The following is a 60948-nucleotide window of genomic DNA, read 5'->3' as shown; positions in this document are numbered from 1 at the left end:
CAATTCTGGATGAACTAGAGGCCTAATCTATCGTCTTACGTTCAGTGATACTATTTGATGAATACCGGGGATTTTTGATGCCTAATACTTAAACAGGAACCAACTTCACCAGAATATTTTATCTGGTTATTGGGGGAACTTTGCCATGTCCAAATCAGCTGGTTTGTTTTCCTGTATCCTAGCAGTGACAATAATTCAAAATTATTGGAATGCTGAAAAATGGAAAGTGCTCATGGAAAAAGCAATTTGTTTGTGTCCTTGCACATGGAAATGGAAATGGGATGAAATACAGATAAGTCCAATATCGGCAAAGGAAATCTATATAGAACTTTGGCCATACTTGTAGAATTAAATAACAGCTGATAGGAGGTGCTGTAAGGCTCAAGTTTGCAATTGGATATCAAGCTATGTTCTACTTTTGTGCAGTGCAGGATGGCAAACTTTCTTCACAAGTAGGGCCAGTTTTAGCAACAGTCGTCGTAAATAAGCTGATCAACTGTGGCACAGTTATGGAATATGATGTTAAACTAATTACATTGAGATGCAACTTTAATCTGTGTCTTAACTTTTAATTTGCTTTTTTTGCACCATTTTGTGACGTGATGAAATCTGTGAAATTAAGGTAATTTGGGACGTTTGTGTATGATTTGATACAGGTAGTTCTGCTGTAATGGTTATTTATTCCTGTGAATTGGATGTAATGTGGATTTTGTGAACATTATTTATATTAAGTGGACCTAATTGATAACATGATTTGATTGATCTACCTTGCGTTTGAATACCTCATGTGATCTAACCTTGACATCATCCAGGATATAAAAATCCAGAGATTCATCATTCACAGAGAGAGGAAATTCTTGCACACCTCTGTTTTAAATGGCAGCTCCTTTGTCTTGTGATCCATACATGTTACACCTTTCAGTTGCCTCAGTTTTATTTCCATTGTTGCATCTAGCGTGCTCAGGATATTTCCTATTTTAACCATTTTGTTTTGTAATAGGCTGGCTTTCCATTGGGTAGAGAAATATTACCCTAAAACTATGTGTTGATATTATGTGTTCATTGAAAGCTACGTTCATCAAAGTGAAACCATGTACATGTTCAATGATCAAAAGTTAACTGAAATTTAACCCTGCTTCCAAAAGAATTGAGGTCCCAAGTTCCACGTATCCACTCTCATAGAAATATTTTGTGTATTGCATTGCATTGTCCATTATTGCAACTCCTCATTATTGAGCATTATTGAGGCATCTTTGAGCCCTTAATCCTGCTCTGCTTATTGGTTGTAAGGAATTTAGATGTATAATAATTTCACACATTGGAACTACCTGAATTTTAGAGCCCAGCTGCCTTCATACTTGTTGCCTTTCCCCCCATAACCTCTGACACCCGCACTAGTCAAAACTCTATCAATCTCCGCCATAAAATAACCATTGACTTGGCCTCCACATCCTTCAGTGGCAATGAATTAGACAGATTCACCGCCCTCTGATTAAAGAAATTCCTCCTCTCCATTCACTTTAATGTATCTTTATTATCTGCCACTGATCCACTTTGCTTTGGGTGTCACTTTCTTCAATTGGACCCCTCTGCCATTTGCTAATCTCATCATTCGCATCATTAGTACTGAACTATTATCTACCTCTTTGATGACCCTTGGACTATCCTTGATCAGACTTTGCTGGGGTTACCTTGCGCTGTAAATGGGTCGATTGCAAACGTGTATTGTCCTTCTGCTGACTGGTCAGCACGCAACAAAAGCTTTACACTGTACCTCGGTACACGTGACAACAAACTAAACGTAAACTCAAGAGCATAGACCATAGAACAGTACAGCACAGGAACAGGCCCTTTGGCCCACAATGTCCGTGCCACGGATGATGCCCGGTTAAACTAATCTCTGCTCTGTACCAATTCTATTTAATTATTATTTTGGTTATTTTACAGCCACATTAAAATAAGAGCATGTGGAGGTGCATTTGTGCAAATGAAAAGCCTCTTGCATCGGCGGGGGTAAGTATTTTTGTAATTTCCTGTTGTTGCATTTGCATTTACAAAATTTGTATTTGTATTCATGATATATTTTGGAATTTAGTTTTTCCTTGTATAAAATAATGTGTGGACTACAATCACTTGCTTATGATTTCAATTGCAAAAATATTTCATGAAAATGCTTTTCCTTTGCTTAACTTAATTTGTCTGTTATATTTTGCCTCTGGTAAATGTTAGCCGTTTCAAATTGAATTTCTCATGTTTTATTATTTGTTATTGGCATGACTCATTTTTATTAGATGGGTTGTGCATATTGAGGCCGAGAAATGTTGATTTGTGTAATGTGACTGGTTCACTACTTGAAAAAATACATTCTCCTCTAAGTAAACCTGGGACGTTTATGACATTCATGATTTTCTTCCTGTCCTGTGCAGTGATGAGCAATGGTGGGCCACTAATGTAAAAGCAACCCTGGAAAAGATGGGCATCCTGTTAGTTCCAAGATAAAGGGGATTGGTCTGAGCATGACCCAAGCTCTTGGTACTAGGAGTCAGCTGCTCATCATAACACCTTACCTTGTGGGCAGCATTGACCACCAATTCTAAACTCCTCTGCTCCAACGTATCACTACTCACCCACAGTCATCAGAGAGCTATTGGCCCTCACTGAGGCCTGAATTGATCCTTGGTTTTCACTTACGATACGATACAATAAAACGTTCTTCATCCCCGGAGGGAAATTGGTCGCCAACAGTCACAACACACAAGGTGCACGAAAACTTGAAATTAAAAGTGCAAATAAAAATAAAAAGACATGCGACTGTTGGCTGGCTGCCGTGTGCACAACGCCTTAAACGGAACGAACAAACAAACAAACGCAGGCTTATCCCCTGGGTAGAGAATTATAAATGTAGAGTATTTCCCCCACACCGGGACCCACATTGTTCTACCACCGTCCCACATGGCAGTCCCCCATCGCCGGATCCCCATTGTTCTTCACGGCAGTGGGGGGACGCCTGGTCCCCATTGTCTTCCCCTACCCCCCCCCCCCCCCCACTATCATTGAACGCTGATTGCGGGTTGATCGTGAGGCCCCACTGCCGCTGAGGCTCCCGTTGCCGCTGAGGCTCCCGTTGCCGCTGAGGCTCCCGTTGCTGCTGAGGCTCCCGTTGCTGCTGAGGCTCCCGTTGCTGCTGAGGCTTCCATCACCGCCGCTGCTGAGGCTCCCGTTGCCGCTGAGACTCCCGTTGCCGGCGGAGGCTCCCGTGCCGGGAGGCTCCCGTGTCCTAGGCTCCCACTGCCGCTGAGGCTCCCGTTGCGCTGAGGCTCCGTGCTGCTGAGGCTCCCACTGCCGCTGAGGCTCCCACTGCCGCTGAGGCTCCCGTTGCTGCTGAGTCTCCCGTTGCTGTTGAGATTTCCATCACCGCTGCCGCTGAGGCTCCCGCTGCCGCTGAGGCTCCCGTTGCCGCTGAGGCTCCCATTGCCGCTGAGGCTCCCGTTGCTGCTGAGGCTCCCGTTGCTGCTGAGGCTCCCACTGCCGCTGAGGCTCCCACTGCCGCTGAGGCTCCCGTTGCTGCTGAGGCTCCCGTTGCTGTTGAGGCTTCCATCACCGCCGCTGCTGAGGCTCCCGCTGCCGCTGAGGCTCCCGTTGCCGCTGAGGCACCCGTTGCCGCTGAGGCTCCCGTTGCCGCTGAGGCTCCCGTTGCCGCTGAGGCTCCCGTTGCCGCTGAGGCTCCCGTTGCCGCTGAGGCTCCCGTTGCCGTTGAGGCTCCCGTTGCCGCTGAGGCTCCCGTTGCCGCTGAGGCTCCCGTTGCTGCTGAGGCTCCCGTTGCCCCTGAGGCTCCCGTTGCTGCTGAGGCTCCCATCACCGCCGCTGCTGAGGCTCCCTCAGCCCAGGCAGACCTCGCCATCCGGCTTCACCTCGGTCCCCTGGGAGGCCTGTGGGGCGAGTCTAGCCAACCGGTGCACGTTCCGGTCGGCGGCGCGGTTGTTCGGTGGGTGGATTGGGTCCACGTGGCTCCTAGGGTCACTCCCACCTCACGTGTGCGATCTCTCCAGGACACTTCCCCTTTTCCCAGTATTACTAGCAAATCAGACTTGCATCCCAGATACAAAAAAATGCAGATGCTGGTTTATATCAAAAATGGGCACACTGCTGGAGTAATGGTGGTGCAACAGTAGAGTTGCTGCCTTACAGTGTCAGGGAACTGGGTTCGATCCTGACTACAGGTGCTTGTCTGTACAGAGTTTGTACCTTCTCCCCGTGACCTGCGTGGATTCTCTCCGGGATCTCAGGTGTCCTCTCACACTATTTTAATACTGTTTTCTCTGAAGTCTGATTCACTATGATGCAGTTATTAATGGTGACCAATTATTCTGCAGGCACTGAGCTGCCAGAAGACTAAAGGTAAGTATTCGGCGGCTGATTTAACTGAGCAGCTGGCTCAGTATGAACAGCAAATAGTGCAGCTCAAAGACCAAATTCTGGACAAAGAAACCCAGCTTCACGTGAGAGATGAACAGCTTAAGGTAACATCAATTCCAGTTGAATATTTGTTACCCTCACTGAGTGAGCTATTACAGTGATCTGTGTACTTTGTGTTTGCATTTCTGCAGTTGGATTTCACTTTAAAGCCTGAAAATTCAGTCCAAAATATTGCAAGTTTTCTTTTTAACAATAACAATTAACAATGCCTCTTGTTTTCTAAAGCAAAGACTATTGTTAAACCGTTTCACGTCGTGTGTCGGAACTTTTCAAGGAAATTGAAAGCATGCCTTCACACATCTCTGAAGGTGGACAGATCATCAGGTCCGGCAGAAATGTTTCCCAGCCAGTTAAAAGAAGCAAGGGTGGAAACAGCTGAGGTTCTGACTAAATGTTTTCAGTCTTCCCTTGCCAAAGGAATGGTGCCAGAAAATTGTTCAAATTGTCGAGGAGTGCTTCCTGTTATTATATAATAGTAAAGATGAAATTGTACAGGAGAAGATGCAGATGGGATTTAGTTTAGTTAATTGTCACATGTATCGAGTAAACTATTAAAGAATACAAGTTTCTGACAAATGTTGAGAGGTTGGGTGAGGAGGCACAGTGTTGGGTGGCACGCTGGCACAGCGGTAGAGTTGCTGCCTTGCAGCACTTGTAGCGCCAGAGACCCGGGTTCCATCCCAATTACGGGTGCTGTCTGTACATTCTCCCCTTGACTGTGTGAGTTTTGCTTTTGTTTGTTTTTAGTCTGTTTTATTTGTGTGTGTGTTAGCGTATCTTTAGTTTGTATTATGTGGGGGGAAGTGGGGGATTGGGGAAAGGAGAAACTTTTTTAACTCTTCCCTCGACGGAGGTGCGACTTTTTCCGTATTGCATCTCCGCCGGCATTGTGGCCAAACATCGTGGAGCTGGAGGTAGCTTTGTTAGGGATCAACGTCGGGAGCTCCAACTGCAGGACCTTTGATCGGCGACTGCGGGAGTTTCGATCGCCCCGACTGCGGGTGTTTCGATTGCCCCGACCGTGGGAGAAAAGGAGGAAGATGGTAAAAGTTATTCACCTTCCATCACAGTGGGGAATATGTGGTCGCAAAAACCACGATGGAGGAGCTGCCTACCCTGGTGGGGACTCGGAGGGATTTCCGTGAGTGCAGTGATCCTGGAGTCTGGTTCGAGTGTGGACGGCTTTCTGACTTTGGGCGGACAGGGACTGCAGAGAGAGTACAGCGGTCGGTGAAGGAGCGTGTGTGTGGCCCGGACATTGAACTGATGGCTGTGGGTCTCTGCTTATGCTGGGTGCCCTAGGGATTCTCACACGCCGCTGTGGTGGCTGTTTATGTTTAATCTTTATGTAGTTTTGTGTCTTGTTGCATTTTTGGATGTGTGTGGTAAATCATATTTCACTGTACCTCAGTACACGTGACAATAAAGGACCATTAAACCATTGAATGTGAATTAATGATTTCATCCCCTGATTTCATTAATGATAATTTTAATTTTAACGTCTTAATACCAAGGTGGAATTGAAGAATTGGTGCATTTAAATTACAAATGTTGCGTGTGTGTGATTTCCATTCTATGTTGCCCAGTTTTAATCACTGTTAGGAGGTATTAATCACGTTAACTTCCTCAGTTGCTGGAAGACCTCAAGGTAAAACTCCGTGAAAATGAAGAGGCATTATTGGAAAAGACGCAACTTGTGGATGTGTTGGAGAAAAAGCTTGATGGAAATTATCGGGAGCTAGCGGTAAGGACATCATTGTTTGCAGCTGTGTGAATGTCTATTACAAGGAAAGATCTCTGCAACCAGCTAAGGGATTCTGTTGTAACTGGCAGTGAAATCAAAATAGCAGGGAGCCTCTTGGAATGAAACTGTAAATAGAAACATAGAAAATAGGTGCAGGAGGAGGCCATTCGGCCCTTCGAGCCTGCACCGCCATTCAATATGATCATGGCTGATCATCCAACTCAGTATTCTGTACCTGCTTTCTCTCCATACCCCCTGATCCCTTTAGCCACAAGTGCCACATCTAACTCCTTCTTAAATATAGCCAATGAACTGGCCTCAACTACATTGGCAGAGAATTCCACAGATTCACCACTCTCTGTGTAAAAAATGTTTTTCTCATCTCAGTCCTAAAGGATTTCCCCTTTATCCTTAAACTGTGACCCCTTGTTCTGGACTTCCCCAACATCGGGAACAATCTTCCTGCATCTAGCCTGTCCAACCCCTTAAGAATTTTGTAAGTTTCTATAAGATCCCCCCTCAATCTTCTAAATTCTAGCGAGTACAAGCCGAGTCTATCCAGTCTTTCTTCATATGAAAGTCCTGACATCCCAGGAATCAGTCTGCTGAACTTTCTCTGTACTCCCTCTATGGCAAGAATGTCCTTCCTCAGATTAATAGACCAAAACTGTATGCAATACTCCAGGTGTGGTCTCACCAAGACCCTGTACAACTGCAGTAGAACCTCCCTGCTCCTTTTCTCAAATCCTTTTGCTATGAATGCTTACATACCATTTGCTTTCTTCACTGCCTGCTGCACCTGCATGCCTACTTTCAATGGCTGGTGTACCATGACACCCAGGTCTCGTTGCATCTCCCCTTTTCCTAATCGGCCACCATTCAGGTAATAGTCTACTTTCCTGTTTTTGCCACCAAAGTGGATAACCTCACATTTATCAACATGAAAAAATGTGAAGATTTTCTTTTGTATAAATCTTCCCATTCTTTTTTTCTAAATCAGCCCATCAACCCTTTTATGATCTGTTATGGTGCAGAATCACATTTTATGTAGAGCCTTGCAACATTGTCATTCTGGTTAGTGCAGTGATCCTGGAGTCTGGTGCGAGTGTGGACGGCTTTCTGACTTTGGGCGGACAGGGACTGCAGAGAGAGTACAGCGGTCGGTGAAGGAGCGTGTGTGTGGCCCGGACATTGAACTGATGGCTGTGGGTCTCCGCTTATGCTGGGTGCCCTAGGGATTCTCACACGCCGCTGTGGTGGCTGTTTATGTTTAAACTTTATGTAGTTTTGTGTCTTGTTGCTTTTTTGGTATGTGTGTGGTAAATCATATTTCACTGTACCTCAGTACACGTGACAATAAAGGACCATTAAACCATTGAATGTGAATTAATGATTTCATCCTCTGATTTCATTAATGATAATTTTAATATCTTAATACCAAGGTGGAATTGAAGACCTAACTATTGGTGCAGTTGAATTACAAATGTTGCGTGTGTGTGATTTCCATTCTATGTTGCCCAGATTTATCTGTTAGGAGGTATTAATCACTTGCTAACTTCCTCAGTTGCTGGAAAACCTGAAGGAAAAACTCCGTGAAAGCGAAGAGGCATTGTTGGAAAGGACACAACTTGTGGATGTGTTGGAGAAAAAGCTTGATGGGAAGAATCAGGAGCTAGCGGTAAGGACATCATTGTTCGCTGCTGTGTGAATCTCTATTACAGGGAAAGATCTCTGCAACCAGCTAAGGGATTCTGTTGTAACTGGCAGTGAAATAAAAATAGCAGGGAGCCTCTTGGAATAAATCTGTAAATATGAAAAAATGTGAAGATTTTCTTTTGTATAAATCTTCCCATTCTTTTTTTGTAAATCAACCCTTTTATGATGTGTTATAGTGCAGAGTCACCGTTTATGTGGAGCCTTGCAGTGTTGTCATTCTGGTTATGACAGGTTGTTGGCATTGCTGATCTGTGCCACCAATTGTTTTCAGCCGTGACCAAGATCAGAAGAGATCTGCTATTTATCTCCTATTTAGATGTCAACAACACATGAACTCTTGATTATAATGCAACAATGTCACTACTGATTATATCTATCTTCCATCATTTCTATTCCATATATATTACTAAAACTCTCATCTTGACTACTTCGTGTCTGCGTTGTAATTAAATTTGAGCAAAAACCATCCTGCTTATCGCTACCATTTTTCGCCACCATTCTTCTCTGCTGAAATCAAATAAGTTTTGATCCGATCGATGAAATAGTACAAAAGTTATAAAGGTTTTGAAGGTTCCCCCTCCCCACACCCCACAGACCCCATTCGCCCATATCCCCCCAACACCTCTCCCCACCCCCTCTCCTCTGCAACCCCCTCCCCAGCTCCCCCTCCCCACACCCCTCCCCCACACCCTGCCCTCCCCCACACCCCCTCCCCCACACCCACCCTCCGCAACCCCCTCCCCCACATCCACCCTCCCCCACACAAAGGCTCACGAAAGTCTCTTTAGTTTCATTTGGCTATTTTTAATTTTTTAGGAGTTAGTTGAAGATTTGAGCGTCATTGAGATGGAAAATGAAGAACTCAAGGACAAGCTTCTGGCTGAAAAACACGGAATGAGAACCAAGGTCCGAAATATGACGGAAAAGCATGAGGCAGATTTAAAAAACTCAACAGAAAACACAGGACTCAGCTCCGTAAAGTCAGTGAGAAACATGCTGAAGAAACATCACTGAAAGATCAGTGCTGTGTACAACTTAACAAAGATCTGCAACTTTTACAATCTCATGCCTGTGCACCTCTTGCAGAACAGGCAACTTGTTCTTTAAATGATTACACCAAACAGAAGATTGGGGAACTGGAAGGTAATTACTCAAAGATGACCTGTTAATATTTTTGGTCGGCCATAAATGTTCCTACCGCAGATTTGTACATCTGTCGTCACCTGCTGTGTAATTATCTCGTCCCTGTAACCTTATGAGATTTTGTGTATGCAAATTGGTTGTTGTAATTCCCATATTTTATCACTGATCACACTGGGTTGGTACGTTCAGTGATCAGGAAAAGTAGTGTGTAATCTAAGTTTTTTTCACTCGGGTATTCTGGTCAGATTCCTTGATCAGAAGATAGTGATGTTTAAAGATTCAAGAAAAGAATTCTTTGTGAAGCATTTGTGAGAGTCTGCCAAATGGCTGACAGGAACACACAGTAGTCATTTGGACAGATTCGTACAGATGCTTTTCAAAACATTCTCTTCTTGAATCCTTTAAACATCGCTATCACTGAATTTTAATTTTGAGACGGTGCTGATAGTTAAAACATGACATCGTGAAGGGCGGCCCGGTGGCACAGCGGTGGAGTTGCTGCCTTTCAACGCCAGAGACCTGGGTTTGATCCTGACTGTGGTGCTTGTCTGTACGGAGTTTGTATGTTCTCCCTGTGGGTTTTCATCCAGGTGCTCCGGTATCCTCACACTCCAAAGACGTACAGGTTTGTAGGTTAATTGACTTGGGTTCATGGTAAATTATCCCTAGTGTGTGTAGGATAGTGTTAGTGTGCGAGGATCATTGGTCGGCACAGACACAGTGGGTCGAAGGGCCTGTTTCCACGCTGTATCTCTAAATAAAATCATTTGAAGACATTTTACCATTCACAATGCCCTTGCCGGAAATGGTACATCAAAGTATTTTAATTTCAAATAGCTTTTAATGAGAAGACCACAGAGCAACCAGGACATTTCATTAACTCCATGAATGTCTTATCTCTGTGAGACTTGAGCTGTGTTTGCATGACAGTTTACGGAAGAGAGGGTGAAACCAGGGACAAGATACAATGATGGTGGAGACAGACTATTCAGCAGCAGAAGAGGAAATTTAATTGGAGTAATTTAAAATAAAATAAGGGTTTTAATGGAGCCAGTGGAGAATGATCATTTTGTTTGTTTGGGATTAAGTAACTTTATACCTTAATTTCCAAAATGTTGTTGAGGAGACACATTTTCTGTGGAGCTTTATTCAAGCTTCTAATCTTTTCTCACTAGTGATAGTTAAGGAATTTATCATTGGATAAATATGTATATGGAATTACCATTTTGTCTTACAAATCTTCAAGCTTAATGAATGGTAGCATTTCAAGGATATTTTATGATTTCAAATGTTGGTAATTAGTTGAACAGATGATTTTCACTGATTGCCATTAACTGCAATGGAAACAATTGCAAATTGTCGAGGTGTTGCTTTATTTTGCAACAAATATCAGATAATTACGGGTGTTTTTCCCTTTCTCTTTCTTAAAGAACAAGTGAGGCTTATGACGCAAGAGGCTGAAAAATCAGAGGCCAGGTTCATTACAATGGAAGCTCAGTCCAAATTGAAAATCAAGAAGATTGAAGAGGAGCTGGACAATGTACAGGTACCCCAAATAAAAACCCCTTGTACCTGGTGACGATTAACTGAATATTAATCTGTTTGCCATTTACCTAGAATTAAATGACTTTATCTTATAAAAAAAGGAAAATTGATGGTATGTTATTCCGTGAGTTGTTGAAGCATTGTGGGAACCACATTTTTTTTTTACAGTTATGTACATTGTATATTTTTAATCTGGGCTCAACTGTATGAAGGAGTGCTTCCCTACATTTCACAGCTCACTCCATTCCGTGTAGAACACCTTTCTGAAGAGTAAGTGACATGGGATAGATGTGAACCTGCAGGAAAATTCAATCATAAAATAGTTGTGGTAGAATGGAGCTGTCGGCAATGGCACATTAAATGTATAATGCATGCTAAAGTTATTTAGAGAATCATACTGTTCATAAACAGGCCCTTCAGCCCAACTTGCCCACACTGACCAACGAGCCCCATCTACACTAGTCTTACCTGTCTAGAGTCATAAAGCAAAATATTTAATCTAGAATTTGAATGGTGACTATTTTACTGACCAATAGAAATCCCTTGGCTATAATTGACACTAAAGTTATTTCTACCCAGATTGTACCTTCTCGGCAGGAGCTGCTGGAGCTCAAAGATATAGCCGTTGACTTGGAAGAGGAGAACGAACAGTTACACCTGAAAGTGAACTGGCTACAACACGTCGAGGCACAAAATGGTGTGTGTATAGTATGTCTTTAATTGGGTAAGAAGGAACTGGGGATACTGGTTTACACCGAAGATAGACACAAAATGCAGGTCAGGCAGCATCTCTGGAGAAAAGAATAGGTGATGTTTCGGATCAAGACCGTCGGGGAGTCAGGGGGGGGGGGGGAATTAGAGGTATGGGAGGTACAGAACAAAGTAGAGCCCGCATCGATGACTCGGGGAGGGTGGAGCTGACAATGGTCCATTGTTGGCTGGGGATGAGGTGATAATGAAGGAATACAAATGGTGAAATTAGCAAGAGGACTAGAGTGGGGGAGAGACAGACAGAGAGAGAGAGAGAGAAATGGAAGGGTTATTTGGTTAGAGATCCTTCATCTCTTGTGTAAGAAGGAACTGCAGTTGCTGGTTTAAACCGAAGATAGACACACAAAGCTGGAATAACTCAGTGGGACAGGCAGCATCTCTGGAGAGAAAGAATGGGTGACGTTTCGGGTCATGACCCTTCTTCTTTCTCATTATTTAAATGGTGATATGTGTTTTCTTACAGAGGATCTTCAAGCAAAATTGGAAGAATATGAAGAGCAACACCAGAACATGCAAGCAGATTTAGAACAAGCTACCAAGGGACAAACTTCCCAGGTTGGGAGAATTTGTGCTGCATTTAATTCCTCCATGTACAATCTTAATTCCAAGTGTGTGCATTCTGCACAGATTCAACAGTCTCAAGTATCCTGCTAATTAATATTACATTGTATTTCATGTTGCTTATTCAGATTAATTTTTAAATGGATCATTTAAGTAAGTTTTTATTTTGCTCTTTTCTATTCTCATCCTTACTTTTTGGCTTGATTCTTGCATCTGAGGGGTGCTATTTGCTTCCACACCAGATGGTTTCTGTATGCATTACCATACACCTTGGACATGGAGAAAGTCTACTGAATTAGCTCGTGTGGTTGGGGAAGCAACAGAGTATTTCCAGACTTTTTAATCTAGTTTGGGTAATTTTACCTATTAATATTATACGGTCATAAGGAATAATATTAGGTCATTCGGCCCATCAAGTCTACCCCACCATTCAATCATGGCTGATCAATTACTCCCTCCTAACCCCATTCTCCTGCCTTCTCCTCTAACCTCTGACACCTGTACTAATCAAGAATCTATCTATGCCTGAAAAATATCCACTGACTTGGCCTCTACAGCCATCTGTGGCAAAGAATTCCACAGATTCACCACCTTCTGGCTAAAGAAATGTCACCTCATCTCCTTCCTAAAAGAACATCCTTTAATTCTGATTATCCAGAACTCTAAACATTTATTGGCAAGACTGATTTCTGTGGTTAGAGCGTGTCCTATGCTTGAGCCGATATTCTCCAGATTTTAGAAGAGTGTAAAGTGAAAGGAAGGAGCGGGTGTGGAGAAAGGTGTGTTTGACTGATAGGCTGATAGGATATTTTTCCTAATGGGAGAGTCAAGACCTAAAGGGCATATCCTCAGGATAAGGAGCTGCAATAGACAATAGGTGCAGGAGTTGGCCATTCGGCCCTTCCATCCAGCACCGCCATTCAATGTGACCATGTTTGATCATCCCCAATCAGTACCCCGTTCCTGCCTTCTCCCTATATCCCCTGACTCCGCTATCTTTAAGAACTCTTTCTAGCTCGCTCCTGAAAGTATCCAGGGAACCGGCCACCACCTCCCTCTGAGGCAGAGAATTCCACAGACTCACAACTCTCTGTGTGAAAAAGTGTTTCCTCGTCTCCGTTCTAAATGGCTTACCCCTTATTCTTAAACTGTGGCCCCTGGTTCTGGACTCCCCCAACATCGGTAACATGTTTCCTCCCTCTAGTGTGTCCAAACCATTAATAATCTTATATGTTTCAATAAGATCCGCTCTCATCCTTCTAAACTCCAGAGTGTACAACCTAGCCGCTCCATTCTCTCAGCATTTGACAGTCCCGCCATCCCGGGAATTAACCTTGTAAACCTACGCTGCACTCCCTCAATAGCAAGAATGGACTTCCTCAAATTAGGGGACCAAAACTGGACACAGTTCTCCAGGTGTGGTCTCACTAGGGCCCTAAACAATTGCAGAAAGACCTCTTTGCTCCTATACTCAACTACTCTTGTTGTGAAGGCAAACATGACATTTGCTTTCTTCACTGCCTGCTGTACTTGCATGCTTACTTTCATTGACTGATGAGCAAGGACCCCCGGATCCCGTTGTACTTTCCCTTTTCCCAACTTGACACCATTTAGATAATAATCTGTCTTCCTGTTTTTGCTACCAAAGTGGATAACCTCACATTTATCCACATTAAACTGCATCTGCCATGCATCTGCCCACTCGCCCAAACTGTCCAAGTCACCCTGCATTCTCATAGCATCCTCCTTACAATTCACACTGCCACCCAGCTTTGTGTCATCTGCAAATTTGCTAATGTTACTTTGAATCCCTTCATCTAAATCATTGATGTATATTGTAAATAGCTGCACAGAGCCTTGCAGTACCCCATTAGTGACTGCCTGCCATTCTGAAAGGGTAACGTTAATCCCTACTCTTTGTTACTTGTCTGCCAACCAATTTTCTATCCATGTCAACACTCTAGCCCCAATACCATGTGCCCTAATTTTGCCCACTAATCTCCTATCAAATTTGACCCTATCTAATGGTTTCTGAAAGTCCAGGTACACTACATCCACTGGCTCTTCCTTGTCCATTTTCCTAGTTACATCCTCAAAAAATTCCTGAAGATTAGTCAAGCATGATTTCCCTTTCGTAAATCCATGCTAACTTGGACCGATCCTGTTACTGCTATCCAAATATGCCGCTATTTCATCTTTGACTCCAGCATCTTCCCCACCATCAATGTCAGGTTAACTGGTCTATAATTCCCTGTTTTCTCTCTCCCGCCTTTCTTATAAAATGGGATATCATTAGCTACCCTCTAATCCAGTGATTCCCAACCTGGGGCCATATGGCAAATTTCAGGGGGGGCACAGAAAGATTTTGGGATTTAGGGGGCCACAGGTTCAATGAAGGGGGCCACAGAGCTACCACCCTGTTGCCTCCTAAATTTCACTTCTAATAAATTTAAATCTATGTAGTTGAAATATTTTTGATGTTTGTGGAATAGAATAAAAGAGAATATATGTGCAATTATTACACACTGATATTTTTATGGAAGGTATTATAATATTAAGTACTTTTTTTCCGCTAATAATGTCAGGGGGGGCCACAGAAAAATTAAAAGATCCCAAGGGGGCCATGAGCTAAAACAAGTTGGGAACCACTGCTCTAATCCACAGGAACTGATCCTGAATCTATAGAACATTGGAAAATTAACACCAATGTGTCCATGATTTCTAGAGCCACTTTCTAATGTACCCTGGGTTGCAGACCATCAGGCCCTGGGGTTCTACCCAACACCATTTCCTGCCTAATGTGAATTTTCTTCCGTTCCTCCGTCACCACAGATCCTCTGGCCACTAGTACATCAGGAAGATTGTTTGTGTCCTCCTCAGTGAAGACGGATCCAAAGTACTTGACATTTCCCCTCTGAGGGTTGAGAATCTTTTGAATTCTTTACCCTGCGGAGCTGTGGGTGGAGAACCATTCAGTATATTCAAGGGTTAGCCAGCTAGAATTTTACACTGCAGGAAAATTGAGGGTTATGGGGATTAGGTAAATGTTTAGATCAAAGATCTAATCAGCCATGATCATGTGATAGAATGAATAAGGCTCAAGGGCTGATTTTATGTAATAAAAGTTTCCAATTATCCAATTCTACAACTTGCAATTCCAATGACATGTAACAATATGTCTTGAAGATGTACATTAAATGGAACAAGTCAGTGCTTCATTGCCCATAGGTCCATTTATCTTAAAGACAATTAAAATAATTTTACTTATATCTGAAAATCACTGAAATCATCATTTCCAGCAGAGAATAAAAAAGGGTAAACTATCTTTTACAAACTATAGTTTTCACCATGAAGTTCACTTTTTAATGCTGATCACACCTCTGGTCATCTTGCTGAATAACTCTCAACTACAAATCAGCTTGCTATTTTGTGAATCAAATATGTCCGGGAGGCAAACATAGAGAATCATTACTCTTGTATCATGTCTCAGCGCTTCTGTTTCTTATGGCATCAAGCATCTAATTGGCCAGTTAGATGAGTGGATGATGTTGCTTTGTGTGTAATGTGTCTGTAGACAAGTGAATCTGAATCTGCAGAGGAACTGCACAGCCGCCTGATGAAGTGGCGAGAAACGGTTTATAAGCCAACACCGAGCCATGACATCGATGAGAGGAATGTCATGGAATTAAGGATGAGGCAACTTGAGGAAGAAAGAGAAGGTAAATTGTGGTGCTCTCTGGTTCTCACTTGGAACAAATCATACAGTTTACTTTGTTTTAATTTAAAATATTTAAGAAGTGAATGACTTGATTAGTGATCTTGATGACTTGAAAGTCGAGTGCACCTCTATTTAGGGATCTGTTTGTTGTCCATATTTCAGTCAAGACAAAGGCTACTGTCGACTTTTTAAAGCTGGAATTCTAACATTTTTACTTTCAGCATCAAAATCCATGCTGACAATAGTTTTGTCCAGTTTTATTTACATTGGTAATTACAAAGGTAGCACACTTACCTTTTTGTCCAAATGGCCACTACACAGGCTTCACTCAGTTTATTCATGGATTTGCAGGTTCTCCTGAAGAAATACTGAAATAATATCAATACATAAATCAGTATTGGTATTAGTTGTCTCTGGGATACCAGTGATGTAAATCTAGCTTTGTTACTGCAAGCTTTTAAAATGTAAAGCCAGCCAGCCAGCTGCAATGTGTTTTAGCCCAGTCAGAAACTAACACCTTAACTTGGGGAAGTCACAAGGTAGTGATGGTCACCAGGGTCCAATCAGTCCATATTGTGTCTGTGTTCATGCTGCCTTTCTGAATGACGTGTCTTCCTGTGGCACAAAACTGATTGAGGATAACTGGTTCTTTCCCGGCTGCTCTGATCCAGATTTGATCTCAGAACTGCAGGAGCTGGAGGAGGAACTGGGGGAACTTCAGAGACGAGGACAGGATCAAGGATGGACAAAGCAGACCACAGCTGGCCAAAAGCTTATGGTATGTGCTCAGTCTGACACTTTCAGTTTAAACTTTGATTTTAAATATCTGTGGAAATTTAATGCTTGAGTTCCCTCGACATTTTACGCTGTTATTAATTTTAAGCTTTGCCAAGGTTGAATAAAATAGTTTTCTGTTTGGAGGGGGGAGGGGAGGGGCAGCACAGTGACAGAGTTGCTGCCTTACAACACCAGACACCCGGGATCAATCCTGACCACTGGTGCTGTCTGTACCGAGTTTGCACGTTCTCCCCGTGACCACGTGGGGTTTCTCCGGCTGCTACTGTTTCCTCCAACACTCCAAAGGCGTACAGGTTTGCAGGTTAATTGGCTTGGGTAAAACTTGTAAATTGTCCCTAGTGTGCAGGATAGTGTCCGGGGGTGAGCGCTGGTCGGCCTGGACTCATTGGGCCGAAGGGCCTGTTTCCCTGCTGCATCTCAAAAGACTAAAGCCTTCAGTAGTTTTGAGAAGGTAAATATATACTGAGATTTGCTAAACTGAAAAAGCCTTCAACTCAATTTTCAGTGCCATTATAAGTTGGACTGAGATGGATGGCCTCATACAAGGAGAAAGCATTATATCAGGCTCAATCATGTTCCATTTCTAATATTAAAAGTAAAATGACATCAATAGAGACAGATTTTGGAAATCACTGACAAATCTGGAAAGTACAGCAATATTTGTAATTTTAGCGAATTTACCCCTTTATATATAAACATTTGAACAGTTCAAATTAAAGATCAGTTTTGGACATGATGGGCAAAATGACGGCTTCTGGGGTTGTGACAACCTGATCAATTTTAACTCCCATTTTTCATGTTTGGTGTTAATAGTCATTGGGTTCCATCCAGTGTGCACAGTATCTCTGTCTCTGTTACTGACGATCATTTACCCATCTGTATTTTTCAAGGGAAGTATTTAAAATACATCAAAGCAAATGAGTAGAGCGTTGGTGAATTCATTTTAGCTTGATACCAAGTAACTACATTTGGGAAATTTAAAGGGTTGTTAATACAGCAACTTTGTTGTTCCGTGGTACAAATGTATTGTGAATTCATGTGCAAGGAAGTAAACCTTTCTATTATTATTCAGGATACTATTATTTATGAGGGAATAAAACGTTAAAGTCACAAACAGAAGAACATTCTCGTGTTTTATACCTTCTGCCCAAAGTACAGCAAGTGAAGATGTAAACAACTGAGCAATAGTTGAGCTGTTTGACTTCTCCAATACTTCCGATGTCAACAAATACTCCTTTAATGGTTGATCTGCCTCCAGTGTATCAATGACCACATTGGCAACATATCTCCCCACAGCATTGGTTGTCACTTGGGTAGTCTACACCCCAGCGGTATCAACATTCTCTAATTTTATATAGCCCTTGTCTTCTCCCTCCTCCCCCTCCCCCTTCTCAGCTCTCCTTCTAGTCCTACTGTCCCCGCCTCTTCCTTTCTATTTACCAGCCTCTTCCATTCTATTTATCCAGCATCTGCAGTTCTTTCTTAAATAGATCTTGGAGAAGGCTGAACCAGCGGGCAGCTGCACAAACAAATGAATGACCGACTGTGGAGCCCCCGGTTTCACCCCAGTGGTGGAAGTTTTCTTGTAAGTTATACTATGTTAACACGTTAATAATAAAATTAATATTAACGTGTTAACATAGAAAACTTCTGCTGAAAGTCATGACTTGCAGGGCCAACTTGACCAGAAAACTGATAGTTGTGTTGTTGCAGAAACAAATGCATTGAATATTGATAAAGAAAGTCTTCAGAATGAGAATAAAGAACTTCACACATCTTTGAGTAGGTGGACTGCTGAGCGCAGTCAACTGCAGGGGAAGGTGAATGAGAATGAACTCGCAACACATCTTGTGTGGGATCAGGCACAGGCATTCAACACTGAAAATTGTCGGCTTAAAGCAGAACTTGAAGAGATGAAGTCTGCATTTCAAAGGAAAGTTGGTGAATTTAAAGTTGGTGATGTCATTGAATCAGCAAGCACATTTACTGCAACAGCTCCAAGCCAAAACTTGAGCAGTTGGGCCAATATATGCAGATGATTGCAGGGTTGCAACATCAGGAGCAAGTTGTGGTGTGTGAAGCAGGTCAGCTCAAGCAGACTCTGCAAGAGAAAGATAAATATCTACAACAGCAGGGAGATGAGCTTGGACATCTCCAGAAGAAATCTGAAGAACACCAAGCCCTGGAAAAGCAATCCATGCAAAACATGGAAACCATTTCCAAACTTCAAAATCAAATCCAAGACTTGACCTTGAAAACTCACAAGCTGAAGCACACCATCGAGGAGAGAGACTTGCTGCTGGCCTGTAAAGTGGAAGATTGTGTCCAACTCAGGACGGTTCATTCTGAAATGGACGACACCATTTCACAACTTTGAGCGCAATTGGCAGCTTCCAGTTCTGAAGCTGAGAGGTTGAAATGTGTTATTAAGGAAAAGGAATTGTCTCTCTCTCAAATAAAGGAGCCGCAGCAGCTTGCAAAGAGGAGGAGAGGCAGAGGCTTCTCTCCGAAGCTGATGGTATATCCACAGAGAAACAGAACCTAAACGTTGCCTGTGAAAGTCTGAAGCAGACACTGGACATCCTAACTCATGAGAAGCAATAATATTCTCAACAGTTGGATTCACTGAAAAACTCCCAGATGGCAGAGTTGTCAGAGTGGAAGACAAAGCACGATGAATTAAAGCACGAATATGAATCCCTTTTGTAATCCCTCGAAAATATCAGCAATGAGATGGATAAGATGAGGCAAATAGTTGAGACGGCAAGAAAAGAGAAACAGGAGGTGATGTTCAAGCTCCGCGATGTAGAAGCCAAACGACAAAGCATGGAGAGGCAGCTTGAGGAAGCTGGTGCCCAAAATGAAAAAATAAAGGACAAAATGAGAAAGTTTACAAAATCCAAGCAGCAGCGAGTTCAGGAGCTTGAGGAAGAGATTGAAAGAATTAGCAGCGAGTTACAAACTATTACCACAAAGCAGAGTCGCGCAAGTGAATTGTCTGCCCAGTACAATTAGCTCCAGGAGGAAAGCAAATCGCTGAAGCAAACTTCTCACCATCTTAAAGCAGAGTTTGACAAAACCCAAAATGAGGGCGAGCTTCTGCTGAATGAATTTAATTCATCCATATCCATCATAGAGGAGTTGCAGAGTGAGGATGATTCTTATCAGGCTGATTTTAATGAACCACTGTCATTAGAATCCCAATCCCTGGAGGACCAGCCTGTGCTGAAGGAAGGAAAGGTTCACACGACAGGGCAAGTAGGACCATTGTTGTCTCAGAAGCGTAGACAATTAGAGGATGACAAATCTCTTCTCCAGGAAGAACTTGAAAATTTCCAGGAAATGTCAGAAAAGGCCAAAAATGAGAGAGTGTTTGGAGGCAGAATGACTTAAAAATGTCGACAAGATAGATCAGTTAACATATGCAATATAATTCACTTGTCAATGAATTGGACTGCTTCAGAGAAGAGAAACTTCATCTGATGAAAGAAAAAGAGGTACAGGAAATAAAACTGGTGAAAGAATTTGAAGTGAGGCTTCGGTCTGCTCGGAGGGGTAATACCTCGTCTAAAGGTGAGACCAAGGAGCTTCGAGAACTGTTAAAAAGTGAAGCAGCAGGAAATAATGATTTTGCAGAAGGACTGCATCAAGTACCAGGAGCTCATTTTGGATTTAGAGTGATGTGTCAAAACATCGGAATCTACCTGTGATGAAATGAGCAAGAGACTAGAGTCTATGACTGCAAAAGCTTCCGAGTCTGGAAGGCGTCAAACTTGTTCAAGAAGAACTTGCATCTTATAAAGTCTTGCTCCAAGACACCAGAACTGAAACTGAAGGTGCTCGAATGCAGTGCTTAGGGTTCACAGAAGATCTTCGGAAGAACGAAGAGAAGACAAAAGCTCAAATTACTAAGAAGGAGAAGGAACTACTTGAGATTTTAGATCAACTGAAAACAATTCATCTGAAAGAAATATTGAGATATCAGGATAAACTGGATTTGCTGGAACGGGACAAAGACAGAGTGGATGCAGCAACGTTGGAAATTGAGAGGCATTTCCCAGCAGCCGAAGCTAATGTTGAGCAGTAAGGATGCAGAGTTCTCAAAGCTTGTGTCATCAAAAGACAGTGACATTTCTGACTATCTAGTGGAAATCCAGCAGCAACATAGAAAGCAAATAGATGACTATGAAAATAATTTGAGGATTCTCCAACAAGATAACCAGAAAGGAGCCAGAGCCATGAAAGAGCTGGAGATCCAACTTGTTAAGGTTAGGAAAGAAAAAGACAAAGCTGTTAGCCAGACGGGTGCCTTCACAAAATCGATGGCCTCCTTGCAAGATGACCGAGGCCCCATGTTATCAGAATACACGGAGCTGGAACAATGGCATCTCGACATGCATTGCCAGAAACATCGCATCATTCAGGAGAGTGCAGCTGAAAACAATGAACTGAAGCAAGAGATCGGAAATGTTCTCAACCAGATGGATGACCTTAATTCTGACAACGCGCTGTTAAAAGCACAGTTGGTTCAGTACAGGGGGGAGCTAAACCAGGTCCTGTCTTTGAAGGATAATCAGTTGAAGCAAAAGCAACAACAGCAAATTAAGAATCTTGAGAATGAGAAATCCATCTTCAAAGAGCAATGGAAAGTTGCACAAGGACCCCTTAAACAAAGTAATGAAAGCCCAAAGTCCTTGCAAGAAGAAAATCTGCAAATTTTGGAACAGCTTACAGAGCTCAAGGCTATTGGTTTCCAAAAAGAAGAGGATAAAAATGAAACAAATGAGAGGCAATTAATTCAAGAGCTTCAGCAACAACTTAAAACTAAAACTCTGGAATGCGAAGAACTCAAAAAAGAAAACTAATATTAGAAGAGCTGACTTAAAAGAATAGAAAATTTATGAACTGAATTTGAAAATCTGGCTCAAGTAAAGGCGGGAGTGAAAATGTCTGAAAGTGCTGATGGAATAGCGCAGGAGAAACCTGAAGAATATTTGGTGGGATTGTCAGTGATGAAGCAAAGACTTTTGGATGTTATTAATGAGAACAAGGAAGTTGCTTTGCGGGCAGAATCTTTTGAGAAAACGTTGCTGGCAGTACAGACGGACAGAGACAGATGTCTGGAGGATATTCGGAAACTTCAAATAAGGCAAACATGATCTCAAAGTAGAAATTAATGTTTTTTAAGCACAAATCTTAGAAGGGACTTTTTAAAAGAGCACTTTCATTTACTAATGACATGCACGGAAACAAGCCCTTGCATCAATTAATAAATTGAGCAGGATACTAAATCTCAAGGTACTAAAGATGAAGCCATGACATTGTTCATTGATGGGACTTGTTCCTCAGGATGCATATGATGAATAAATATTTGTGTTTTTACATTTTAATTTAAAAGATTCCAAGATGGACACAGCAAAGATATGTTGTAATCATGTTTTACATTCATGTGTGTATAAAGATTGAGCACTATTTTCATTTTGCAGGAAAAGGAAGAACTGGAAACCCTTCAGCAAACAACACAGCAGGAGCGCAGAGAGCAAGATCCGTCCTCCTGCAAGAATGAATTGGCTGAGCTAAGGTTTGGTTCTACTTGGACTGGGATATCAGTTGCATTTCTATTGTGCCATACGATCAAATGGGAATATCCCTTGATGCTTTGGCCAGTTAACTACGATTGAAGTGTCGATGATGGTAGCAAACACGGCAGTCAATTTTCATAGGGTGGTGTCGTAGAGCCACAAATGATTCAACTCCTTGACGAAGGAGAATCCGTCTGGTTAAAGGAGGAGGACATTCAGTTGCGAATGGCTGGACGGCTTCCTTTAGGTTGTTTTAGATTAGTTCAGTTTAGAGAGAATCTAAATCCAAGATGACTATCAACACGCATTTGGGATTGTTTCCGTTCAATAGGCTTCCATTTTGTATATCATCAGCCCCAGGGATTTTTCAAGGGTTTATGACACAAATTCTAGAGGGAATTGAAGGTGTGGTGTGTTACTTGGATGACATCCTCATCTCAGCCCCTGGCAGGCAGGCACATGATGAAAGGTTGGAAGTGGTACTCAAATGCCTTGAGACACACAGTGTAGGAGTGAAGGCACAAAAGTATGAGTTCTTTCACAACTCGGTAGAGTACTTGGGTCATAAGATAGACAAGGATGGTCTACACCCCATCAAGGGTAAAGTTGATGCGATCAAGAACGCGCCCACTCCCAGAAACAGGCCCTTCGTCCTACTGAGTCTGCGCCGACCAGCAACCATCCCGTACACTAGCGCAATCCTACACACTAGGGACAAATTACAATTTTAACCAATCCAAATAGCCTACAAACACTCACGTCTTTGGGATGTGGGAGGAAACCAGAATACCTGGAGGAAACCTACGCAGCCACAGGGAGAAGATGCAAACTCCACACAAACAGCACCTACAGTCAGGATTGAACCTGGGTCTCTGGCGCTGTAAGGCAGTAACTCTGCCCCCACTGTTACTTGATAGAATCTGAAGAACCATGTGTACACAATGTGGATGGAATTAGAGAATTCTGCTTGTAGTAGCACTGAATGATTTAGCCACTTAATGCTCCCCCTTTCCTCTTTGACACGCGTCTTTGAATTGTTTTAAAAATATATATATTATTATTGAGTCATTTTTACAACTTTTTAAGGGAATATAATCTAGGTTATAATTTGCTGAGTAAAACATAATTTCTTCTCCCCTTCCCCTGGCATTTTTGCTAGTTTCTATACCCATTGCTTCCTCCAATTCAAGAAATGGTCTTTCCTGTACTGCTCCATCAAACCGCTTGTAGAGGAATCCACTGACTGCAGAAAGCAGCTGCTTCAAATTCCTTGGAGAAGATTCCTTGAAAGCCGTGTGTTCTTCCCAGCCCTTGGTATCGATGACATTTCATTGAGAAGGTGGGGTTACTGTGTTATCGTTTACGCTGCTGTTTTCTTTCCAGGCATGGACCTCTTCTTGTCAGACCTGCACCCAGGGAGCAAACCATTGAAGTGGAATCAATCGAGGAATGTGAAGAGGCTTTGGAGATAGACCCCAGTGAACAGGTGGTGGTGGCACGGAAGGTGTGTATTGCCAATCAATTCTTTGTTTTCTAGTTTTAATGTAATTTCCTGACATTTTACACTGTATCTTGCCCCCCACCCCCACCCCAGTGAACTGGGCAACTCTGGAAAACCTGCTTCCATGTACTTACTAACTAATAAATAGGATACATAGTACATCGGTTTGGAGTGGGTGATTCAGGCATCAACACAGAAAACCTGGCCTGGTTTCTTTGTCCAGCCTCGAGGTCTGCACGTGGTGCCCCTCCCCTCACCCAGCAACTCCTCCTCTCCTGGGAGACATGAGGTGTTTGAGTTACTCTCATGTCGCACTCACGCGAATCGGTTTTCAAATGCATATCTCTAATCTCTCTGTTTCAGTATGAAAGAGCGCAGTGAATACAGGCCAAGGTGTAAGCCAAATCTCAAAATAAATGTAATAAATTTGGTTATCTCATCTTAACCAAAAGAAGATCTGAAATGTAGAGACACCTTTCCAGAAACAGAGAGAGCAGGAAAAACAGCTGATGAAGGTTCATCTTTCCCCACCTTCATCATGCTGTATAGTGTAAGAATGGATACGTCACCCATCACCAAGGAATCCAAGACTAACCATGGAAGCACTGTCATTTTCCGATTGACTGTGATAGAGGATTGTTTAGAATCATAGAAACATAGAAATTAGGTGCAGGAGTAGGCCATTCGGCCCTTCGAGCCTGCACCGCCATTCAATATGATCATGGCTGATCATCCAACTCAGTATCCCGTACCTGCCTTCTCTCCATACCCTCTGATCCCCTTAGCCACAAGGGCCACATCTAACTCCCTCTTAAATATAGCCAATGAACTGGCCTCGACTACCCTCTGTGGCAGGGAGTTCCAGAGATTCACCACTCTCTGTGTGAAAAAAGTTCTTCTCATCTCGGTTTTAAAGGATTTCCCCCTTATCCTTAAGCTGTGACCCCTTGTCCTGGACTTCCCCAACATCGGGAGCAATCTTCCTGCATCTAGCCTGTCCAACCCCTTAAGAATTTTGTAAGTTTCTATAAGATCCCCTCTCAATCTCCTAAATTCTAGAGAGTATAAACCAAGTCTATCCAGTCTTTCTTCATAAGACAGTCCTGACATCCCAGGAATCAGTCTGGTGAACCTTCTCTGCACTCCCTCTATGGCAATAATGTCCTTCCTCAGATTTGGAGACCAAAACTGTACGCAATACTCCAGGTGTGGTCTCACCAAGACCCTGTACAACTGCAGTAGAACCTCCCTGCTCCTATACTCAAATCCTTTTGCTATGAAAGCTAACATACCATTCGCTTTCTTCACTGCCTGCTGCACCTGCATGCCCACTTTCAATGACTGGTGTACCATGACACCCAGGTCTCGCTGCATCTCCCCTTTTCCTAGTCGGCCACCATTTAGATAATAGTCTGCTTTCCTGTTTTTGCCACCAAAATGGATAACCTCACATTTATCCACATTATACTGCATCTGCCAAACATTTGCCCACTCACCCAGCCTATCCAAGTCACCTTGCAGTCTCCTAGCATCCTCCTCACAGCTAACACTGCCCCCCAGCTTAGTGTCATCCGCAAACTTGGAGATATTGCCTTCAATTCCCTCATCCAGATCATTAATATATATTGTAAATAGCTGGGGTCCCAGCACTGAGCCTTGCGGTACCCCACTAGTCACTGCCTGCCATTGTGAAAAGGACCCGTTTACTCCTACTCTTTGCTTCCTGTTTGCCAGCCAGTTCTCTATCCACATCAATACTGAACCCCCAATGTGGTGTGCTTTAAGTTTGTAAACTAATCTCTTATGTGGGACCTTGTCGAAAGCCTTCTGGAAGTCCAGATACACCACATCCACTGGTTCTCCCCTATCCACGCTACTAGTTACATCCTCGAAAAATTCTATAAGATTCGTCAGACATGATTTACCTTTTGTAAATCCATGCTGACTTTGTCCAATGATTTCACCACTTTCCAAATGTGCTGCTATCCCATCTTTAATAACTGACTCTATCAGTTTCCCCACTACCGATGTTAGACTAACTGGTCTGTAATTCCCCGTTTTCTCTCTCCCTCCCTTCTTAAAAAGTGGGGTTACGTTTGCTACCCGCCAATCCTCAGGAACTACTCCAGAATCTAAAGAGTTTTGAAAGATTATTACTAATGCATCCACTATTTCTGGAGCTACTTCCTTAAGTACTCTGGGATGCAGCCTATCTGGCCCTGGGGATTTATCGGCCTTTAATCCATTCAATTTACCCAACACCACTTCCCGGCTAACCTGGATTTCACTCAATTCCTCCAACTCCTTTGACCCGCGGTCCCCTGCTATTTCCGGCAGATTATTTATGTCTTCCTTAGTGAAGACGGAACCAAAGTAGTTATTCAATTGGTCCGCCATATCCTTGTTCCCCATGATCAACTCACCTGTTTCTGACTGCAAGGGACCTACATTTGTTTTAACTAATCTCTTTCTTTTCACATATCTATAAAAACTTTTGCAGTCAGTTTTTATGTTCCCTGCCAGTTTTCTTTCATAATCTATTTTTCCTTTCCTAATTAAGCCCTTTGTCCTCCTCTGCTGGTCTCTGAATTTCTCCCAGTCCTCCGGTATGCTGCTTTTTCTGGCTAATTTGTACGCATCATCCTTCGCTTTGATACTATCCCTGATTTCCCTTGTTATCCACGGATGCACTACCTTCCCTGATTTATTCTTTTGCCAAACTGGGATGAACAATTTTTGTAGTTCATCCATGCAGTCTTTAAATGTCTTCCATTGCATATCCACCGTCAACCCTTTTAGAATTAATTGCCAGTCAATCTTGGCCAATTCACGTCTCATACCCTCAAAGTTACCTTTGTTTAAGTTCAGAACCATTGTTTCTGAATTAACAATGTCACTCTCCATCCTAATGAAGAACTCAACCATATTATGGTCACTCTTGCCCAAGGGGGCACGTACAACAAGACTGCTAACTAACCCTTCCTCATTACTCAATACCCAGTCTAAAATAGCCTGCTCTCTCGTTGGTTCCTCTACATGTTGATTTAGATAACTATCCCGCATACATTCCAAAAAATCCTCTTCCTCAGCACCCCTGCCAATTTGATTCACCCAACCTATATGTAGATTGAAGTGACCCATTATCACGGTTTTGCCTTTGTCGCACGCATTTCTAATTTCCTGTTTGATACCATCTCCAACTTCACTACTACTGTTAGGTGGCCTGTACACAACACTCACCAGCGTTTTCTGCCCCTTAGTGTTTCGCAGCTCTACCCATACCGATTCCACATCCTGCAAACTAATGTCCTGCCTTTCCATTGCGTTAATCTCCTCTCTAATCAGCAACGCTACCCCACCTCCTTTTCCTTTCTCTCTATCCCTCCTGAATATTGAATATCCCTGGATGTTCAGCTCCCAGCCTTGGTCACCCTGGAGCCATGTCTCCGTGATCCCAATTATAGCATAGTCATTAATAGCTATCTGCACATTCAACTCATCCACCTTATTACGAATGCTCCTTGTATTGAGACACAAAGCCTTCAGGCTTGTTTTTACAACACTCTTACCCCTTATACAATTTTGTTGAAAAGTGGCCCTTTTTGATTTTTGCCCTGGATTTTCCGGCCTGCCACTTTTACTTTTCACCTTGCTACCTATTGCTTCTACCCTCATTTTACACCCCTCTGTCTCTACGCTCACACATTTAAGAAACCCTTTCCCTTTAACTCCATCCTCCACTAGCCCATTCGACACCCCACCCCCCTTATTCAGTTTAAAACCACCCGTGTAGCAGTGGCAAACCTGCCTGCCAGAATGCTGGTCCCACACCTGTTAAGATGCAATCCGTCCCTTTTGTACAGTTCCCCCTTACCCCAAAACAGATCCCAGTGATCTAAGAATCTAAATCCCTGCCCCGTGCACCAGTTCCTCAGCCACACGTTCAGGTCCCGTATCTCCCTGTACCTGCTCTCGCCAGCACGAGGAACTGGAAGCAAACCGGAGATAACAACCCTGGAGGTCCTGCTTTTCAGCATTTTTCCGAGCTCTCTAAAGTCACGCTGCAGAATATTCATCCCCTTCTTTCCGACATCGTTTGTGCCGACATGCACTACCACTTCCGGATGTTCACCTTCGCCCTTGAGGATTTTCTGCACTCTGTCCGTGACATCCTGGATCCTGGCACCAGGAAGGCAGCACACCATCCTCGCATCCCGTCTGTTGCCGCAGAAACCCCTGTCCGTACCTCTCACAATGGAGTCTCCCACTACAATGGCGTTGCCTGCCTTAGGCCTTTTTGGTTTTGGCTCAACAGCCCTATTCGCATCACAAGCCAGTCCGCCGCCCAGTGTAAACACCTCTTCTGTCCCGACAGCTTCTAAGTGGGTGAACCTGTTCACAAGAGGTACAACACCCGGGGACGTTGGCATTCCATGCTTCCCTCCCGTTCTCACTGTCTCCCACCTTCTCTCTTCCAGTACCTTAGGTGTAACAATCGTACTGTAGGACTTGTCGAGGAACGACTCCGTTTCTCGGACGAACCGGAGGTCATCCACTTGCTTCTCCAGTTCCCCAACACGGCTCTTCAGGAGCTCTACCTGGATGCACTTCTCGCATTTGTAGCAGCCAGAGGCACTAGCGGTGTCCTTGACCTCCCACATACTGCAAGCATCGCACTGAATCAGCTTGCCTGACATCTCCTTCTTTCGTCTCCGAAGACTCTCGAGCCAAAGACTCACACTTTTCTCACAGGGCACTTCGCTCACTCACTGCCGCTCGCTAAGAGCAGTCTTGCTTAAATTGACTGATAAATTGCCTGATTTACCAATTTACAAACCAAATTCCTCAGTTTCCATCTGTTTTCCCTGCACTGACTCACTTCTCTCCTCCCACTTGGGCTAGAGCCAATCAGTCGTATCTCTTGCTAAACTCCTGCTGCTGTTGTTGCTCCCAAACCTACAGCAGTTCTGAGTCCTCCTGTCCAATAGTTCACCAAGGAATCTACATTGCTTGTTTGCTCATAGAATCGTGCATTCATTTGGACCATTGTATTGAAGCCGCTGCCACCCATTCGTACATTATAATGCAGATCTTTATAACATGATAAGTAAATACAAATCTTCACATCTGTACCTTGGTATTTTACTAATTAGTTTAATTCTGAAAGAACTAATTAGTTAAGGTTCATAAGTGATAGGATAAGAATTAGGTCGTTTGGCCCATCAAGTCAACTCCTTGATTGAATCATGGCTGATCTATCTCTCCTTTGTAACCCCATTCTCCTGCCATTTCCCCATAAACTCTGACACCTGTATTAGGTTGATGTTAGTTAGCTATTGACCTCTGTTTCTGTTTTGCAGGCAAAGAGTCGAGTGAATTTCTTCAAGCGCTTCTTTACTGCCCGAAAATGAAGACTTCCCGGAGCAGGTCACGCTACTTGTCTTGGCGTACTTTGTGACACTACATTTGTTTGTTTACATGTGCCTGGCGAGGCTTTTGTAGACGCACTACAGATGGGAATGACACCAATGTATTTATCAAAGTTGTTATTGAGTTGAACACTGACCACCGGTGTATAAATGAATACTGTATTGTTAATATATGAAATGTATGAACGCAGATCCCAGCGATGCATGTTGGTGTTGAACCGGCCGACCCCTGTACGGAGCCGGTTCAGGGCGACCCACTCTTTGCGGGGCAGGTCCGAGCCAGGTGGGGCTGTGGTGTTCGATGCAACAGTGAATTGAGGAGGTCGGGAAGTCTGTTCCCAGCTGGTTCTCCAAGCTCCTAGTGTGTTGAAACTGGAGCCACAGAGGGTGGCTTGTGACGGGAGAAGGGGCGACGAGATGACAGGCGTTAAGGTCCCAGTTGCTGTGAGTCCTGGGCGAGGTGGTGCAAAGGATGTTTAGCATCCGATGGGGCCTTGCACACCAGCCTGTGGGTGAAGTACTCTCTGTGAAGCTTGGCGGGTGTGATACCTGCGAGCACCGGCAGAAGATCCGTCTGAGTAGGACGTAGGCAGCCGGTGATGATCCGCACGGTGTCGTTGAGGATGGCGTCTAACTTGCTAGTATGAGCGCTGCTGCATCATGCTGGGGCGGTGTACTCAGCGGCGCTGTACACGAGTGCAAGAGCACTGGTTCAGAGAGTAGATGTCCTGTCGCCCCATGAAGATCCAGCCAAGCAACGCAGGAGGTTGTTCCGCACCGAGACTTTAGCACGGAGAGCTTCAAGGTGTTGCTTGTAGGTCAGCTGCCGATCTAGTTTCAACCCAAGGTATGTAGGAAATGTGTTATAGGGTAGTGGTGACACATTGAGGGTGACGGTTAGCTGGCGTTGTGCTTTCTTGTTCAGGTGAAAGGCCGTTGTGGTGGTTTTTGCCACACTCAGTTTTAGTCACCAGGCCTTAAGGCAGCCCGCGAAAAGTTCCATATCCACTGAAAGCACATCCTCCATGTTTGACCAACTCCTGTCCGAATGCAGTAGGGCCAGGTCATCTCCGTATACATACTGGCACGAGTTTGTGCGTGGCATATCGCTGATGAAGAGATTGAAGAGCATGGGAGCCAGTACCAAGCCTTGGGGGACTCCGTTTCTTAGCCGTTGCAGTCGGCTAGATTGTCCGTCGCTGGTCTTGAGTACAAAACTTCAGTTGGCCAGGATGTTCGCAAGGAACCGCACTAAATGGCGGTCAGGAATGGTGTGGAGGAGCTTCAAGATCAGGACCTGGTGCTACACTGTATTGTAGGCGGCGGTGAGGTCCACCAGTGTGACGCCCGACTCGCGAACCTTTTCAAAACTGTCTTCAATGTCATTGGTCAGCTTGACGTGTAGTGCAGCGTCCCGTACAGAAGCTTGTACAGGACACAGAGGAGTGAGATGGGCCGATGGTTCCTTGTGTCGTACACACGCTTGTTTGGTTTTGGTAGCGCAATGACGGTGGCTTTCCACCAGATCTACGAAATGGACTGACCAATGAGGCAAGAGGAGTAGAACTCACGGAGCCAGACCTGGCATTTAGGACCGCAGTGTTTCAGGAATTCTGGGGGATGCTATCAGGACCCTGGGCTTTTCCGCATTTCAATTGAGTGATGACAGGAGAGAGTTCTGCAGAGGAAAAGGCTGCGGACAGGAGCCCATCAACGCCTGGAGCTTTCGAAAGATTAGTGGTTTCCTGTTTGACAGAACGAGTATGATTCTTGTCTGTCTCTTTGAATTGGCCGTTGGCCAGGAGCTGGTGGGCGATGGAGTTGGCCGTGACAGGGCAATGCTTTGGGCGGGTACTTCGACCAGTGAGGCGATTGAAGGACTTCCATGCCACCCTACTGGAGTGTGTGAAGTCGATTCCTTGGACTGTCTTTTCCCACCACTCTCTGCGCTTCTTGACAAGGTGGATTGTCAGGTCCGTAGCCTTGGAGGCAGCGTCCAGGTTCAGCGTCCAGGAATGCGTCGTAGCATGCGTCACACTCTTCGTCCCATGTGGGGATGTACCGGCAATGATAGCCGCGAGGAATGGAACTCTTCGCTGCCCTGATGAGGAGTTTGCAGAAGGCTGTGTAGGCTTTGTCCAGATTGGTGGAGGTGGGGGTGGGAAGGCTGTCGATCCAGAAGTCCACCAGACTTGTGAACTGGTCCCACTGGCTTTACGGAAATTCCACCTCTTCGCAGGTTTGGTTGGGACCGGCTCGATGGGGTTGTCCGGGATAATCAGAGATGGGCGATGTTGTGATTTCGGGAAGTGATCCAGGATGATACGGTGTGAGGATGATCCATTCAGGTTTGCAAATGCCAAGTCATGGTTGGTAGTGGTGTTCCACCTGCCAGAGTGGAAGCTGTCTGGTTGTTTTGGGTCATACAGGAGTTGAACGGCAGGAGCTGAGGCCCAGTCTTCTAGTGCAGCGGCATCTGAGTTAGTTGAACGGTAGCCCCAGGTGGTGCTGTGGCAGTTAAAGTGTCCGGTGTAGATGCAGGACGAACCAAAGGCGGGGATGGAGTCTTTCTGGAGCTTGGTAGAAGGTGGCTTGTATACATTGATGACCGTGACACCTTCGATTTGCGTTGCTGCCCATTCCACGTCGCAGTCAGGAGGGGACACTGCAACCGCTTTCCATTTTGTTGTGTTCCTTACAAAAGTGGCAATCCCGTGGTTGTCGCTCTTGGTGCAGGCGGCCAGGGTATAACCAGGGATCTTCAGATGGGAGCGATCACTTTTGTGAGTCTCTTGGAGCAGGATTGCAATGACTTTGTGGGTCTGTAGCAGATGTTCAATTATGGGGGTCTTGGCCTTGGTGAGTGTAAATGAGACATTACACACGTGTAACTTTCTAATAGTCTTTAATAAGGATACAGAGTTAAACGATACATGAGTAGTCACTGACTCCAGTCTGCTACTGTACTGCGCAGAAGGAGAAGCAGGCGTTATTATAAATGATACCTAAGGCGGGTTTAGTAGTGCTGAGGTAGCTATATGATTGGTTGCATGCATAAACCATCTACATCCTTCCCCTTAGAAGATTAAACATGGAGGATAACCATGGCAACAAAATTAAACAAAATCACCGTACCGAACAGGCGGCTTGCTGACACGGCCCGAGCGTGTATGGACCAACCCTTCCCCTCCGCCCCCTCTCACCAGAAAGACTAGAGGACGTCGGCAAACCCGGAGGTGACGAAGCCACAGGGGAAACAGAGAACGGCAGGGGGGACAAACGTGCAGGAGGGGTGGAAAAATGGTTGGCAATGGGCGTCCCACGCGGAGGTGAACAAAACACGCGAGGGGTCTGGGGCATGCAGGGGCCGGTAACGGGAACAGCAGCGGACGGCTGGAACTGCAGCGGCGGAGCGTAGGGTCTCGCTGCCTGCGGGAGCGGCTCCTGTACTGCAAGCAGGTGCTGGCGACTCCTGCGGTAAGCAGTCCCTTCAAAGTCCACAAGGTACGAAGAGGCGCGTCGGCAACGCCAACCACAGTGGCCAGGCGGGAATATCCGCTAGCAGTCTGTAGACGAACGGCCTGTCCAGGCAGCAGAGGCTTGAGTGGTTTGCACGATCTATCATGTGACCGTCGTTAGATGTCGTGCTTTTCCTGAATGCGCGTCTGGACGGATGCAGGCTCCAGCACTCGAGGTAGCAGCTTGTGTTGAGCAATCGGAATCGGTGGTCTCGTCGTTCTGGACATCAGCCGCTGGTTCAGGAGGTCGAGGTAAAAGTCGGAATTCGCCAGGCGCGCTTGCTCCATTAGCAGTTTGGCACTCCGGACAGCCCGCTCAGCAAGCCCATTACTCTGCGGGTACTCAGGGCTGCTCATGAAGTGGAGGAAGTTCCATTTGTTGGCAAAGAGCTTGAACTCCTGGCTGGTAAACTGCCTGCCGTTGTCGGTCTGCAGACGGACAGGCGAGCCGAAAGAGGAAAAGTGTTTCCTCAGCTTGTGGATGACCATCTCGGATGTGAGGGAGGTCAGAAGTTCAACCTCGAACCAGTTCGAGTACGAGTCAGCCAGGACAAGGTAGTGTTTACCGCGCCACTCAAAAATGTCAGCGGCCACCTAGGTCCAGGCCAGGGCTGGCGCGGGTTGTTGCAAAAGGGGCTGCCTTTGCTGTTGGGGCGCAAGGCTGTTGCAGGTAGAGCAGGACAAGACACGGTCCCGAATGTACTTAGCCATTCCAGGCCCGTAGAACTGGCATTGTGCGTGGGCGATCGTGGCATCAACACCCGGCTGCCCGCTGTGGGCCACGCTGTAGTACTTGTCATACAGGGAGGAGGGGATCACGACCTTGTGGCCCTTAACAATAACGCCGTCTTGGATGACCAGTTCGTCGCGAACCAGGAAAAAAGTCTGTGTCTCTGCAGGTGCGCTGGCGTGCTTGCTCGGCCAATCCCCTTTTATCACTGAAGAAAGCCGCTGCAGAGCGGGGTCGGCGGCATTATGCTCGGCTAGGGAATGAAGCTGCTTATGGGGACAAAGTCAACGCCGAGCACCAGAAGGTCCTCCCGTTCGTAGGGGTGGCAATCACAGGAAGCGTGAGAAGCACGAGAGAGAGTGTCAGCAACGTGCATTTCAGCACCCTGTTTATAAACAATGGTGAAGTCGAAACGCTGGAGCTGCATCATCATGAGCTGCAACCTGGCAGGTGCGGCATGGATCGGCTTGTTCAGGATCGTCACCAATGGCTGGTGGTCAGTCTCAACCGTGAAAGAGTTCCCGAAAAGAAAGTCTTTGAACTTAGAGCAGGCAAAAACTACGGCAAGCAGCTCCTGTTCGTTCTGAGCGTAGCGTTGTTCGGTGTCGGTCATAGTACGGGAGGCATAGGAGACAGGGAGCAGGGAGCCATCGGCGGAGGACTGTAGGCAGGCTGCACCGAGCCAGAATCGTGAGGCGTCGCAGGTGACAGTGATGGGGCGCTTCAGGTCGAAAAACGTCAGTAGGAGTGCTGATCAGCTTAGACTTTAAAGTATCGAAAGCCTGCTGGTGCTGCGGGAACCAGGACCAGGCGGTGTCTTTTGTAGTCAGTTGTCGCAGGGACGAGCTCAGTTCGCTGAGGTTAGGTATCAATTTCCCAAGATAGTTCGCCATACCCAGGAAGCGCTGCAGGCTGAGCACGTCGGTGGGGGCCGGCATCTCAGTGATAGCGGCAGCTTTCAAAGGATCAGGCTTGAGTCCGGCAGGAGTGAATACATGGCCAACGTAGGTGACCTCGGAGACCCGGAACCTGCACTTCTTGGGGTTAAGCTTGAGGTTGATCTGTCGTGCCCGCTCCAGGACACAGCGTAGGTTCTGGTCGTGCTCCACCAGGTTTTTTCCGTAGACCAGGATGTTATCAACAATGATAGCGCACGGTAGGCCAGCGAACATCTGTCTTCTGGAACACCTCGCTGGCGGAGTTGATGCCGAATGGCATTCGCAAGAACTTGAATCTGCAGAACGGTGTCGGAAACGTGGTCAGATTTGATGACCCCTTGTCCAGCGGTATCTGCCAAAACGAGCTCTTAGCGTCGAGGACAGAGAAGACGGTGGCCTGTCCGACCTGAGTTGCAACATCCTCAACTGTCCTCATGGGGTAGTGGGGGCGCCTGATGGCAAGGTTCAAGTCTTTAGGGTTGATGCACACACGGATTTCATTCTTGTCCTTTTTTAACGTGGCAACCATGGTGGACGCCCACTCGGTGGGCTCCCTGACTGCTACTAGCACCCCCATGGTGACCATGTCGTTTAACATGGATTCGACTTTGTCCTTCATGGCGTGAGACACTCTGTGCGGTGCACGAATTACAGGTGCCACCTTTGGATCAGTAGCAATTTTGTAGGTAATAGGCAGCTTGCCCAGTTCGTCATTAAACAGGTCGGGGTATTTCTTTATCGGGTCCACCGATATCATCACCTTGTGGACTGTTCTGTCGAACGACACCAGTCCCAGATCTTGGCATGCCTGGTTGCCCAACAGAGTCACACAGTCAGAGTTCAAAACATAAAAGGTCAAGGCACGCGTTGTTTTTTTCCAGCACACAAGTGAAAGTAGCTTTACCCAGCGGTCTCAGCACCTCACCCCCGTAAGCGTGCAGAGTGGAGCGGTCTGCAATCAGGAGCTCATTATTCCTTATCTTCTTGAAAAGGCTTATTGACATTACATTCACCTTTGCCCCCGTGTCGAGCTTAGCGTGAAAATCGGAATTGTTGACAGTTATCAGAACAGTTGGATCGGGTAGCCGGCCAGGTGCATGGAGGAGTGAGTACACACTTGCCTCCCCTTGCGAATTAATTGGATCGGCAACGTGGGCAGCGTCGAGCAGGGACGGAGAATCATATTTGTTATCAACTTGCATCAGCATGTTTAGGTTAGGTTTGGAAGCTTGTGGAACTTTCCCACGAGAACGACAGGCAGCAGAGAAATGGTTTAACTTCTTGCAATAGTTGCAGGCTTTACAGTAGGCAGGGCATGGCGACTGCCTGTGGTGCATATAGTTGCAGTTCCCCAATAGTGAGTCATTTAGGGGGCTCACCGGCAGATGCGGGGCTGGCCCGTTGCACAAATTTCGTATTATCCATTCGAGGTCGCGGTCTATAGAACCCAGTCAGATTGATAGATTTAGTGTCCGAATCACGCTGACTGTCTGGCGGGTCGATGACCTCAGCCATTCTGCAGGCATGCATGGCTTCATTTAAGGTCAGATCGGGTTTGCGGAGGAGCTCTGATCTCAGTTTCTGATCGAGCATCCCTGTCACCAAAATGTCTCTAGATAGCTGGTCTGTCATCGCTTCGAACCGGCACCTCTGAGCTAGGTAACGTAAATCAGCGATGAAGCACTCAACAGGCTCATCAGGCAACTGCTTGCGAGTAAAAAATCGCGCCCTTCCTAAAATACGATTAGAGGGCAGGTCACAAATCTCCCTGAATTTGCGTATCAGGACATGCGGGTCGTCGGCTGTTTCTATGGGGATCAGTACCTGATCGTCGGCACCCAGGACCGCTGGGGCGTAACTGAAAGTTATCGCTCTTCTCATGGCGTTGGGGCCGGCAAGGTTGAGAAGAAGAGAAGCTTTGACTTTATCGGGCTCGTTCCGATGTGCGATATTCATGTAGTGGCGGTAGTCCAGTTCGAAAGTAGCCCAGCGCTCCGCGATGTCCGAATCGAAGATGAGCTGAGCAGGCTTTCGGCAAGAGGAAGCCATCGTCAAAATGAAAATAAAAACCGGTAGACAGGAGAAGCGAGTTGTCTCTAGCTGACACCATGTAAATCAGACATTACACACGTGTAACTTTCTAATAGTCTTTAATAAGGATACAGAGTTAAACGATACATGAGTAGTCACTGACTCCTGTCTGCTACTGTACTGCACAGAAGGAGAAGCAGGCATTATTATAAATGATACCTAAGGCGGGGTTAGTAGTGCTGAGGTAGCTATATGATTGGTTGCATGCATAAACCATCTACAGTGAGGTTTTCCGCATTCAGCTGCAGCAGGGTGATGCCATCCGGTTCGACATCTGTAGATGCCCCGCCCTAAAAAGGGTGCATGCTCCTGGTTGGCGCCGAGCTGCGGCGACTGAGGTTGCATTAGGGCTGCAAGCTGTTGTTGTTCATTGTTATTTCTACTGCTGTCTCTGTTTGTTGTTGTTTGCCTGACTGAGGTCAGTTGACAGGGCTCACCACGGGGAGGTCGACAACATGAGCCCCATGTGTTATATAAAACGGTTATATACCTTTATACAGGACAACATCCGACTTGTTCAGCGGGTAGTTGGGGGTCGACGATTGGATCGAGCCGGGCCAGGAGAAGCCGTCGAGAAGCTTGTACGGGACACAGAGGAGTGAGATGGTTCCTTGGGTCGTACACAAGCTTGTATTGGTGTTGGTAGCACAATGACGGTGGCTTTCCGCCAGATCTTCGGAATGGACTGACCAATGAGGCAAGAGGAGTAGAACTCACGGAGCCAGACCTGGCATTTAGGACCGCAGTGTTTCAGGAATTCTGGGGGATGTTATCAGGACCCTGGGCTTTTCCGCATTTCAATTGAGTGATGACAGGAGAGAGTTCTGCAGAGGAAAAGGCTGCTGACAGGAGCCCATCAGCGCCTGGAGCTTTCCAAAGATTAGTGGTTTCCTGTTTGACGGAACGAGTATGATTCTTGTCCACGTATTTGAAGTGTCCGTTGGCCAGGAGCTGGTGGGCGATGGAATTGGCCGTAAACCGTGATTTTGGCGGGTACTTCGACCAGTGATGCGATTGAAGGTCTTCCATGCCACCCTACTGGAGTGTGTGAAGTCGATTCCTTGGACTGTCTCTTCCCACCGCTCTCTGCGCTTCTTGTCAAGGTGGATTGTCAGGTCCGTAGCCTTGGAGGCAGCCTCTTCGCCATGTTCAGCATCCAGGAATGCGTCGTAGCATGCGTCACACTCTTCGTCCCATGTGGGGATGTACCGGCAATGATAGCCGCGAGGAATGGAACTCTTCGCTGCCCTGATGAGGAGTTTGCAGAAGGCGGAGTAGGCTTTGTCCAGATTGGTGGAGGTGGGGGTGGGAAGGTGTCGATCCAGAAGTCCACCAGACTTGTGAACTGGTCCCACTTGGCCTTGCAGAAATTCCACCTCTTCGCAGGTTTGGCTGGGATCGGCTCGATGAGGTTGTCCGGGATAATCAGAGATGGGCGATGTTGTGATTTCGGGAAGTGATCCAGGATGATACGGTGTGAGGATGATCCATTCGGGTTTGCAAAAGCCAAGTCATGGTTGGTAGTGGTGTTCCATCTGCCAGAGTGGAAGCTCTCCGGTTGTTTTGGGTCGTACAGGAGTCGAACGGCAGTAGCTGAGGCCCAGTCTTCTAGAGCAGTGCCATCTGAGTTAGTTGAACGGTAGCCCCAGGTGGTGCTGTGGCAGTTAAAGTCTCCGGTGTAGATGAAGGGCGAACCAAAGGTGGGGATGGAGTCTTTGTGGAGCTTGGTAGAAGGTGGCTTGTATACATTGATGACCGTGACACCTTCGACTTGCGTTGTTGCCCATTCCACATCGCAGTCAGGAATGGACACTGCAATCGCTTTCCATTTTGCCGTGTTCCTTACAAAAGTGGCAATCCCGTGGGTGTCGCTCTTATTGGAGGCGGCCAGGGTATAACCAGGGATCTTCAGATTGGAGCGATCACTTTTGTGAGTCTCTTTGAGCAGGATTGCAATGACTTTGTGGGTCTCTAGCAGATGTTCAATAATGGTGGTCTTGGCTTTGGTGAGGTTTTCCGCATTCAGCTGCAGCAGGGTGATGCCATCCGGTTCGACATCTGTAGATGCCCGCCCTAAAAAGGGCGCATGCTCCTGGTTGGCGCCGAGCTGCAGCGACTGAGCTCAGTTGACAGGGCTCACCACGTGGAGGTCGACAACATGAGCCCCATGTGTTATATAAAACAGTTATATTAAAGCCCAAAATGCAAAATTAGGTATATTTTTGAGGTGTTAAGCAATGTTATTTAACTCTGCTCCTTGGGATTTAGGATGTCAGAGAGAGATTATATTGAGAGATTATATTTCTGCTTGGAAATGCATTTGTACATTTAAAGTGGTGCTGCAGATTTGAGGTAAACACTGAGTACATTAGAATATAATGTATCTAATACTTTTATCTTAGTTATGTTGCCATTAGGGTACAATTTAGAACTGCACTTTTGGAAATTATTTTGTTTGACAAAGTTTTTATTAAAAGTTACAATGGATCACATTCGTTTTGACTGTTTTATCCCCTGTATTTATATTTGAGTGAAAATCGCGACCAAAAGATGGCCTGAAATTATGTTACATGTTTACTGCCATAATGTCACTGCCATAATGTCTCTAGCATAGGTGGCTACCAATGGTATTTAGCTGTACCTTGACCCACTGCACTTCTATGGTAGCACAAGTATGCTGGCCACTAGCATTAAGGATGTCACACCCCAGCCACTCCGCCCCTCTCCCATCAGGCAAGAGGTATAGAAGTTTGTAAACACACACCTCCAGATTGAGAGACAGTTTCTTTCCAGCTGTTATCATGCAACTGAACCATCCTACCAACAATTAGAGAGCAGTCCTGATATACTTTCTACCTCATTGGAGATTCTTGGACTATCTTTAATCGGACTTTATCTTGCACTAAAGATTATTCACATATTCCCTTTAACATGCATCTGTACACTGTTGATGGCTCGATTGTAATCATGTATTGTCTTTCCGCTGATGAGTTTGCACGCAACAAAAGTTTACACATGACAATAAACTAAACTACGTAACTGTAGCAATGTTACAAAATTATGAGATTTAGAAAATCAAGTCTGCAATTTATCCCATCAGATGAAGCATAAAAATAAGTTTAATTTGACACCAAATTCACTTTCATATCTCAAGTATTAAAAAAGATATGGCCATTTTCATACTCGGAAATTAGCATCATGTTCCCTATTGATTTTCCATTGACTTAACACAGAAGTTGTGATCAAGGACAGTCAAATGGCCATAACTTTATTAAAACTTAAAATAACTGAAATAAATGTTCAGTTATAATAGATTGAAGCATTCTGAAACAAATATTAAACAATCTTACTTGGATGACCTGAAATTAAAGCATATAATTTGATAGTTACCCAATTGTTGCTAATTCCAAAATTCAATTACTAGATCTAAACATCTATCCATTCCTTAAGGAAAGATTCACACAAGAATTCACAATAAAACATGATTTTTAAATATCATTGTCATTAATTTATAGGCCAAATGGAAGGAATTTAGTGTTCAATTGCTGTAAATTAATGGCCATTTAAATCAGCTTGCGAGTGGGTTTTTCTGGAACGCGCTGGTTTGGAACGTTGCCATTGCGGTGGATGTGAAGCCCATATGCGACATGAAAGATACTTCGGGTTTGAATGGGCCCCCAAGTCACGTACTCGCAATTTAAAATTTTGAATAAATGGATCTTAAGAAGCAATTTTTAATGTAAAAATAAACAACCTACCTTGCCTTGTCCCCTACATAAGATCGGTCCCGTTGTCGGCGTTCGCGGCTTTAGAGGATGATTTTTAATCTACTATAACAATTAAATAATCCACTTTAGTTTAAAAATAGCTGCAGCGAACGAATGTTGCAGCGATTTTTTGTCAACAACTAAGCAAGCTGAACAACCTCGATTTCAATAGCCTAGAAAAAAATCGCGTTTTAAACCCGCCCCCCTCTCAAAGGCGCCAAAGTCGCGCACACGGGCAGCGACAGAAATGCAGCGCCGCTGAAGGTAAGTTTTGCAACATACTTACTAACTGGTATTCAGTTGGAACTTGACTCTCCACAATGGATGTAATCTTGGTACAGATAAATTCCATGCAAGTTGTGGGCGTTGCACTTTATTTCAGTCTTGTAATTATTGTCCCGCTGAGTTCATGGTTTTGCTGGCAAGGCATTGATTACATAGAACAAAGAACACTACAGCACAGGACCTGGCTCTTCAGCCCACCGTCTGTGCCGAACATGATGACAAGACATAGCCTTATCTACCTGCACATAATTCATATCCCTCCAATCACTGTATAACCAAATGATCATCTCCAGGTCTCTTAAATGGCACAATTGTACCGGCCTGCACCCCCAGCAAGCTCCAGGGGCTCCCACCCATCTCCTTTAATCTTTACCCCTATCACCTTAAAGATGGGAGAGATAGATCAGCCATGATTGAATGGTGGAGTAGACTTGATGGGCTGAATGGCCTAATTCTACTCCTATCACTTATGACCCTAAAGCTAAATATTCTCTTATTTAATAGTTTCACCCTGGGAAGTAGGTTCAGACTGTCTACCTCATCTATGTCTCTCACATAATTTTATTTACTTCTAACCAGTCACCCCGCATCCTCTGACTTTCCAGAGAAAACAATCTAAGTGTCCAACCTTTCCCTGTAGCTAATACCCTCTAATCCAGGCATTATTCTGGTAAACCACCTCTCCACCCTTTCCAAAGCCTCCACATCCTTCTTGGAATGGGACAACCAGAACTGTAGGCAACACTAAATAAGAAATTAGTCTAAAGAATGGTCTCAACACAAAATGTTGTGTATTGCTTTTCCCCAGAGATGCTGCCTGCCCTGCTGAGTTACTGCAGCTTTTTGTGTTTGACTCCAAATGCAGCAAAACCAAAGTCCTATAAAGCTGCATCATGACTTCCGGACTTATACCCAATGCCTGGGGTAGGAGATTGCAAACTTTACGAGGTCCACCCTGTTTCGACTAATGCAATCAACCTGGCGTGCACAAACAGACGATCAAATATAACAAGTTGTGTAACAGCTTTGGGCTGTGCACGCCATATGCAAAAAGAAGATACTCAATGCCCTGACCTATGAAAACAATCATACCATATGCCTTCATTTACTACACAAACCCATTGTAATGCCACTTGCTAGTTGTAGACATGGACCACAAATTCACTCTGTACATCTATGCTGTTAAGGCAGTCATGCCATTGATTGTAGAAACAAAGAACTGCAGCTGCTGGTTAATACACAAAAGGTCAAAGTGCTGGAGTAACTCAGCAAGTCAGGCAGCATCATCGTACAACATGCACAGGTGACGTTTCAGTTTGAAATCCCATTATTGGTGTACCAATACTTGTGAATGTTTCCTGCTTGTGTAGCAAGCTATATTCACAGAAGGCACCAAAATCCTTGGCATGCTGAAGAACCAAGAGGCCAGTGAAGATGAGGAAGTAAGCGGAGGATGTTAATAATAAAAGGTATTGTATTGGTTAATGAGTCTGAAACCTGATACATCTTAAACATCTGATGATCTATATCCCAGTTTGCAAAATATGCAAGGGATCACTGCGGTGTGGCAGCTTTTTCCAGGTCTAAGGGCTCGATCACAAAGAACCTTCACAATTGACCAAAGGCTGTGCTAATACATTGAAGACAATGGTAAGTTTCATCACAGATGTTTGATTTTCAGAGAGATCGCTCCCGAGTTACAAGAAGTGATCAACATTTTCCAAAGTCTAACTGTGAAGCTCAGTTATCAATGAACATGCTCCTTGGCACAACTCTGACCAAGATTCCCCATCTAAACTAGTCCTATTTAGTCCAGAGCCATCCAACCCTTTCCTATCCATGTACCTGTCCAAGTGCCTTTTAAATGTTGTTATTGTACCTGCCTCAAATACCTCCTCTGGCAGCTCGTTCCATGAACCCATCACCCACTGAACATTGGGCAGCTAACCTGCTTCAGTGATTGATTCAGTGAATATTACCCTAGTTACTGAGTAGAATTACTGCTTTGTTTGATAAGGGGGCAAAACAAAATCTTTCACATCTCCCTGAACAGGCAATCGGGATATGATTGTGATGGCCATAATGCAGCACTCTCAATACTGCACGACAATACAGGGAGCAGCAACCAACTCTTCCTAATCAAAGGCAAGAATACTGCAACTGAATCGGGTGGACACTTAATAAAGGTCACTTGTCTTTCAGTATGTTTGTACTGAAAACACAGAAAGGTTCACCTGAACCATTGAAAGAACGAGGTAACACTTAAGAATGAGGTAACACTTAATCAAGATTTTTTGATCACGAAATAAAAGCTTCACTATCACCTAACGTGGGATATTGCGAAGGTCATCTCCAGTTTGGATGTGGAGGAGATTTGCATAATTTACCAATTCTTCAGTTATTGGTATCAACAATTTATAGACCCTACATGCATTCTATGGGTTAAAGAGTGACTGAGCGAAGATGCATGTTCTGCATGCTTAATTTGAGGTTGATACACTATGATGGTGGCATATGTGGGTCACATTGGGTGCAATTAAGTAAAAGTAAAGTATCCTGTAATGGTTTTACCTAATCTCATTTGCCACAGGTGTATCATCAAGTACAGATCATGGCAACACAGAATGGGTGTTGGACAACACAGTATTTATGAATTTGGGTTCAATGGAACACCGTATATCGATATGTTGCTGTCATGCTTATTCACAGGTTGCAAAAATATGTGGCATAACAGTGGCGAAAGATACATTCTCGCTACAAGGGGGAGGAATGGTCATTTATATCTTCCTCCATTTTGCCTCCTCAGTCGGGTCTTCAAATAAAGTCATCAAGTTCCCGCTTTTGGTTTCCTACTGTCTGATTGGCCTATGCAGCTGAAATTCCCGATTTGTCAAAAATAATAAGACAATGTTATAAGAGGCTATGGCTCGGGAAATCAGCCGTTGCATGTTAAAATCAATTGATGCTCTGCAGTATCTGAATAGACTGCCCTACGGCTGGAGTTGGCACACTTATCCGTGTATGGGGTCACTCCAGATTAGCGTATGTTAATCATATGGGTGGAATCAAGTCAGAATCTTGTGATAGATTAGCAAACGTGATCTGGAGCTGGTGTATTACCAGAAACATTTGGCTTTCGGCAATCTACCTACCAGGTAGATTCAACATAGTTGCAGACATAAGGTCACGTAAATTCAATGACAATACAGAATGGATGTTGAATCGTGACAAATTTAATAAGGTTGTTGCACGGTTCGATATGCCAGAGATTGACCTGTTTGCATCCAGACTAAACCACCAATTACCTAAATATGTTTCATGGGAACCAGATCCTGGGGCAGTAGTGGTGGATGTTTTCTCGCTGCATTGGGGTGGAATGTTTTTGTATGCATTTCCTCCATTTTGCCTCATTAGTCGGTGTCTACAGAAGATCAAACATGACTCCGCTTCAGGAGTATTGGTGGTGTCAGACTGGCCTACACAACCATGGAACCCTCTGGTGTTAAAAATGATCTACTTGTGCACCCTGTAACTGGTGATTCGCATCCTTTACATTATCGCATTGGTTTGTTGATTTGCAGATTCTAAGGAGGCCATATCTTGGAAGAGGCTATCAGATCGTAATGTGGGTGTTATTGCGGCAGTCTGGAGGGATAGTACCCAGAAGCAGTACATTTCTTACATAAGGAAATGGGCGGTGTTTTGCTTAAGGCAGAATATTGCATACCACACTGCAGACATCCCAGATTTGTTAGAGTTTCTGTCAACTCTCTATTTTGATTTTAAGTTAAGCTATAGTGCAATCAATACTGCAAGGAGTGCCCTCTCTGCATATCTATGGAGGGAATCAGAACAATATCCTGTAGGGTCACACCCTTTGGACTGTAGGTTTATGAAGGGAATTTTCAATTCCAAGCCTCATAGACCCAGGTATACAGTAATCTGGAATGTAAGGGATGTGCTGATGCTCCTTCGTCAATGGATTCCTATTTCAGCTCTGTCCTTGGCCAAAGTTACCATGAAGGTAGTCATGCTCATGGCACTGGTTTCAGCACAGAGAGTGTAGACATTGCAGAAACTACGAATAGACAGGGTGGAAATAGCTGCAGATGCCATTATGTTCTATGTCTATGATTTGCTCAAACAGAGCAGACTTGGAGTCACTTGGAAGTTGGGTTTTTCAGCATATCCTACAGATCCACATCCATGTGTAGTGTCACAATTACGATGTTACATTGAAGCCACAAGAACCTTAAGAGGTGCAGAATCAGCATTCTTTATCAGCCATAAGAAGCAGCATAAGAATATTTCAGTTCAGACTATCTCAAGGTGGCTGAAGCAGGTGCTGGTTGATGCAGGTATTGATACTGACAAATTTAAATCTCATTCCACCAGGGCGGCATCAACATCGGCAGCCAAGGATTTGGACGTTCCAATAGACCATATCCTCGCGGCCGCAGGATGGCCAAGTGAACGGATGTTTCACAAGTATTACCATAAGGAGATTACAGAACTTGGGGTATTTGGTGGTGCTGTTTTGGATTCAGTGTTAAGTTTCCCCCTGGGATAGAGGGGTTACTATTGTTATGATAAATAAAACATTAACTGTTTGCATCAATGTTATGGTTATGCATTGTTGATTATTTTACTTATTCAGAGTATCAGTGCAGTGAGATGCCTGGATTAGAATCTACGGCATGAAATCACAGAGCTTTAAAATCTTCACTAGTCACTCACGTGACTCCGAAGTAAAATAGTAACATTAAATAAGAACTTACCAGTTTGAAGTTTGATCTTTATTTTATGATGAGTTACGATGAGGGACTACGTGCCCTCCGCTCCCACCCATCATAAAGGTCATCTGGTAGTTCTAGTCTTCATTTATCTTACTATTATACTTCAGTCACTATTATCTGTGATTTCACACCGCTGCTTTGACGATTGACGCGTGTGCGGCTGGACGGGGTTCTTCACGTAATCCCTCATCGTAATTCCTCATAAAATAAAGATCAAACTACAAACTGGTAAATTCTCGTTTAATCTCACTAATAAATATAATTTAGTGTGAAGTCGATACGGATTTATTGTCATCTGTACAAGTACTGCGATGAACAGCTGCGATGAACAACTCATCACCGTTTCAGCTGCATCACGCGCACAAATACTCAGTGCTACACTAAATATTAATTAAACGCAAATTACAACCACATTACACATACATTCTGCAAGTTAGTAAAAACAAAATTAAAAACTGCTCCAAAGACAAGGCATTAATGCAAAACACAATTAAAAATAAACACATCCATGGCAGTGCAGGCGGTAGTGCAACTCGTGTGCGTTGGAAATGCCGTACATGATGCGAACAGTCAGGATACATTCTACAGCGCTGATGTGGAGGCTTCTTCGAGTATCAGGTTATATCCCGGAATATCCACAATACGACGACACAATCCGTATGGAACAAAGAACAGTCCGCATAGGAGCAGCCCTTCGGCTCACAGTGTCTGTGCCGAATATGATGCCAAGACCAACTCTTACCTGCTTGAACATAATCTATATCCTTCAATTACCTGCATACACGTGCCTGTCCAAAAATCTCTTCACCGCCTGTCTCGTATCAGCTTCCACCACCATCCCTGGCAACGCGTTCCAGAAACTCACCACCATTGGGGTAGAAAACCTGCCTCGCACATCTCCTTTAAACGTTGCCCCTCTCATCCTATAGCTGTGCTCTCTACTATTAAATATTCCCCTCTCGGTAAAAGGTTCTGATTGTGTAACCTGCCCACCCCTCTCATAATTCGATAGACTTCCATCAAGTCTCCCCTCAACCTCCGGCGATCCGGAGAAAACTGTCCATAGTCGGTCTGACCTCTCCATTCACTCAATGAAATCATAATTCTGGTAAACCTCCTCTGCATCGTTGCCAAGTTCTTCATATCCACTTTCACATCCAGTGACTCTATCACCATCGACATTCCGGGTGTTCCGAAATAGGTGCGGGTGATGAGGAGGGGAGGGGGGAATGTGAGAGTAGGTGCAGGGTCAGAGTGAGAGGATAAGGAACAGGGAAATTAGGGCGGCGGTGGGCAGAATTGGTATTCAATGAGAGACGGCTGCGAGTTGAGACACACGGGACTGCAGATGCAAACTGCTGGACGAACGTAGCGGGTCAGGGGCTATCTGTGGCAACATCAGCTGTCGCTGCTATCAGCAAACAACGAACTGCACACCCAGAGGGGGTTTTTATTGTTGCGGGTGACTTTAACCACTCCAACCTTAAAACTGTACTCCCCAGGTTCCATCAACATGTCTCCTGTCCAACCAGAGGAGACAATATTCTGGACTTAGTGTACACTAATATTACTGAAGCCTACAAAGCCCTCCCCCTCCCCCACCTGGGACAGTCTGACCACCTCTCTCTGTTCCTGCTTCCCAAATACACACCTCTCATCAGACGTGTGAAACCAACCGTGAGGACAGTGAAGGTTTGGGCGGAGGGGCTGTCTCTGTACAGACTGGAGTCTGTTTGCCACTCAGGCCACCTTTGACTCTCAAGTGGACATCAAGTGGACATCAAGTGGGCAATTAAAAGTCCGTTTTGGACTACATCAAATTCTGCACCGACAACGTCACAACCCACAAACAAATAAAGACTTTCCATAATCAGAAGCCGTGAATGAGCAGGGAGGTCAGACTCTTGCTGAAGGCTCGCGATGCCGCTTTTAGATCCGGCGACGCTGAGGAATACAACTCATCCAGGGCCAACCTGAAAAAGGGAATCAGGAGCGCAAAACTCAAACACAAACGGCAGATCGAGGAGCATTTTCAAAACAACTCCGACCCCAGACGCATGTGGCAAGGCATCAAGTCCATTACCGACTACAATAAAGTTAACATCGCCCCCACCCCCCCCCCCCCCCAGACAACGCCTCCCTTCCTGATAAGCTAAACTATTTCTATGCTCGTTTTGACCGGGACAACAAAACACCAGCCATCAAAGCCGCCCCACCCCCGAATGAACAACCCCTCAGTCTCTCCACCTCTGCTGTACAGGTCGCACTGAGCAAAGTGAATGAGCACAAAGCTGCCGGCCCCGATGGCATCCCCGGGCGTGTGCTCAGGCCATGTGCTGGACAACTATCCCTGGTCTTCACTGACATTTTCAATTTGTCACTGGCCCAGGGTGTCGTCCCTACTTGCCTCAAGACCTCAACCATTGTGCCAGTGCCCAAACAGTCAGCTTCAGGGAGTCTACATGACTTTCGCCCAGTGGCACTCACCCCCGTCATCGCGAAGTGCTTTGAGCGACTGATCTTGGCTCACCTCAAAGCCAGCCTCCCTCCCACACTGGATCACCATCAGTTTGCCTACTCGCCCAACAGGTCTACAGAGGACGCCATATCTGCGGCCCTACACTCTGCTCTGACCCACCTGGACAATAACAACTCCTACATCAGGTTGCGGTGAAGAAAGCGAATGGTATGTTAGCTTTCATAGCAAAAGGATTTGAGTATAGGAGCAGGGAGGTTCTACTGCAGTTGTACAGGGTCTTGGTGAGACCACACCTGGAGTATTGCGTACAGTTTTGGTCTCCAAATCTGAGGAAGGACATTATTGCCATAGAGGGAGTGCAGAGAAGGTTCACCAGACTGATTCCTGGGATGTCAGGACTGTCTTATGAAGAAAGACTGGATAGACTTGGTTTATACTCTCTAGAATTTAGGAGATTGAGAGGGGATCTTATAGAAACTTACAAAATTCTTAAGGGATTGGACAGGCTAGATGCAGGAAGATTGCTCCCGATGTTGGGGAAGTCCAGGACAAGGGGTCACAGCTTAAGGATAAGGGGGAAATCCTTTAAAACCGAGATGAAAAGAACTTTTTTTCACACAGAGAGTGGCGAATCTCTGGAACTCTCTGCCACAGAGCGTAGTCGAGGCCAGTTCATTGGCTATATTTAAGAGGGAGTTAGATGTGGCCCTTGTGGCTAAGGGGATCAGAGGGTATGGTGAGAAGGCAGGTACGGGATACTGAGTTGGATGATCAGCCATGTTCATATTGAATGGCGGTGCAGGCTCGAAGGGACGAATGGCCTACTCCTGCACCTAATTTCTATGGTTCTATGTTTCTATGTTGTAGTTCATCGACTTCAGCTCCGCATTTAATACTGTCATCCCCGCCAGCTTGATTACCAAACACAGCGGCCATCAAACATCACCACCTCCCTCTGCAATTGGACACTGGATTTCCTCACCAACAGACCCCAGTCTGTTAGGATCAACAACCTCACCTCCTCCACTCTAACACTGAACACCGGCGTGCCACAGGGCTGTGTGCTCAGCCCCCTCCTCTACTCCCTCTTCACCCATGACTGCGTCCCTAAGTATGGCTCCAACGCCATCATAAAATTTGCCGATGACACCACGGTGGTAGGACTGATCAGCGACAACAACGAATCAGCCAATAGGGAGGAGGTCCAGAACCTGGCAGCCTGGTGCAGCAACAATAACCTCGTCCTCAACTCAAAGAAGACGAAGGAAATCATCGTTGACTTCAGGAAGACCAGAGGTGGCAGACATACCCCCATCCACATAAACGGGACTGAGGTGGAGCGCGTCTCCAACTACAAATTACTCGGGATACACATCTCAAAGGATCTGTCCTGGTCCCTCAATACCTCCAAACTGATCAAAAAGGAGCAGCAGAGCCTTTACTTCCTGAGGAGGCTTAAGAAAGCTCACCTGTCCCCCCAGATCCTGACCAACTTCTACCGCTGTACCATCGAAAGCATCCTGACCACCTGCTTCACGGTATGGTACAACAGCTGCACCGCAGCTGACAGGAAGGCACTGCAACGGGTTGTGAAAACAGCTCAGCACATCATCGGTGCCCCGCTCCCTGTCATGGATGCCCTTCACCACAAACGGTGTCTGAGACGGGCCGGGAAAATCAACAAGGACCCCTCTCACCCTAACCATGGACTATTTGCCCTCCTCCCATCAGGGAGACGGTACAGGAGCCTCAGGTCTCGCACAAGCAGGCTGAGGAACAGCTTTTTCAATAACACCATTACACTGCTGAACTCACAGTCCCGACGCTAGCTATCTTTTATACTCTCCCATCTGCATACGTCTATTTGCCTATGTACCAGTTTAATTCATCCACAGTGCACATATTGTTTAACCAGTATTTTTTATTTCTACTATCTTGCACTCTGACCAGACGCTAAACTGCATTTCGTTGTACCTGTACTCGTATTTGCGCAATGACAAGAAAGTTGAATCAAATCAAACATCAGGTGCGGTGGCGAGGCAGAGATAACGTTACTGAACGAGGAATCCAGAGTCACATCCAGAGACGCTAATTCAAGTGTCTCCACTGAACCTTTAATGAATGATTGAAATTAAATCCTTCTATCATGCAAATGTCTTAATTAATAATTAATAAATGGTGGTAGTTGCAGCTTTTAAAAAGAACAGCGGTATAATTGCTGCCTTACGGCGCTCATAGCGCTAGAGAGCCGGGTGCTGTCTGTACGGAGTTTGTACGTTCTCCCCGTGACCGCGTGGAGTTTCTCCCAGATCTTCGGTTTCCTGCCACACTCCAAAGACGCGCAAGTTTGTAGGTTACTTGGCTTTGGTATAAATGTAAATTGTCCCCAGTGTGGGTAAGATAGTGTTATTGTGCGGGGATCGCTGGTCGGCGCGGACCCGGTGGGCTGAAGGGCCTGTTTCCGCGCTGTATCTCTAAACTAAACTGCACTAAATACAGTTAATCATCTCAAATTCTTTTTTAAAAACTAGTTTGAGGATCGATGACCATAACACTCCTAAATTGTTGTTTAAGGTAAAGTTCCACATGGCTGAAGTTCAAATGTCCTTTGAAATGGCCGAGAAAACCATTCAGAGACCAATGAGGGGTGCGTAATAAATACTGGTCCTGCCCCGACACACAAACCCATCACACCGGTAATGTGCATTTATTTAAATTAATCATTTAATGAGGAAAAATCCTTAATAAGGAATTAATTTAAACAGATTAAGGAATTACAGAAGCAGTTTACCCGCTCCAGTGATCTGGGTTTCATTAACTATTCATCTGAAATAGATTAAGGATATTCAATAATTAATTGTTTAAGAAGGAACTGCAGATGCTGGAAAATCGAAGGTACACAAAAAAGCTGTAGAAACTCAGCGGGTGCAGCATGCTCTATGGAGTGAAGGAAATAGGCAACGTGTCGGGCCGAAACTGTCTGAAGAAGGGTTTCGGCCTCTCCCTTTCCCAGATGCCAGTGTACGGTCCATGCGGTGGATGGAGAACCCTTCAGGCTGGACCGCTGAGTCTGGGGAGCTGGGGGTGAGCCATGTCTCTGTGAAACAGAACACAGAGCATTCTCTCAGCTCCCTTTGATAAAGCAGTCTTGCCCTTAAGTCCTCCACTTTGTTTTCAAGGGACTGTACGTTGGCCAGTAGGATAGTAGGGAGAGGGGGGCGAAGTCCCCTACGCTTCATTCTGACCTGGAGTCCTGCCCGTCGGCCACGTTTCCAGACACAATGGAGGCTTCCCCTTTGTTTCCAGGTACTGTACTTGCTGTACCTGCTGTTTTTGCTGACCTGCGCTGGAACGGGGATTCCCTCACAGATGGCAGCTCCAGCTCCGTAACGAACAGGGGATTCCCTCAAAGTCGGCAGCTCCAGCTCCGTTGTTCCTGGAAGATCCAGCCCGTCGGCTCTGGGGGACATCCCGGGGTCTCCAGGTACGTACCTGTAATCCTCAGTCGGGTCGGGAGTTCCACAGCCAGCGTGGGAAAGTTTAAAGTCCGGGACTCTCACAGCTGCGGGAGTTCGCGAAATTGCGACAGCCTTGAGGTGCTCAAGCAGCTTGTCCGAAACGGCACCGATTTCTGCCGTTTTTCTGATCCAGGTAAGTTGTTGTAGTTGAGCCTTTTATTTTCCGGAGCTCCGCAAAAGTCGCCGCAGGCAGGTGCCATCTTGCCCAGGTATAACGAGTGTCGTTATGTTCAAATTGGTATGTTCAAGATATCCAACGTTATTGATCATTCTTATTGTTCTTTTTTGTAATGTGCATAACGGCTGTAGGTTGGTATTGTAGGTGTTACCCCATATCTCCACACAGTAACTCAGATATGGCAATATGAGTGTATTATACAGAGTATGTATAATACACTCAGGGTAGAACTAGTGTATGGATGATCGCGGTGTAAGAAGGAATTGCAGATGCCGGTTTAAACCGAAGATAGACACAAAATGCTGGAGTAACACACCGGGCCAGGCAGCATCTCTGGAGAGAAGGAATGGGGGATCTCGACCCGAAACGTCACCCATTCATACTCTCTGATGCTGGCTGGGCTTGTATACTCTGGAGTTTAGAAGAATGAAAGGAGGTCTTATGGAAACATATAAGAAGGGTTTTGGCCCGAAACGTCACCTATTTCCTTCGCTCCATAGATGCTGCTGCACCAGCTGAGTTTCTCCAGCATTTTTGTGTACCTAAGATTATTAAGGGGTTGGACACGCTAGAAGCAGGAAACATGTTTCTGGGAATCCAGAACCAGGGGCCACATTTTAAGATTAATGGTTAAGCCATTTAGAACGGAGATGAGGAAACACTTTTTCGCACAGAGAGTTATGGGTCGGTGGAATTCTCTGCCTCAGACGGCGGTGGAGGCCGGTTCTCTGGATACTTTCACGAGAGAGTTAGATAGGGCTCAAAGATAGCGGAGTCAGGTGATATGGGGAGAAGGCAGGAAGGGGGTACTGATTGTGGATGATTAGCTATGATCACAGTGAATGGCTGTGCTGACTCGAAGGGCCGAATGGCCTCCTCCTGCACATATTGTCTATTGTCTATTGTTCCGTTGACCCACCATCTTTTCCAATAAAAGGTTGCCCCTTAGGTTCCTATTAAATCTTTACTATCTGAGTTCCTTGCTGAACTCCAACAATTTTTTAATTCTATCCTGATGAAGAGTTTATTTAGATTTTGAACCTATCTTCTTGACATTGGGCCACTTTTAACATCTTCCTGAAGATTTACGAGGATGTTGCTGGGACTAGAGGGTGTGAGATATCGGGAGAGGTTGAGAAGGCTGGTCCTCTCTTTATTGGAGAGCAGCAGGATGAGGGGAGATCTTAGAGAGTTGTACAGACTCGTGAGTGGAATAGATTGGGTAGATGCACATAGTGTCTTGCCCAGAGTAGGGGAATCAAGGACCAGAGGACATACATTTAAATGTAAATGCGAAAAAAATTAATAGGAATCTGAGGGGTAACTTTTCCACACAGAGGGTGGAGGGTTTATGGAACAAACTGCTAGAGGGTGTGGTTGAGGCTGGGACTACCACAACATTTAAGATACAGTTAGACAGGTAAATGGATAGTTCAGGTTTGGAGGGATATGGACCCTACGCAGGCAGGTGGGACTAGCAAAGCATGGGACATGATGGCTGGTGTGGGAAAGTTGGGCCGGAGGGCCTGTTTCCACGATGCATCACTGTATTACTAGGCCCGTTACCAAATTAAGGTTTATTGTTCAAATTCAATCAGCTCTGATATGTTTTTGTTGTAATTTAAGTTACAGTTCCGCTTCCTGTTGGTAGCCCATGCTTTCCCTCTCCCTCCATTCCCCACCCTTCCCAGTTCTCCAGCCGGTTTGAGGAGGAAGCACATTCTTGCTATTGAGGGAGTGCAGCGTAGGTTTACAAGGTTAATTCCCGGGATTGCGGGACTGTCATATGCTGAGAGAATGGAGCAGCTGGTTTGTATACTCTGGAATTTAGAAGGATGAGAGGGGAGCATGATTATCATGGGTTTGGACACGCTAGAGGCAGGAAACATGTTCCCGATGTTGGGGGAGTCCAGAACCAGGGGCCACTGTTTAAGAATAAGGGGTAAGCCATTTAGAACGGAGATGAGGAAACACCTTTTTACACAGAGAGTTGTGAGTCTGTGGAATTCTCTGCAAGTTCTCTGGATGCTTTCAAGAGAGAGCTAGATAGGGCTCTAAAAGATAGCGGAGTCAGGGGATGTGGGGGGAAGGCAGGAACTGGGTTCTGATTGGGGATGATCAACCATGATCACATTGAATGGCGGTGCTTTGAAAGGGCCGAATGGCCTACTCCTGCACCTATTGTCTAGTAACTGTCCTTCTGATTACATTGTTTCCATGTCTGCTTTGTTCTCATCTTCTCCCAACGAACAATGGTCTATGCAACATGTTCCTTGATAGAGCCATAGAGTGATAGTGTGGAAACGGGGGCTTCAGACCACCTCGCCCACACCGGCCAACAATGTCCCAGCTATCCTGTCCCACTTGCCTGCGCTTGGTACATAACCCTCCAAACCTGTCCTATCCATGTACCTGTCCAACTGTTTCTTAAACGATAGGATAGTCCCAGCTTCAATTCCCTCATCTGGCAGCTTGTTCCGTACACCCACCACCCTCTGTGTGAAAAAGTTACCTCTCGGATTCCTATTAAATCTTTTCCCCTTCACCTTGAACCTGTGTCCTCTGGTCCTCGTTCCTCGAACTCTGGGTAAAAGACTCTGTGCATCTTCCCGATCTATTCCTCTCATGATTTTGTACACGTCTATATGATCTCCCCTCATTCTCCTACACTCCATGGAATAGAGACCCAGCCTACTCAACCTGTCCCCATAGCTCACACCCTCTAGTCCTGGCAACATCCTCGTAAATCTTCTCTGAACCCTTCCAAGCCGAAGCTCTGTATTTCCCTCACCCCTGATGCCCAGTCTGAAGAAGGGCATCGGAAACGTCACCCATCGCTTCTCTCCATGGATGCTGCCTGTCCCGCTGAATGACATCAGCATTTTCTGTTTATCTTGAGTAACACTTGCTGTGAATAGGATGTCCTCTTTTACGTCACCAAGCATAGGCCCAGCGTCCTAAACATAGAATATAGATCAGGACACAAGATAGACACAAAAAGCTGGAGTAACTCAGCGGGACAGGCAGCGTCTCCGGGGAGAAGGAGTGGGTGACGTTTCGGATCGAGACCCTCCTTCAGACTCGAAACGTCAACCATTCTTTCTCTCCAGAGATGCTGCCTGTCCCACTGAGTTACTCCAGCTTTTTTGTGGCTATCTTCTGTTCAAACCAGCTTCTTCAGTTCCTTCCTACATAATTCATCTTTATGTTTTATTCATTTCAGGAGGAAATCTCTCGGAAGAGCAGGTAGACAATGTCTTCTCTGAATCTTTATACCACTTGGACAAGTGTTTACAATGATCAATTTATAACGGACTGTTTACATTTTTGCAGGCTTAACGAAATAGGTCAGAAAATGTCGGTGACTGGAGGCAGCCTCTCGATGGGACATTTCAACTGCGCTTTACCGTTTGCAGTGTGGAGAGAATATATTGCTACTGTTAAATCTAGTTAGCATTTCGTCACAATTTGATTTGTAAAGGTCAAGGTGGTATTTTACTAACTTCGAGCGACACAGCGGTGTACCGGATAGATTTACTGCCTCAGGGAGCCAGAGACTCGGGGTTCGATCCTATCCCCGTCTGGTGTGATACCTGTGTGTTCAGTTCTGGGCACCGTGTTAGAGGAAAACTGTTGTCAAGCTGGAAAGGGCACATAGAAGATTTAGACAATAGACATTAGACGATAGGTGCAGGCATAGGCCATTCAGTCTTGCAAACCAGCACAGCCATTCAATATGATCGTGGCTGATCATCCACAATCTGAGGAGAATGGGGTTGAAAGGGAAATATAGATCAGCCATGAGCGAATGGCGGAGTAGACTTGATGGGCAGAATGGCTTATTTCTGTTCCTAGAACTTGTATGAATTGTTATTGAGCACATTGGGGAGATCTTTAAGAAGGATCACCAGCCATTCTTGTGGAATTCTCTGGATGCTTTCTTTTTTTTTTTTTTTTTTTTTTTATTAGAAGTACGGTAAATTACAATAACACACAACACATATATCTTAATACATTTTTTGTACCGCTTCATTTTTTTTTTTTTTTTTTTTAAAGCTTTAAGAAAAAGATAGAAGTAAGGAAAGTAAAGAAGGTGCGCAAGAGTTGTGAAGTGCAGAAGAGTGTTGGGAAAAGAAAGCCCCTTAGAAAAGAAGTTAGAGAAGGAAGTAAAGTAAGAAAGTAGACCCTAGAAAAGAAAGAAAAAGAAAGTAAGGACAATCGCTCTATTATAACATTAAACTCCGCAGAAAGACTACCAACCAAGTCTGTTTTTGTTGTTTTATCTCCCAATGCCAGGTCCTGATACCATTTATTTATTTATTTTTATTTTTTTTTAAATTACTATTGCACCTCATGCTTGTAATAGGTCCATAAACGTAGACCACGTCTTTTGGAATTGGTTTGCTTTATCTGCTAAGAGGAATCTCATCTCTTCCAGATGTAATGTTTCAAACATATTTGATATCCACATTTTTATTGTTGGTGTGGGCGCATTTTTCCAGAATTTAAGTATGAGCTTTTTTCCCATTATTAGCCCGTAATTGAGTAAATTCTTCTGATACACGTTTAATTCAGGGATATCTTCCGATATCCCAAAAATGATCCATTCTGGTTTTGGTACCAGTTTTATTTTAATTAATTTTGAAAAAATATCAAATATTCCATGCCAGAATTTTTGGATTTTTGTACAAAAAATAAAAGAATGCGCTATGGTAGCTTCTTGACACAGACATTTATCACAGATTGGTGAAACATTGGGAAAGATTTTATTTAATTTAGTTTTTGAATAGTATAGTCTATGTAATGTTTTGAATTGGATAAGCGTATGTCGTACATTGATCGAGCATTTATGCACCTGTAGTAAATGTTTATCCCAGCTCTCTTTTGAAATTTTTATAGCTAATTCTTGTTCCCAGTCTCTTCTAATTCCATCTGTTGTGGGTATTTCTATGTTTAAAATGATATTATATAAGTACGATATTAAGTTAGCTGATTCCGCCTTTGTCTTCATTGCTTCATCCAGTAAGTCGGAAGGCATATTATGATAGTCTTTTGTGTATTTTTTCAAATAATCACAAATTTGAAGATATTTAAAATATTGGTTATTTTTCAAATTATATTTCAGTTGTAGTTGTTGAAATGATAGTAATTTTCCCACTTCATACAGATCTTCGAGCGTTTTGATTCCCATTCTTTCCCAATGTATAAATGATTTGTCTATGATTGATGGTTTAAACGATGGGTTATTGGCTATTGGTATTGAGAGAGATAGGTTTCTTAATTTTAGATTCTGTTTTATTTGTTTCCATGTTCTAATTGTGCTATGTATAATTGGGTTTTTATTATAATTTTTATTATTCAGATTTATTGGTGAGAGGATAATCGTTCCTATATTACTCGGGGAGCAATCCCCTTTTTCCATTACAATCCAGTCCGCCTGCTGGGCAGAATTGTCCAGCAGGTGAATCATATTTTTAATATTTACTGCCCAATTATAATACATAAAGTTAGGGAGCGCTAGACCCCCCCACTCTTTTCGTTTATTAAGGTGTGTTCTTTGTATTCTATGGGGTTTATAATCCCATATGAAATTTGTAATGTCTGAGTCCAATTTTTTGAAAAACTTTTTTGGGAGATATATAGGTATTGATTGAAATAGGTATAGAATTTGTGGTAAGAAAATCATTTTTATAGCGTTTATTCTGCCTATTAAGGACATCGGAAGTGTTTTCCAGAATTTAATCAAATTATTTAATTTCTTAAGTAGGGGATTATAATTGGCTTTAAACATATCCTGGTAATTTCTAGTAATTTCAATTCCCAAATATTTGAATTTTTCTGTAGCTATTTTAAAGGGGAATTTCCTGAGATGTGTTGAGTCTTTTGGTTTTATCGACATAATTTCACTTTTGTTCCAATTTATTCTATATCCTGAAAAGGATCCAAAGTCCTCAATTAAATTTAATATATTCGGTATACTAATTTGTGGTTTTGTGATGTACAGTAGTACATCATCGGCATATAGGGATATTTTGTTATTTGAATATTTTGTATTATAACCGTAAATATCCAGGTGTGTTCTTATTTTTTCAGCAAGGGGTTCAATTACCAAAGCAAATAACAGCGGAGATAATGAACAACCTTGTCTATTGCCCCTTGATAGTTCAAATTTCGAGGATAATATATTATTAGTTAGTATTCTAGCCGTAGGTTTGTTATATAATAGTTTTATCCATGCAATGAAGTTCTCTCCCAATTGGAATTTTTGCAATACTTTAATCATATAATCCCATTCTACTTGATCAAACGCTTTTTCTGCATCCAGTGAGATGATAGCTAACTCTTGGTCGTGAGATTTATGTGAGTGCATTATGTTAAGCAAACGTCTCAAGTTATTGAATGAATGTCTCTTAGGTATAAATCCTGTTTGATCCTCATTTATTAATCTACTAACATACCTGCTTAGTCTACTGGCTAGTGTTTTCGCTATTATTTTTTGATCCGTATTTAACAAAGCAATAGCTCTATATGAACCTGGTTCTTCTATATTTTTATCTTTTTTAAGTATTAATATGATCGTTGATTCTGCTAGTGTTTCAGGTAAGCTTTGCTCCTCAAAAGCATATGTATACATTTTCTGTAATCGTGGAGTAACTATGTCATAAAAAGATTTATAAAATTCATTACTGAATCCATCTGGTCCTGGTGTTTTTCCATTCTTTAGTGTTTTTATTGTGTCTTCTATCTCCTTAGAAGTAATTTGTGCTCCCAGTTCCTCTTGTTCCCTCAGTTCTAATTGTGGTAGGTTACAGTTATCTAGAAATTCTGAAATTTTATTATTGTCTATTAACGTTTTAGATGTGTATAGATTCTGGTAAAATTGAGCAAATCTTTTATTGATATCCTTGGGTAATGTTAATAATTCCCCTCTATCTGATTTAATCTTTAATATTGCATTCTCTTTTTCCCGTTTTTTCAGTTGGCGTGCTAAAAGTTTGTGGGGTTTATCCCCGAATTCGAAGTGTTCTTGTTTTGTAATTTGAAATAATGTTATAACTTTCTCTGACAGTAATTTATTTAGCTTGAATTTCAATAATAGGATTTTATTATGTTTATCCATAGTTGGATCTTTAGCATTATCTGTATCTAATTGTTTTATTTGTTCTTCTAAATGTCTTTGTTCATTCTTATTCTTTTTATTTTGATAAGCTTGAAATGAAATAATGACTCCTCTAATAAATGCTTTGAAGGATTCCCATAATAGCGTGGGGGATATATCTGGTGTATCATTTATCTCAAAAAATAGGTCCATCTGTTTTTTTAGATATATACTCCCTTGTGGGTCTTTTAAAATTTGCGAGTTAAACCTCCAGAACGATTTATTCATAGACATTCCTTCTAGTTTTAAAACAAAAGTTAACGGGGAGTGGTCTGAGATCGCATTAGTGTGGTATTCAGGGTTCATAGTGTGCGGAATTAATTTTGTATCCACAAGAAAATAGTCTATCCGTGAGTATGTTTTATGCACCGTTGAATAAAACGAATAATCCCTTCCCGTCGGGTTTGCAATCCTCCACACATCTACTATATTTGTGTTTTCCATATATGTATGTAAAAGTTCACTGGTTTTAGATTTCCTATTACCTTTTTGTTTTTGCATCGATTTATCTAGATAAGGGTCTAAAACACAGTTAAAGTCTCCTCCAATTATGACATTTTGATAAGTACATTCTGCAATTATATTCAGAATGTTATTAAAAAATTGAGGATTATCAAAATTGGGCGCATATATGTTTACCAACGTAATTGGCGTATTATTGATCTCTCCTGCTACTATAAGGTATCTCCCTTCCTTATCTGAAATAATATTCTTTGATTTAAATGGAATTCCTTTACGAATAATGATAGCGGTACCTCTAGATTTGGAAGTAAATGAAGAGTGAAATGTTTGGCCTATCCAGTTCGCCCTCAGTCTCGTCTGATCTTGATGTTTAAGATGCGTTTCCTGTAGAAACGAAATATCCGTGTTGTATGATTTCAACTGAGCTAGTATCTTGCCCCTTTTAATAGGTTCATTAATACCCCTTATATTCCAACTGCATAGTGTGATTCCTCCCATTTTCTTTTGATTGTCGTCATACATTTCTACCTATTTTGATGACCTTATTTATTATGGTGCATTCATACCTCAGGACTCTGGTTATTTTGGGAGCATTTATAATATAGACTTCCTTGGTAGTTCCCCTCTGCGATTGTCCTTGAAAAGAAAACACATAGATGTGACATATTGTGATAATAAAAAAAAAAAGTATATCAAATAAATTTACGGTGTCTGAGTTTCGGACACCGTAGTGAGTGACCCACTCGTCTGTGGGGTACGACATCTATATCGCTTCCGGTGTAGATGTTAAAAAATTAGCCCCGCTGCCTTTATTACCCAAACCCTAGGGGGTCGGTACCGTTTCCAAATAAGTTCTATTTCACCCAGTTGCAGTATATATATATATATGTTTCATTCCAACTTATCAAATCTAATCATGTATTAAGTTACATATATTCCTCACTCTTTATCTCTTAACTATTTGTAAATGGTTTTAGTATTGTTAAAAGTGATTTGTTCGTTGAAAGGGTTAACCGAAGTCAGGCTCCTGGAACTGTGCCAGGTGCCCGAGTCTCCTCCCCTCCCCATTCGAGCTGCGGAACATATGTGATTACGGTTGTCTGCGTTATAAAGCAGGCAACACATTTTTATCAGTTTCAGTTGCTATTTCTATATTAGTATTGTTAGTTATTAATTATTAATTATTAATTTTTATCAGTTTCAGTTGCTATTTCTATATTAGTATTGTTAGTTATTAATTATTAATTCTCAATATTTAGTAAAACTATATAAGCCATGTGATGTTTTTCGCTCTCAGCTCAGCAGATTCACTCCCATGTTATCAGTCTTTCCTCGTTTGAGCACAGAATGTCCTTGAGTTAGATTCCGCAATGTTCAAGGCGAGATAATAATGTCTAGACACGTCTCTTGGAAAATCTGTTGCGTGTAGTAATTTTTAAAGATTGGTGTTGTTCGCTTATTTCACTTTTCTTGTGATATTCTTGTTGGGGGGATAAGCAAATTAATTTGTTCATGACGTCTTGGTGATCAATCTTCAGTTGTTGCTGCCTTGGCCACGATTTCTTGAGCGTATTTAAGAGATTCCACCGAGTTAATAAATGTTTTTGAGATTCCCCTGAAAGTAATACGCATTCTGGCCGGATAATATACTCCACATCTGACACCCTTGACCTCGTAAAGAGCTTCTCTGGTCTGTGAGAACTTTCTTCTCTTCAGAACAATCTCGTGAGGGTAGTCCCGTAGGAGTTTAATAGAATCATTTCCGTACATCATGTTCTCTCCGTATTTGATCTTTTTCATCAGCGCTTCCATTGTTGGGATATCCCGAAGTTTGATTATGATCTGTCTTGGGTAGGCATGTTCTCCTTGAGATCTTGGTTTAACTCTGGGTAGTCGATGTGCTTCTTCAATTACAGGTGCGGATGCTTTCAAGAGAGAGTTAGATAGAGCTCTTAAAGGTAGCGGTGTCAGGGGATATGGTGAGAAGGCAGGACCAGGGTACTGAATGTGGATGATCGGCCATGATCATGTTGAATGGCGGTG

The 60948-nt window shown here is 44.1% G+C and overlaps 1 protein-coding gene and 2 long non-coding RNA genes across 3 annotated transcripts; all 3 read left to right on the top strand.

The window, feature by feature from the left end:
* Positions 1-1946: 1946 nt before the first annotated feature.
* On the top strand, positions 1947-6141 carry LOC116982200. Its single transcript, XR_004414394.1, has 3 exons — positions 1947-2013; positions 4374-4520; positions 6107-6141. It is a non-coding gene; the product is annotated as an uncharacterized LOC116982200 (long non-coding RNA).
* Positions 6142-7819: 1678 nt separating this feature from the next.
* Positions 7820-28966, top strand: LOC116982294 (protein bicaudal D homolog). The gene is made up of 10 exons (XM_033035566.1): positions 7820-7898; positions 8753-9079; positions 10510-10625; positions 11204-11321; positions 11859-11950; positions 15531-15675; positions 16346-16452; positions 21959-22053; positions 23438-23558; positions 28916-28966. Exons 3-10 carry the CDS (start codon positions 10524-10526, stop codon positions 28964-28966), a joined length of 831 nt encoding a protein of 276 aa, XP_032891457.1. The 5' UTR covers positions 7820-7898; positions 8753-9079; positions 10510-10523.
* Positions 28967-45916: 16950 nt separating this feature from the next.
* Positions 45917-60746, top strand: LOC116982199. Its single transcript, XR_004414393.1, has 3 exons — positions 45917-46132; positions 48013-48017; positions 60736-60746. It is a non-coding gene; the product is annotated as an uncharacterized LOC116982199 (long non-coding RNA).
* The last annotated feature ends 202 nt before the right edge of the window (positions 60747-60948 follow it).

The sequence above is a fragment of the Amblyraja radiata genome, chromosome 16, assembly GCF_010909765.2.
Source record: "Amblyraja radiata isolate CabotCenter1 chromosome 16, sAmbRad1.1.pri, whole genome shotgun sequence".
In the NCBI taxonomy this organism is placed as follows: domain Eukaryota; kingdom Metazoa; phylum Chordata; class Chondrichthyes; order Rajiformes; family Rajidae; genus Amblyraja; species Amblyraja radiata.
This window is presented reverse-complemented; position numbering and strand designations above follow the sequence as displayed.

What these genes read in the sequence shown, in the direction of transcription:
- LOC116982294 (XM_033035566.1), top strand. Translation starts at nt 10,524, where the DNA reads ATGACGCAAGAGGCTGAAAAATCAGAGGCCAGGTTCATTACAATGGAA. An exon ending in AGGAGCTGGACAATGTACAG is followed by an intron (nt 10,626 to 11,203) that starts GTACCCCAAATA and finishes ATTTCTACCCAG; the next exon opens with ATTGTACCTTCTCGGCAGGA. An exon ending in CAGCTGGCCAAAAGCTTATG is followed by an intron (nt 16,453 to 21,958) that starts GTATGTGCTCAG and finishes TTCATTTTGCAG; the next exon opens with GAAAAGGAAGAACTGGAAAC.